This window comes from Ovis aries, chromosome 8 (genome assembly GCF_016772045.2).
Source record: "Ovis aries strain OAR_USU_Benz2616 breed Rambouillet chromosome 8, ARS-UI_Ramb_v3.0, whole genome shotgun sequence".
In the NCBI taxonomy this organism is placed as follows: Eukaryota; Metazoa; Chordata; class Mammalia; order Artiodactyla; family Bovidae; genus Ovis; species Ovis aries.
The window spans coordinates 71,031,498-71,085,520 of record NC_056061.1 but is presented as its reverse complement, the minus strand read 5'-3'; the positions used below and the strand labels follow the sequence as shown (position 1 = coordinate 71,085,520).

General features: G+C 38.8%; 1 protein-coding gene across 1 annotated transcript; it reads right to left on the bottom strand.

Annotated features, from left to right (window-relative positions):
- Positions 1-12,687: 12,687 nt before the first annotated feature.
- Positions 12,688-38,672, bottom strand: RAB32 (RAB32, member RAS oncogene family). Its single transcript, XM_015097461.4, has 3 exons — positions 38,258-38,672; positions 18,014-18,291; positions 12,688-13,199 (listed from the first exon to the last, which is right to left on the bottom strand). Exons 1-3 carry the CDS (start codon positions 38,508-38,510, stop codon positions 13,053-13,055), a joined length of 678 nt encoding a protein of 225 aa, XP_014952947.2. The 5' UTR covers positions 38,511-38,672; the 3' UTR covers positions 12,688-13,052.
- Positions 38,673-54,023: the final 15,351 nt, after the last annotated feature.

The window sequence follows — 54,023 nt, the reverse complement described above, 5'->3', positions numbered from 1 at the left end:
GCTGAAACCCCAATATTTTGGCCACCTGATGAGAAGAGCTGACTCATTTGAAAAGACCTCGATGCTCGGAAAGATTGAAGGTAGGAGGAGAAGGGGACGACAGAAGATGAAATGGTTGAATGGCATCACCAATTCCATGGACATTAGTTTGGGTAAACTCCAGGAGTTGGTGATGGACAGGGACTGCAGTTCATGGGGTCACAAATAGTTGGACACAACTGAGCGCCTGAAATGAACTGAACTGAAAGTTATCAGGTGTTATCAAGGCCAGAAAAAAGGCTACCAAACCAGTGTTAACCTTTTGCTTCTAAAAGTCTATGCAGTCATATGAAATTTTTACAAGTATTACATTAATAAGTATGCTGCCTCATATTACATATTTTATAAACACAGTACTTTAAAAAGGACACAGAATTTTTATGTAAATACAGTCTTTTGATATGGTCTGAACCGTCAATCTATTTCTATATTTTAAGGACATTTATTTATAAATGTTTTGTCCATAAAAGTGTTTTCACAGTAACTAGGTATGAGATGTTTAAGCAGGACAGAAGCTAGTACATGTTCTCAAGGGAAGTTGAATGAAAACCACCAAAAAAGCCTTAATTATTAAGTAAAGTACGTTTTTCTAGAAGTCAATAGAATGCAAAGAATGTAATCAGTTAGTTGGAACCTGCTGAAGAAGTAACCAAACTAATATCTTGAGAGTGCATACATGTCTTACATGATATTTGCTCTAACAAACATTTAATCTATCAACTTCAGGAAAAATATCATTTTTCAAAATAATAAAATTATCTCAATTTTTATCCGCATCTCTAATATTTTGGATCCCACCAGTGTAAACATTTTCCCAGGTGTTAACTTTAGGGCGCAGTAGTTTAAAAAGCCATATTCAGGAAGTATCTATTTATTACTATTTTTTAAAGTTGCATCTGAGTTTTTTATGGAATGAAAGGTTAATTACACTTAACTCTTATACAGTCTTTTTCAACATTTACAGAAAAATAACATAGTATTTTGATTTTTCCCATATTAAGTATCATTAATAGCTCTCCTAATAATTCTAATAGTAAACAACTGTATAAACCCATCCTGGGCATCATATGTTGGTCTTTATTATACTGTTGGTTTCATTTATTAACTATTTATAAAGGGTTTTTGCCTCACTCTAATGTTGGTAGCTAGTTTGCTACTTTTGTGCACCCTTGTCAGGTTCAGTATAAATATCATGCTAACTTCATTTATATATACTATTTAATCCTGGAAAAAATGTTTTGGTCATTTTTATTATAAAGGGCTTTTGTCTAACAAATAACATTTATTGATGGTTGAGAGTTTTGATATTTATGTAATCATCAATTCACAACAGTGGGCTGTTTCATTCTTAATAGTAAACTTGGAATTATAATAAAACACCAGCAAGACTGAATTGGAATTCGTAGAGTTTGTTCCTCTGTCTTCTGTGCATGCTGTCACTTCAGTCATGTCTGACTCTTTGCAACCCTATGAACTGTAGCCCCCAGGCTCCTCTGTCCTTGGAGTTCTCTAAACAAGAATACTGGAATGGGTTTTCCTGCCCTCTTCCAGGGGCTCTTTCCCACCCAGGCATGGAACACTGGTCTCCTGCATTACAGGCAGATTCTGTATCACTGAGCCATTGGGGAAGCCCCTTCTGTCTTACCCTTCCATTTCTAGAAAGCCCATTATTACCTCTGATTCTGACATTGTACGGTAAGTGTGGGCGTGCAGGAGGTCAGTGTTCCTCAGGGCCCAAGGGACACACTTTGCATTGCCAAAATTACCTTGCAGTACTTCTCAGATTTCTTAGTCACTAGTAACTAGTCATTTTCTAGTCACAGTCTAGTAGAAACCTTCCACAAACTGGCTGGTAAGTTAGTGTCATCACTTGTCAGCAACAAGGTATTTTTCACGCTTTCAAAGCTAATTTCCTTTAAAATAAGGAATTTTCTTTGTTCTACACTTTGGAACAGTTTAAATGGTATTGGAAAGACGAGTTCCTTAAAAGTTTCATTGAGTTCCCCATGATATATTCTAGAATTGGTGCAGTTTTTGGTGATAGCAGTTACAAAAAAGGCTGCCTTGGTAAGTTAGGTTTTTTTGACCATTTATTTCTCAAATATAAAAATTGGATTATTTTTCTCTTTGAGGAAGTTTAAGAAATTTTCTTCCTTTTAATGTACTTGCATAGGGTTGAACAAAATTTTCCATTGGGATCTTTTACTTTCTCATTTAAATTCCATTATTTTCTTTATACCATAATTTTTAGGCTTATATATTTTTACCCTCTCCCTTCAAAAAACTTTTCTTACAAAAATTGTTTTCTAGTAAACAAACATCTGCTATCAGTATTATTTTCTTCCTTGACTCTTCTAAATTCTTGATTTAAGGTTTATTCCATTCACTTTTATTAAAGAATAAAAGAATTAAGCATAATTCTTTAATTATGGTAATTAAGGTAAGCATTTTGATTTTGGAATTGTTCTCTGAAGTTTGGTGTCTTCATCATAGTTACTTTCTAGACAGCCTATAATAACAGGTTTGATTTGCTCCTTGGTCTGAGATATATGTCCAGGTTAATTTTTGTTTAACTGACTTATTTAGTTGGTTGTGTGCCTTCTGCTGTTTTCTGATCTAATTGCTTTGTGATGAATGTTGTCAACTCTTTTTTTGAGAATTTGAAGTTTCTTTATGGGTAGTCCAATGATTTTTGTGATTGATTTTTCCATGATTACTGGAAAATAAGATATATCCTTTTGTGGGAGTGAGGAGTATGTGTGTTTACAGAGAACCTTTCTTATATTACTTCACAATTGATTGAGGAAAGTTTAACTGAATTCTTGTACTTCATTTTTTTCCCTGAATACTTCCTAGAATTTGTTTTATGAGTGTTGATGATAAACATATTTATCATTGTTAGATTCCCTTTATGGATTCCTCTCTGTAATAAAATGTTCTCTTATGTCTCATTTGGAGCATTTGCCTAACACTCACCTTGATTGATATTTGTGTCTTTTTTTTTTTTTTTGGTTTGTTTGCATTGCCTTATCAAGTCTTTAACATCTCATTATTTTCAAACTGTGAACCACTTTACTTTAGCATACTCTGAGCATGCCAATTGTTAGAGCTCCATTGCCCATTTCCATTCCTTTTCTCTGGTTTTTAAAACAAATTTATTTCAATTTCTTCTTTTGGCCTTGTTGAATTCTATACCCCTTACCATGTTTTCAGAATTTTGGTTTTTGTATTGCTTCCAACTTGACTTTCATTTTTCTGAGTTTTCCCACTTTCAGTAATTTCTCTGACCCAAGAAGTAAGTACAGCTGGTATTAGAGTGTATATTCATTTCCTAGGGTTACTCTAACAAAATACTCCAAGTTGGGTGGCTTTAAACAACAAAAATTCGGAATCAAATTTCCAGCAGTACCATGCTCCCTCCAAAATCTATAGATGAATCCTTCCCTTATTCTAGTTTCTGGTGATTTTTCTGGCAGTCTCTGGTGTTCGTTAGCTTGTGGATGTCAAGGAACTCTAATCCTGTGTCTTCACGTGACCTTCTTCCTAGTCTTCATATGTCCATCTTCTTATGAGGACTCCAGCCACATTGTATTGGGAGCCCACCCTACGCTAGTACCTCATCTGAACAAAATTATATCTGCAACCATCCTGTTTCCAAATATGGTCACATTCTGGGGTGCTGGGGGTTAGGACTTCAACATATCTCTTGTGGGGGACAGAATTAAATGGGTGACAGGATGCATTCTGCCCTAAGTTCCTAATTCTGATTCATCTCTTATTTTAAAGAAAAAATCTTGGAAATATGGTTGGTTATATACATGGTCTTTGGTAAATTTTCATTCTTGGGTCCCATTCCTATCTTTTTTTTCCCTAGTATCTTTGTATAAATTCTGATCTGGTTATAAAGCTGTGGCATACTTAATGAAGTAATTTTTCTTAAAGATATCAACTTATCTTGTACATCAAAATGCTTTTTAAGAAGCAAACAATCATGGTTATTAAAAAGGACAGTAATTTTGAATTCAGCATATAATACCTCATTTTTATTTCAGATTTTTTTTTCAGAGCTAAGGTAAATTTCCTATATACTAACAGTGCTTTAGAAATAATGAACTCCACCATTTTAAAATGACTTCAGAATGAATATTAGAACAGAGTTAACCAGCCATGACATACTGGATATTTTATTTAAAACATGGGAACTAGGAAAAGAAAGAAAAATTTTTAAAGGACCCAGTAGGATTTGGCTAAATTTCCTTTCTAATGTATGCAGACTGAGTGGGTAGAGAAGCTCATAGGTAATTCCATTTGACAGACATGTTTCATTTTCTCTTTTAAGTTCACCATTAACCCTGGTTTGAAAAGAACAAGAAGTCTTCAAAAATGTACTTACAAATATGTCGTTTAGTAAGGTTAAAAAGACAGACTAACACTTTCATAATGTGCAGTTCCAAAAGCATCACTACTAGAAGCAGTCATCTGGAAGCTTGTCCAGCTCATTAAGAAAAAAATAAATATCAGTTCCCCTTCTTTACCTGTTGATTTAATATATTACATGAGGAATTAAAGGAGAGCAGGAAACCTTTACTTGTCTCCTTTGAATTATAAGTAGAGGATTCTGATGCTGACATTCCAATGGTAGCACATGCTCATGTATGACCGCTGACTTGAATAATGTCTTAGTTACCGCGTTGGATTATGTCTGGCATCCACAGTTCAAGATAGTCTTAAGTAACAATGAGTTAAAGAGCTGGGTACAGGAGTCAATTTCATATACTCTTGATTCAGATTAGTTTGGTTCATCCTAGAGCTATCTTAAAATTTACATGAAGTAAATTCTTATTTGTAGTCCTTCATTGAGTCATGAAATGCCTCAAAAGTCTGCTACAGAATGAAGTATTTATTTCATGTTCCCTTTACAGTTTAAACAAAAATGTATGGTGAGAAAACATTGAAATATTATAATATATAAATTCAAAACATAAGAATGTAATATTTTACACTTAACACTGACTTAACCCATCTTCATCTTCTACCAAAATGGGTCTTTAAATGTTTGAATACAAGTGGATTTTTGTTTAACAATGACCATTACTTTAGAATATAATATGCTTAGCTTTGCATGTATTTGAGGAGTGCTTGTATATCCATCCTGTCATCAGTTCCTATTTTACTTGTAATTCATTTCTGTGGAGAGACAATTGTTATACATATTACATATCAGTTGCAACATGCAATAAATTTATCATTAATCATCTTAGACAGAATTGAAAGGAAACATGCTCAGTTAGTAATACACAAAAATATATCTAGAGTATATATATGCAATTTTAAAGCTGTTATGCTATGAAAATTAGATTCTAATCCCAGCTACTATAGTCATTCTGAATCACATTGGCTAGAAAATACTGTAATATTTTACAGTACTAACTTTCCATAAGAGAAAAAAATTGGAGAGTATTTCAGTTTGTAATCAATAAAACAAATCCTCAGAATTTCATCTTTTAGCCACAGACAGACAGTGAAATGGTATGTTGAATTGAAATTGAAACCAGTTTCAACCAGTGTTATTATGGCTTCACTTAAAGCCATTATTGTATTTCTTTAAAGTGCTGTAGGCTCTCAAATTACAATTTAACAGCATGACTAAAGCTATACTAAAAACTCAAAAGCAAGGTTTTCTTAAAGGGAGGGAAATGGCAGGTATAAATTTAGTGCAGTTCAAAAAAAAATCAGGAAAATAATCCTACCACTAAAAAAGAGCATTACATGTTAACTTAGAGTGAACATAAAATTTATAACATATGAACACTCAAACCTCTAGAGCAGGCTTGGCAGTGAGAAGAAGATTGAAAGATAATTGGTTTGATTGGGAAATGTTGATGCACTAGCAGGACAATGCCAGATGGTATTCAGGGGACTTTTCAGAGGCAATAGTTTGATCTACTAATCTATACATACTTCTAGCAGTATCTAATATGTAACTCTAACCAAATCACCTACATTCTACCTCCTCATCCCACCACACATAAACAACTTGGAGAATCAGAAATAAAAAGACTGATGATTTTCTATATTCATATTTCAAAAAAAAAATCCTGTTTTGGAAATGAAGTGGGTGGTTCTTATGATTTCACGTACAGATAAAGCCTGTTCTTTAAATTTCACAAATTGTTTATTCTTGGACACTGGCTAGAGTGAGCAACAAAATTTCACTCCATGCAAATGTTGATGTACATTTTAAACTCTGAGCTGAATAAGTCAAGCTATTAATCTTAGGAAAATTAACTGGTTTAGTAAATAAACTAATATGTGTAAGATCCAAGAAGGGCCAAATCATAAAGGATTTTATTAAATGTAGCAAAAAGTAAAGATTTCAAAGGTAATTCAAAACAGTATTTTTTTTAAGTATTATGGTTTAAATGGAAATATTCCTTTTCATTTCAGTAGTCGCATAGGAAACATACTGACCAATGTAAAATGAACTGTACCATAAAAATGTAAAGATTATCTGAAAAGCTCAAGTCAGCCTTGACCAAATTCCCCAATTCGAACCCTTCCCTGAGGCAATTATAATCAGGAATTTGGCATTTAGCTGTGCAAAGTCTTTAAATCTTAATACGTCTTTTTATATAATTGTTACTGTAAAGAATCTTTCTGCAATGCGGAGACCAAGGTTCAATCATTGTGTTGGAAAGATTCCCTGGAGAAGGTAATGGCAACCCACTCCAGTATTTTTGCCCGGAGAATTCTATGCACAGAATCCTGGCAGGTTACAGTCCATGGGGTTGCAAAGAATTGGACAGGACTGAGTGACTAACACTTTTACTTTGTTACTGTACAGTTGTACAGTATCTCCCTGTATGGGTATCCATTCATCCATATCATTTTTCCCCAATAGATAAGCATTTAGATTACTTTTTTTTTTTTTTTTTTGCATGTTTATACAGTCAATGCTGGGCTTCTCAGGTGTGTCAGTGGTAAAGAACTCCCCTATAGTGCAAGAGATGCAGGTTCAATCCCTGGGTTGGGAAGATCCCCTGGAGAAGGAAATGGCAATCCACTCCAGTATTCTTGCCTGGGAAATCTCATGGACAGAGAAGCCTGGTAGGGCCACAGTCCATGGGGTCAGAAAGAGTCAGACACTACTTAGCGACTAAAGAACAACAACAACCAAATTTCACTGCTGCAGTGAAGAGGCTCCTCTATATTCTCCTTTGTGCATATAAGCAAATGTTTATCCAGAGTTGACAATAAAGGCATATACACATTAGAAGTAAAAGGCTTAATTCTCCCTGTGAAAAATAAGGAAGGGACTCCCTGCCACTGCTTCCCCTTATTCTTTATAGTATTTACATTTGAAAACTTAAGTTCTTTCTCTGTGTCTTTGAAATGTGTGTAAATCATTTTTAAAGACAATAAGACTCTCATCAGCTTGCTCAAGGACTCAGGAGCCATCTCTCTGACATGTGATCATCAAGAAATATAGGGTTCCATCTCCAAGTTTCTCTGGAAGAGGAGAAGCCTAACTTTGTTAGGAGCCTCACATCAAGTTATGAAACTACTTCCTGCCATAAAGACATATGAAACTTATTTTTCCTTTGGATAAACCCTGTTAGCTAATGCAAACTGTCATCCCAGTTATTAAATGAATTTTGAATTCACTACGTGTGTGGCTGATAAGCCCTCTTGCTGAGGACCAATTTTGCATACTTTGAGAACACCATGGAATGAGTTGGATCTGTTGGCTATGTGAAAGGGTAAAATTCCTTTCTGTCTTTACCATCACTTAGTATATTGCTTGTGATGAGCAGGTTCTAGTTTCATGCTTATTCAATAATAACTGCTTTCTTTCTGTTCTACCTTTGTGGAGGGGTTTTCTGGGTTGGGAGGAGGTTTTGTTCTTAATTCTCTTTCCCCAACAATAGCAGTTCCACTTCTAGGCAACATGTGGGACTAAGAGTCTAAAGTGAACAACAACCAGGAAGAAAAACTTGGAGGTGTCTATAAATCTAGTTAACAGTGGATTATGAATATCTATATTCCTGTATGTTCATCCAGATCAAGGATATAATCAAACTCATACATTTTTTGCTAATTTTCCTGGATACTAAGATTTGACACACGAATTGTCTCTTCTGTAAGTGCTGGTTTTATATTATTTGCTCAGTTTTACTTATTGTCTTTCAAGAATTTTTACTATTATTATTATCTAGTTTATTAATCCTCATCCAAGTTGAAAATATTTTCTTTGCTATATTTGATATAATTTTACTTACATCATTTGCTATCCAAGATATATTGTTGTAGCCACACGTTCCAAACTGAGTTGTAGCCAAACTCACTCAGGACAATGCAGATAGTGGAGTGCAGTTTATCACACCGGTGGGCCCAAGGCAGAGTCTCCTCTTAGCCAAGGACCCCGACCAGCATTTGTGAAAATCTTTTATACCCCATGTGTACATGTCTGAACCCACCACTCCAAATTGCCTGAGACTTACATAAACCAAGGAAAATACCAATAGCCCCATGACTCACGTGCTATGTGCTCATGTGCTCAAACAGTCAAATAATTAGCCAATAATCAATACACTCGAGGTTACACTCCGATAGATACAGAAAAACTTATGGCCTGTCTGGAGGAAGGGGTGATTAGTGTATGTTTTCTCTTAGGCGATGAGTAACCTAGATATGATCTTCAAGGTTCCCCGGTCTGGAGAGGGTCTTACCCTTCTGTTGTTTTCATAGGCACTAAATACAGAGTTCAGAGTCCATTGGAAAGGTGGTTGAGCATGATCAGCATGAACAGGCCTAAGATGGAGTCCAGGCCCTGTGAATTCCTTCTTCAATAATACTGTAACAAAAAACATCTGTTTTCCTCTTTGGCTTAAGGAATATGAAGATTTAAGGATTTTCTTTAGCCTAATGTCAAATTTTTCTCATACATGCTAAAGCTTTTGTAGTTTTGTTTCTTGTTTTCACACTTACGTTATTAATTTACAGATTGCATCATTTTAGGGAACAGTGTAATAGAGGTAGGAACAGAGATATGACTTCCTTTTTCCAAATGGCTACATTACTTATAGATTAGTCCAGCCTTTCAAAACCCTTAGATCTCCATTTTGTGTGGGGGATGAAAGCAACTTTATTCTGCTGGTCCACTGTTTATGGGGTTCAGACTTTCAAGAAACACTAATTATAAATGAAAATGAAGTGTTATATTTTGGGCATGCTCAAGGTTCATGTAAAACCATAGATTTCAAACTAAATTACACTTTAACTGTTGCTACCCAAATGATAGGGTTTTCAAAATGAACATCACCATTTTTTTTTTTTTGATTTCCTATTTTCTTTTATTATTATTATTATTTTTTTTTTTTAAATTTTAAAATCTTTAATTCTTACATGCATTCCCAAACATGAACCCCCCTCCCACCCCCCAACCATTTTTTTTCAAAAGCAAATTTCTGAGTGCTATCCTCAGAAAATGAAATCTGAAGTGAGTGCAGGCATTTTCAATTAGTGATTAAGTTAATAAGGAATTTCAAAATATTCTCTTAATCATTTATGTAGCTTACCCTTGTAGGGGAGCAAAATTTTCCACCCCAAAATATATCTCTTTGACATGAAGATTAGATTAGGCTGATTATTTTTAAGAAACCCTAGACTCAGGAAGTCTTTTTTTTTTTTTCACCTCCACCTTAACTGCCCAGAAGCATTTAGATAAAAGATCTGATCCGGAAAGAGCAGTCACCAGAGATACCTACAAAGAACTTGGGTCGGGTGTGGTGGCAGGGCACTTGGCAGGGCCTGGAGACCAGAGTACTCTGCGTCACTGTCTCTGCTGGCAAAGCAACACTTCTTTACCAAACATGTGTTTCTCCACCTCGATGCGAACTGCTTTCCTCCCTTTTGAAGTCACAACCCTCACACTCTTTTGTTTCTCTCAGATGGTAGGTAAGCCTCAATTTCCTAAATAGTCCTTGGGTTTCCTTTTCCTGTGGGACCCTGTTTGTATACAATTGAATCTGATTTTTTCTTATTAATGTCTCATGTCAGTTAATTCTTAGACCAGCTAGAAGAACCTAGAAAGGGTAGAGGACACCTTTTTTTTCCCTGACACCCTAAATTCAAGCTTTATGTATAAGTTGCAAAAACAAATTACACTGAGAATTTAGGACTTTAACTTCTACAGTGTATGGAATAATAAATAGAAAACTACCTCACACTTACATACAGAACCCTGCATGTTTGCAGAAAAACAATTTTTTCAGGGTGCTATCAATCTTCAAAAGATTGATGGCAAATAGATGGGGAAACAATGGAATCAGTGACAGACTATTTTCTTGGGCTCCAAAATCACTGCAGATGGTGACTGTAGCCATGAAATTAAGATACTTGCTCCTTGGGAGAAAAGCTCTGACAAACCTAGACAGCATATTCAAAAGCAGAGACATCACTTTGGCGACAAAGGTCCATCTAGCCAGTTACCATTTTTCCAGTAGTCATGCATAGATGTGAGAGTTGGACCATAAAGAAAGTGGAGTGCCAAGAATTGGTGCTTTTGAACTGTGGTGTTGGAGAAAACTCTTGAGAGGCCTTTGGACAGCAAAGAGATCAAACCAGTCAATCCTAAAGGAAATCAATCCTGAATATTCACTGGAAGGACTGATGTTGAAGTTGAAGCTCCAATACTTTGGCCACCTGATGCAAAGAGCTGACTTATTTGAAAAGATCCCAGTGCTGGGAAAGATTTAAGGCAGGAGGAGAAGGGGATGACAGAGGGTGAGACTGGGGGGATGGCATCACGAACTCGATGATCATGAGTCTGAGCAAGCTCTGAGAGTTGGTAATGGAGAGGGAAGCCTGGCATGCTGTAGTCCATGGGTCACAAAGAGTTGGACTCAACTGAGCAACTGAACTGACTGAATCTTTAAAATTATTCTGAGAAGAAAACAAATATGAAAATGGGCAAAGAAAGTGCTATACTCATGATTTTGAATTTACTGCTAAATCAATTTAAACATGATGAATTTCCTGTAAAAAATAAAAGTCAATACATGAAAAAAGAATATTTCAAGCAGACTTCAGTCTTTCAGTGACTGTCTAGAATAAGTTTTATATTGCTAATGTTTTGATTTTGGCATGACATTTCATAATACTTATACTGTTGGACTCTGGAATTTAAGAAAGCTTAAAAAGTTGAACTTTGTGCCTAGACTTTCTAAAGTATGACACGTATGTTTCCTAGAAAGGAAGATTTAAGGGTTGTATTAACTAAGTAGTGTTACTTGAATCAGAGTCTGCTTTCTAATCCTTGGCCTAAGGAAAATTTGATTCTGTAACGAATACGTGTCCAAAGAGGTTAAGGATTTAATTTACTTAAATATATAACATATAAATCCATTGGTAATTCCTAGCCAAGGCTCAAGTTTAACAGGAAAGAGCAAGCTACATTGTACTGCTCACAACAATGACTACTTGTTCTCAGAATACACCTCAGAGCAAATGCAATTTGCTAGTTTTTTTCCCCTGCTAAATAAAGGTATAGATCTTTCCTATTTGAGCTCAAGCTTAATATACAAGGCCTCATTGTGCACTGGTTTTGGGATGTCATAGATAACCTTTAAATTTCCTTTGAAAGAGATAAGTGGAACCTTTCATATGATACCACCTCCCTTAAAAATAAAGGACAAAAGAAACGTAAAGGCAAAAGGAACAGACACAGACTTTTCTAAGGCAGAAAAGTCTACACCAAATGACCTTTCTAGAACTACATGAATTCAAAACAAAAGTTTCAGTCAAAACATTTATTCTTTTCCTGAATTGGGTTAAATGACAACACAAATATTGTGACCCTGCTTTTAAGTTTCTCATGCACTATACTTTAAATGTTCAAAACTTTGTGTAAAACCACATGACCCAATTTCTTTCACAATGCCTGCTATAGAAATCTTAATTTAATTGTACACACTTAGAAATAAATTCTCTCCTAAAGCATTATTACAGATTTGAAAGGACTAGTTAGAACTGCAACAATAATGTCAGTCGAGTTCTGAGTTATCAACAAACAGACAGAAAGAAGAGAGGAGAGAACTGACAAAGGAGAGAGGAGAGATGTTCACTTATATTGTTTCCAACTGGTAGCAACCAGATCAGAAAGCCAGGGTGGTGAGAGTGCTTCTTGAGACCTTAGGAGGGGATTTTAAGGTACTTAAGGGGAATAATCACATGCTTACACTAGCCAGGGCTAGTTAAATTATAATATTTTAAGGATAACAATTTTACATGAAGTACCAAAGTTCTGGCTAGAAAAATAGATTGCTAAACAGAAACTTCCAGCTTTCCATGGCTGAGGCTAGAGAGTGATAGTGAAAGTGATAGTCGCTCAGTTGTGTCTGACTCTTTGCAACCCCATGGACTGTAGCTCACCAGGTTCCTTCGTCCATGGGATTCTCCAGGCAAGAATACTGGAGTGGGTAACCATTCCTTTCTCCAAGGGATCTTCCCGATCCAGGGGTTGAACCCGGGTCTCCTGCATTACAGGCAGATTCTTTGCCATCTGAGCCACCAGGGGAAGCCTTAAGAGTCCAAAAGCCTCTCTCAAATACGAGGATGGGACAAAAATATAGACTCATGAAACTACAGTGAGGCTGCAGGGAAAGTTTATTACCACCCAGCTTTCACACTGAAAGTCACAACTTGTAAGTCTTAACAAATACTGAGCAACTGTTATTTTAAAAGTTGTTGAAAAGGACGTAAACATTATCCTGAATATGATGGCAACAACAGCAGAAGCCTAAGTGCTCAGGGTGAAGGGGAGGAGCCATTGGCAGGACTCCTCGGCCAGGGTCCTTTTCAGAAAGTCTCAGGCTCCCAGGGTGGCGTCATTCATTTTCAGGCACAGCCCTGGGCAGATTTACAGAGCAGAGCATCCACCATCTGCAATCCAGTTTCAGGACTTTGCTTCCAGTCAGTCAGGCTGCACCCACAGGAGAGAAGCAGATGCCAAGTCAGCAACACTGGGTCTTGCCCTCTTTTTTCACAGTCTCCTCGTCCAGTTTAATTCTGCCATCATTTTCTTCGTTAGGGAAGCTTTGGTGGTTGGCAAGAATGTTCTCCACCAGGAACCGGGCTGCTTCATCGATGTTGACATTATCCTACAGGGCAGAAACAAGGATTAATTCTTAGAGGAAAGCATTAAGAGTATTACTAGAAATTAGGAAAGTGTGTCACAGAGGGCATGGTAAGGACAGCTCCATCTCCTGCTCCAATATTAAAACTGTTTGCCGAGAGTCAATACTATTGCCTAACAGGTCTAGAGAACCCTCTTCTTCCTACAAAGGATCCCTCTTTCTGATGTTCTTGTTTTTTAATGTTTTAAACTTTGGCACTGAGGTTCAATGAACTATCTCCATGGCTGAAGATGATGAATCCTGCTCTAGGTTGCCAGCCACATAAGTGAAAGCACAGATATAAAAGGGCTACCCTGGTGGCTCAGAGGGTAAAGCATCTTCCCGCAATGCGGGAGACCCAGGTTTGATCCCTGGGTCAGGAAGATCCCCTGGAGAAGGAAATGGCAACCCACTTCAGTATTCTTGCCTGGAAAATCACATGGATTCAGAAGCCTGGTAGGCTACAGTCCATGGGGTCGCAAAGTGTCAGACATGACTGAGCCACTTCACTTTCACTTTTCACTTTACAGATATCAAAACAAAACTCAATAATCTGTTCTTGAACATCTACCTCCAGTATTTGGGATACCTTGTGGAAAAAAATGTTAAAGGATTCAAACCACATTAAAATATGATAAATGCAGCATATCACTTCCCCATCCCTGCCTGCAAATTATGACTTTTAGTTGATGTGTATAAACTGAGCTGAAACAATGTTGTGGGTGAGATGTTAAGGATGCTCTAAGGAATCACTAGCTATCATATTTGTATGACTGATTCATATGCTGTCATTGCATATATAATAAGTAACACATAGCAAAAACTGTGCTTATTTATAAAGTAGAGGTAGTAGTAACTGATAGACATTTCTAAAGCTATTGTGGAAAATACGTAAACATATACTTCTGAACTTCCCACGTGGCTCCATGGTAAAGAAACTGCCTGGCAATACAAGAGACACAGGTTTCATCCCTGGGCCAGGAAGATTCCCTGGAGGAGGAAATGGCAACCCACTCCATTATTCTTGTCTGGAAAATCCCATGGACAAAGGAGCCATGGGGTCGCAAAGAGTCAGACCAGACTGAGAGACTAAGCTGAATGTGCTCTTTTCAGCGTCTGAGGAGGCACACTTGCTTGAGTTCATGTCTGCCAGGCTTCTCCACTGAAAAGGGACTATTTTTCACTTTACACTTAGTAAGTACAAATGTGTAAATACCCTGTTTTCCACCATACCTTTCCCTACTTATTTTGACATCAATTAATTTTCTCCCTGGAACAAGTATTACTGTTATATTTAATGGTGACTTTCTATCTCCATCATTTCTTCATTTATGATTTGGAATTCTACAGTTAGGAAGAGTTTTTTCTCTTCTCTCCCATTTAGTCACTTGTTTGTTCATGTCACGGATTATTACTTTATTCTATGGATTAGATCCATAACAATAATTATTTACTTTGTTGTTCAATCTCATCTTAGATTTTGGAGCTCTTACAAGCAGGGGCCTGTGTCTTTTTGACATGTTTCCATCACTGTGTTTCCTTAGCTTCTGGCACCACAGAACACCTCAGGCACATCTTTACTTTGCTTGTTCCACTAGTTACTGGATAACTGTATTTAAAAACCAGATTCTGAGGACTTGTAAACTCATGAGTTCTGTGTCTTTATGGCATCTAAACATATTCAGCAGACACACCCAGGAAATGTGTGATGTTTTTGAACTGTGATGCTGGAGAAGACTCTTGAGAGTCCCTTGGACTGCAAGGAGATCCAACCAGTCCATCCTAAAGGAGATCAACCCTGAATACTTATTGGAAGGACTGATGCTGAAGCTGAGGATCCAATACTTTGGATACCTGATGTGAACAGCCACTCATTGAAAAAGACCCTGATACTGGGAAAGACTGAGGCTAAGAAGAGAAGTCCATTCTAAAGGAGATCAATCCTGGGTGTTCTTTGGAAGGACTGATGCTAAAGCTGAAACTCCAGTACTTTGGCCACCTCATGAGAAGAGCTGACTCATTGGAAAAGACTCTGATGCTGGGAGGGATTGGGGGCAGGAGGAGAAGGGGACGACAGAGGATGAGATGGCTGGATGGCATCACTGACTCGATGGACATAGGTTTGGGTGAACTCTGGGAGTTGGTGATGGGCAGGGAGACCTGGCGTGCTGCAGTTCATGGGGTTGTAAAGAGTCGGACACGACTGAGCGACTGAACTGAACTGAAGAAGAGAAGGGGATGACAGAGGATGAGATGGTTGGATGGCATCATCGACTCAATGGACATGAGTTTGAGCAAACTCCAGGAGACAGTGGAGGACAGGGGAAGCCTGGCGTGCTGCATCCATATGGTCTCAAAGAATCAGACACTAACTAAGTGACTGAACAACAATACATACGTTGGTATCTGCCTCTATGTTTATCTGTTTATATATATATGTGTGTATGTGTGTATATGCACACACACATATACACATAAACACAGAATTTATATACATATGTATGTGTATATATATGTTAAGTTCTTATGGACCTTCCAACTCAATACCACAAGGTTCATTCTAGGCTTCTCCCTTATTTGCTGTAACTTTCTCAGACAGTGAGAACTCTGTCTGAGAAGTAAAGACCTGTGCTATTTATTCAGGTATCTGTTCTAGCACCAACACAAGTATTTTTTTTTTTTTTTTTACCTCTACTCCTAAGGTAAGCATCAACTTTAATTAAAGTATTGATCTCTAAATGCCCTAATGTCCCTCAGTCTCCACCATCCCCATTATACCAAATAATTAAAACATTCTCTAACTGCATCTAATTGTAACTCATTAAGAACAGAAAGTCCCATGCTATAGTGTAATTAGTCACACATTTTCATATTGGAAATCCATTATTTGCCATAAAGGTGAAGAGATGAAGCTCATGAATTTAAACTTGCCTTTTGGCTGTGTTCCTATCAGAAATTCAGATCCCTGCAAGTCTAGCAGAAATCATTTTGAAGCTAACTGCTGGTCAGCTCAGAATCAGAGGTGTTAGTGGCGTGTAGGCAGTACTTTAAGCCTTGACTAAAAATTTTAACCAAAATTTTATATTATATTTCTCTTGAAATACTCATCACTAAGGAAATCTGTAGGAAATATATTTGTAGGAAGGCACAGAACATATGAATATTTTCCTTTTTACTTCTACAAGCTACCCTGTCTATACATATAATGAAGCTGATGACTTACAGTCTCAGGCTACATGCCACGTGATGCTATTGTTTATGAATCTTCCATCTAGATTCTGGGGAGAAATTTGGATTTATTACCTGAATGATTAATTTTAAAAAAAAAGAAGAGGAATTTTTATCTGTAATACATGCATCTTCTCTGTCAAATCTCTTGCTCTAGTAAACATTTACACACACCACTAATTTTTTTCCAACAAAGCTGGGAAGCAAAGTAAATCCCTTGACAGATGCAGAGAGAAGACAGAGGGCATGGCTCCCAGAACAAGTGCTTCTATGAAAAGCCGTCCCTTCTGCAATCTCTTCCTTCCTGTTTGGCTGAGTGCTCATGCAGTACACCTCTGGGCTTCATCTCTGTTCCACCACTACTTTTTAAATATGAAACTAAATTTTAATTTATAATAGAGTAGATTTATTATATAATAAATAGCCTTTAGCTTAGAAGTAAACACTTCTGCCTCTAGCAGACACTGCTCTTCCCAATGACTCCTCCATCACAATATTTTCAGAGCACATTTTGTATAGTCTCCCATAGGTTTGCTTTCATTATTCTCATCTTCAGTGGCAGCACATAATCTTCCACTTTTAGGGTGGGTTTCTAATAAAGCTAAAAGTAACCTGGTAAGTAGGTGATTTGGAGGGAAAAAAAATATATATATATATATATGTATATATATATAAACTGCTTGGGTAAATCCATCTAAACCTGCTCTATACCTAAGAAATCCACTGAAGTATGCTAAAAGCTGAAACTGGGTTAAAACTATATCAGTTTGGTTTCGAGTTTGTCATCATCACAGAATTTCACCAACATTTCATCCTTCTTCCATGTCTGATTGTTATTGGACCTCTAAAGTGAACCTTGCAATGCATATAAATACACTCCAGCACAAAATTTTGTGCTTGAGATGTTCACTTTTGATTTCCAGTGTATCTAGACTATTAAGATTTTCATCAGCCAATCTGTATTTTTCTTCAAAAAATATTTTATCCAGTTTTCCATCATGGTTGAAAGAACATCTTATTCTCCTGTTCATGACAAAATATGTCATAATTGCTGATGCTTTCCTTTTGCTCAAATTTTTCATACACATTTGATCTACAATTCCTCCAACATCATCTGAGTACATCTTGTCTCTGAACTTTTCAATGTCTTTGTTAGTCCTGCCCACGACTTACATCTTCACTAAGGACGTCTATGTCCCTACGTTTTGTTAAGTCTTCTGTAAAAATCAAAATTAGTTGCACTTGACAATATACTTCATACCCCATAAACTCCAGGGTGCATGAAAAGTACTTTGTTTAAGGACTCAAACTCACAGAAAATGTCATTTGTTCTTTGCTCTAATAATATTGATTTTTATTTTAATGTAAAATCTGCTCTTCTATTCACCTCCCTAGTAGCCAGTTCTGAAAGCCTTCTTGCAGCTGACTGAAATAAGCTGTAACATATCTATGCTTCACCTTTCACTAGGCTTCTGAAAAACACTCGGGTAAATCTGTCTACATCCTTTACAGTTACAGGTCAGATGTATGAGTTAACTGCAGAGCAGATACAAACACACAGCAGAGCTCACCTTCGCAGAGGTTTCAAACCATCCTGTGAAGCCATGTTCTTTGCAGAACTGGTCCATCTGGGAAGGAGTCTGGCCACTGTCCTTTTTCTGGTCACATTTGTTAGCTAAAAGGACAGCAGGAATAGGGCTGCCGTTTGGAAGATGTACTTTACTATCCAGATCACTTTTCCATTTTAAAACAGCATCAAACGTGGAACCTCTCGAAATATCAAAGACAACAAAGGCACCAACAGCTTCTTTGTAATATACTCGGGTCATGTTGCCAAAACGCTCCTGTCCTAGAAATAAATACAGTGAGACATCAAAAACTTGAAATTTGGTCAGAGGCCATATTTAGATATAACCCTTTTTAACCCTAAGAATAATGTTGTAAACGCATCTGTCATTCCAGAGCAACAGAGATGGGTGGGATCAAGGACACACACACAGAACCACAACCCATAGGGCAGAAGTGGCTGATCACCTGCTCTCAGGACACAGTTACCTTGTTTTATGTCCTCTGTGCATGTACATTACATTCTCCATAAGCATCAAGATGCCAGTCCTTACAGCTACAGAATCCATAATGTCCCCCCTCACTTGCCTTGGTCTAAGAGAGGTACTAAAGAAAAAAAAGAAAGTTGGGCGTGGAGGGAAGAGACAAGAATAGAAGAAAATAGACTTGCAGGAACAAGATAAGAGTGGTGGGTAAAACGCTAGTCAAAAAGATTAGGCCTGGACCTGAGATAAAGGGGCTCATGTTCTTAACTCCTCTTTTTTCACATCTCCAGCAAAACCCACTTTCCTTTTCCTTTTTAAATTTTTTTTAAAGGAGATAATTACTTCACAACTCTGTGCTGGTATCTGCAGTACAACAATGCAAATCAGTAATTATACATATACTCCTTCCCTCTTGAGCCTCCCTCCCTTCTCCCATCCCACTTCTCTAGGAAGTTACAGAGTGTCAGGCTGGGCTCCCTATGATAGACAGCAACTTCCCACTAGCCATCTTTTTAACACCTGATAGTGTGTATGTATATATATATATATATACATATATATATATATATATATGGTACTTTCTCACTTTTGACTCGAAATGCAAGACTGCTCTCCTCTAAGAAGGTAGATGTGCAAAACCATTACTTTAGTAAAACGTGGTACAACTGTGTTTTTAAAAGAAGGATCAACTACAGAGCTCTTAGGATATCATTGTACTTTTAAAATAGCTTAACATGTTAAACACTTTTTTCTGGAAAAAAATCTACCATCAAACATAGCATATAGGTCTTGGCAAAGCATTCACTTATGATCTGATATTGACTTAGGAAGAATTCTTTTCTTCATCTGACAGATAGAAAAACATGCAAAGGCTGCTTGGCCAGGACTCCAACAGCTCCAACTAAAGAAGATGGGACTAAGACTGGATCTCCTGACTCCCACATGTGTGTGCAAACATGCCCGTCATTCTGACCTATCCGCAGCTGCCCTGACTTCTAAAGCTCTTACCTTTAGTGGGGCAAATTACTGACTATAGTGCTAAGGAAGAATGACTGCAATCACTACAAATCTAAGACTTATAACTCTTTGTCTAATGATAAAAACATGTGCTATGATGGAACATTCTCCTATTAAAACATACAATGAAAAACAAGCTTTTATCTAATTGTACTGGTAGTGAAGAAAGCAAAGCTGTCCCCTAAATTAATCATTTTTCTCCTCCAAATTCTATGCCATCATACATTTTTAGATATTATTTAATGGAATAATTGAAGAAGAATGCAACAGTCAAGCTTATATGGATAAACAGAGTTCATCTAGTTTATGACTGCTCCCCAGAGGGGCTTATCTGAAGCTGTATTGTGATAGTTTAGAGTTCCAAATTTTGTTATAACGAACAGTCACATGAGAAATGTCATTATCGTGTTCATGTATCATTAGTGATGTAAATCTGACCAGCCAACTATTTAGTTTATTTGCTCACAATGCTGACATTTATAAAAAGCTCATGTTGTATCCTTTTCCATTAATGTACATTTAATTATCACACAAGGCATGCTGGCAGACCAACCATTCAAGGTCAGTATCACCGTTTTATAAACACTGTGCAGATGCATTAAGATGCACCTAATTTCAAACAGAGAGCACACACTACCAATGATTTTGATTTTTCTCAATTTTAATTATTTTATATGAAACTACAGCAATAAGAGAAATTAGTACTGCTAACTTAGTCCAGATAACAAGATAATTACATAATTATATAAAAACATTCCTTTGGGCTACCCTTTCATTTAGAAGAGGGTAAGGTGCAAAACTAACAAACGTATATAGAAATCCAGAAGTTATGAAGAACTATTGCGGTCTAGTGTCTTTTGTTTCTAGAATCATCTGTAAATTCCCGCCCCAAATATTTCTTTTTACCAGCTGTGTTAGTGAACATACAAGTTTGTATTCATATAAAATTTCTGGTTAAACCATAAGAAAACAAATGTTTGAGACAAGGCATTTTTGAGGAGGATCTTGTGACTTAAAATACCCATTCCAGTTCCAGGGCCAGGATTCAATCCTCCTTGACATGCTCACAGCAGACAGTGAGCTTTCTAACACCACCATATATGACAAAGCTAAACGGTGCCAATTACCCTGTTAAGCATTTCATGCAAAGATAAGATGGGCAACGTAAAGGACAGAAACAGCAACGACCTAACAGAATAATGTTAGTCACTCAGTAGTGTCTGACTCTTTGCAATCCCATGGATTGTAGCCTGCCAGGCTCCTCTGTCCATGGAATTCTCCAGGCAAGAATACTGGAGTGGGTGGCCATTCCCTTCTCCCGGGGATCTTCCTGACCCAGAGATCAAACCTGGGTCTCTCTCATTGCAGGCAGATTCTTTACCAACTGAGACACCAGGGAAGCCCAAATACAAACAAAACTGGTGGACATGATGGAATTCCAGATGAGCTATTTCAAATCCTAAAAGATGATGCTATCAAAGTGCTGCAGTCAATGTGTCAGCAAATTTGGAAAATTCAGCAGTGGCCACAGGACTGGAAAAGGTCAGTTTTCATTTCACTTTCAAAGAAAAGCCATGCCAATGAATGTTTCAATTATCGTACAATTGGGCACATTTCACATGCTAGCAAGGTAATGCTAAAAATCCTTCAAGTTGGGCTTCAGCAGTATGTGAACCAAGAAATTCTAAGTGTACAAGTTGGATTTAGAAAAGGCAGAGGAACCAGAGATCAAATTGCCAACATCCATTGTATCATAGAAAAAGCAAACAGAAAAACATCTGCTTCACTGACTACGCTAAAGCCTTTAACTGTGTGGATCACAAAAACTGTGGAAAAGTCTTAAAGCAATGGGAATATCAGACTACCTTACCTGCCTCTTGAGAAACCTGTATGCCGGACAAGAAGAAATAGAACCGGACATGGAACAATGGACTGGTTCCAAATTGGGAAAGGAGTATGTCAAGGCTGTATACTGTCACCCTGCTTATTTAACACCACCATATATGACAAAGCTAAACGGTGCCAATTACCCTGTTAAGCATTTCATGCAAAGATAAGATGGGCAACGTAAAGGACAGAAACAGCAACGACCTAACAGAATAATGTTACTATATGCAGAGTACATCATGTGAAACGCTGGGCTGGATGAATCACAAGCTAGAATGAAGATTGATGGGAGAAATATCAATAACCTCAGATTCGCAGATAATACCACTCTAATGGCAGAAACAGAAGAGGGCTAAGAGCCTCTTGATGAAAGTGAAAAAGAGGGAAAAAGCTGGCTTAAAATTCAATATTCAAAAAATTAAGATCATAGCATCCAGTCCCATCACTTCATGGCAAATAGATGGGGGAAAAAGTGGAAATAGTGACAGACTTTATATTCCTGGGCTCCGAAATCACTGTAGACAGTGACTGCAGCCATGAAATTAAAAGGCACTTGCTCCTTGGAAGAAATCTATGACAAACCTAGACAGCGTATTAAAAAGCAGAGACATAATTTTGCCAACAAGGGTCCATATAGTCAAAGTTATGGTTTTACCAGTTCAGTTGCTCCATCATGTCCGACTCTTTGCAACCCCATGGACCACAGCACACCAGGCTTCCCTGTTCATCACCAACTCCCAGAGCTAATTAAAACTCATGTCCATTGAGTTGGTTTTGCCATCCAACCATCTCATCCTCTGGTGTCCCCTTCTCCTCCTGCCTTCAATCTTTCCCAGAATCAGGGTCTTTTCCAATGAGTCAGTTCCTCACATCAGGTGGCCAAAGTATTGGAGTTTCAGCTTTAGCATCAGCCCTTCCAATGAATACTCAGGACTGATATCCTTTATGATGGACTGGTTGGATCTCCTTGCAATTCAAGGAACTCTCAGGAGACTTCTCCAATACTATAGTTCAAAAGCATCAATTCTTCGGTGCTCAGCTTTCTTTGTAGTCCAACTCTCACATCTGTACATGACTACTGGAAAAACCACAGCTTTGACTAGATGGACCTTTGTTGGTTTTACCAGTAGTCACGTACATATGGGAGATTTGGACCATAAAGAAAGCTGAGTGTTGAAGAATTGATGCTTTCGAATTGTGGTACTAGAGAAGACACTTGAGAGTTCCTTGAACTGCAAGGAGATCAAACCTGTCAATCCTAAAGGAAATCAACTCTGAATATTCACTGGAAGGACTGGTGCTGAAGCTGAAACTCTAATACTTTGCCACCTGATGCGAAGAGCCAACTCACTGGAAAAGACCCTGATGCTGGGAAAAACTGAGGACAGTAGGAGAAGAGGGCAATAGAGAATGAGATGGTTGGACAGCATCACCAACTCAATGGACACGAGTTTGAGCAAACTCTGGGAGACAGTGAAGGACAGGGAAGCCTGAGGTACTGCAGTCCATGGGGTTGCAAAGAGTTAGTCAGGACTGAGCAGGCTGAACAACAACAACATTGTTAAGCAAATGAAAAGTAAAGGCACAAACTGGGAGAAAAAAGTAGATATATATTATATCTGATTTTAAAAACATACTTAGAATATACAGAATTCTCAGAACTCCAAAATAAGAGAACAAAAAAGAATTTGATAGAATAAACAAAATATTAAAATATTTTACCAAAGAATTTATATGATAATAAATAAGCCAAAGAAATGATGCTCAAAATTATTAAACATTGGGTTTAAACCACAGTTGAGTTGATCCTTTATACCCACAAGAAAGGCTAGAATGAAAAAGTCTGACTATACCAAGTGCTGGTGAAGTTGCGGAGCAACTGGAGCTCTCATACAGCTGGAAAGAATAACACTTAAAAATAGTGTGGAAATGTTGGAAAACAATTTGATACTTTCTCAAAAATGTAAGCATATATCTAGCATACAACCAAGCTATCCCACTCCTAGGTATTTGCTAACAAAATGAAGGCACACATCTATACAAAGGCATGCTCAAGACTGCTCAGAGAAGCTTCATTAAAAATAGCCCCCAACTGGAAGCAACCCAAATGTCTATTCACATAGCAATGAATAAACTACGGTATATTCATACAATGGACCACAACTCAACAATAAAAAAGGAAAGGAACAAATTATGAATAAATGTAACAACATGGATGAATCTCAGAATAATTATGCTGAGTCAAAATAACCAGGCCAGAGGAGGAGAAGTTAATACTGTGAGTTTACTTATAGCAAATACCAAAAAATTAGAAACTATAGTAATACAGTAAGAGAAAGCAGATCAGTTGATTATGTTGGAAAAGGGTGGGCAATGGATTAGAGAAATTAGATTTCAAATGATAAAAAATGCTTGCAGTCTTGACTATGGTGATATTTCCCAAGTGTAAAACTTATAAAATTGTACCGTTTACTCTATGTCAACTATATCACAATAAAGCTATAAAGAATACCTACCTTATATATGGTCACTGGGAAGTTAAATGTAAAATGCCTTCCTGGGAGTATATTCAGGGCTGAGTTTGGCAGAACTCAGCTAAATAAAGTTTTATTGGAATATCACCCTCATCTATTTACATATTATATGCCTGATTTCATTCTATAATGGTGGAGTTGAGTTGTTGCAATAGAGAGTAAATGGGTCACAAAGCCTACAATAATTACTATCAGGAACTTTACAAAAATAGTTTAATGATTTCTGTGCTAAGGGTTTAGGGACAGTCTATACCTTTACTAGGAGTAGTATATAAAATTCATGAAACTACACCCTTAACTTCTCTGCATGTAGGTTACACTCCAAGTTCAGAGTGTAAAACGCCAGGTCCATAAGTGAGCACTGAATAAATACTAGCTAAGTACTATCACTGGGCTTCCCCGGTGGCTCAGAGGTAAGGAATATGCCTGCCAATGCAGAAGACGCAAGTTCGATCCCTAGGTCAGGAAGATCGCTTGGAGAAGGAACTGGCAATCCACTCCAGTATTCTTGCCTGGAGAATCCGATGGACAGTGGAGCCTGGCAGGCTATATTCTAGTGTGCAGAGACATGACTGAGCAGCTAATGCATTCACTTTCACACATGGAAAAGCCTTAAATTATTAGGTAGTTAAGTGTTTTACCTCAAAGTGGTGAAAATGGTTTGCAAAGGAAAATAAACTTGAGAAAAGTACAACCATCCTAGAGAATCAAATATCAAGCACCAGACAGTCAAGCTACCCCAGGAAATAATGTTGTCTGTTTAAATCAGCCAACTGTCTTTAAGGACCTTTAGAGATCATCAAAGTTCCTCCAAGCTCTCACTTCTGATATTTTAGAATATCAGAATTCTATGCTATATATCAGAAAACTATGCTATAATATTAATGTTATATGATTTTCTGACAATTCTGCAATCACCAAATCCAGAAGACAGCAATGGGGATCAAATGTAAATGACCCACCATCAAAAGGCCAAGTCCATCCATTTATGGGAGTAGCTTATTCTCCAAAAGAATAAGAAAAATATACTTCCTACTGTACTGGGTTCATAATCTCTTTTTTAAAAAAATTCAAAAGTGCTTCAGAGATTTTCCTGAACTGGTAAAGACAAGTGAAAAACAAAAGTTTCTAAAACACATGTCATTGAATTAGGGAGTGAAAAAAGATAAAAGGAGTTCATTTAGAATACTAATCTCAACATAAAATTAATGGCACTGTTCTCCAAAAATCGAACAAGGGGAAACTTAGATTTAGCTCTGTTGTTTTAAAGGTTTAAATGCACACGGTTGCTAAAGCTCTTTCGGTTGTTAAGCTGGAAAGTAAACTTTCCTACAAGAATTGCAGCCTGTATCTTTGTTATGACTGCTCCTTGGGTAATTTTAGCTATTCCCTTATTACTATCTAAAACAAAGGAGACCAGTGGAAAACACAACTAATGTTCACGAATAATCCATTTTTTTCCACTTTTGAATACATGGAGGACCACACTGTCCTGCCCTGACTAAACCAGCTGTGTTCACGGAATGTGGACAGAAGTGTCCCTGCCCAGCAGAATCACTTGTCGGGTGGCAGCAAGGTTACCCTTTCTTTGAGGTGATGGTCTCAGATGGTAGGGCCTCTTTTAGCCTGGGTCTTCAAGGGACTCCAGTGAAAAACCACCCTCACATTCCTCACCATCCCCCTACTTCTGCTCCCTACTAAGGACATGTAGAAAGAGTGTGAAAGTGTGGCAGTCACTCAGTCATATCTGACTCTTTGCAATCCCATGGACTGTAGCCCACCAGGCTCTGCTGTCCATAGGATTCTCCAGGCAAGAATACCGGAGTGGGTTTCCATGCCCTCCTCCAGGGGATCTTCCTCACTTTAAGGCTGTTGGCACCCTACCACAACCTAGCCTATCTTGACTGGTACAACTCCCAAATATCTTTTTACCTCTTATAGTTAGATTTGCTCTCAACTAGAAAACATGTATTAGGTTCCTCCTATATACCAGGCACTGTGCTAGACACTGGTGAAACAATGAATAGGATCCTAAGACTCTCAGTCTATCTGAGGAAAGAAACCAAGTGATGCCATGATGTGTTAGGTGTAATCAGAGATACAAAGAGCATATTATGGTATTCAACAAGGGGATGTCATTCACTGAAGTGAGTATGCTAATCTTACTAGTCTTTTTGAAAGATACATTATCAAAAAATGCCTTTCAAATGCTTATACTATGAAAATATAATATCTTCATAAACTTTACTTCTTTACTTCCATGCTGTGACTTTCAGTTTGCATGCCTCGGGGGCAGCCAGCCACTCAGAGCCATGCTCACCATCCATGGACTAAAAGGCTAAATTTTAAATCCTGGAGGCAGTTTCCCAGAAGCACTGCGTCATCACAAGGAGAAACAGGTGTTCTTCCCCTTTTACAGCACTGCAGAAGCCAGCCCTTCCTAGCTTCAGATAAGGGCTAAAGGATCAATAAGGGCTAATAGGTTAAGACTGTCATATGCAAACTAGAATTGCATTAGAAATCCATGGAATCGTAACTTTTTTTTTTTAATTTTGGAGGGTAGCCAATCAACCATTTTAAGTTTATTCTAAGAAACTTTTATTATTCTAGGACTCTTCTTTCCACAAGTACATAAATAAAAGCAGGACATTTCTGCCATGCTGCATGCTGAATGCTCCTGGATTGTGTCCTGTGATGGAAGTGGACCGGTTAGAGGAAAAGGATGCCGTTATTAAATGTAAAGACAGCTGCATGTGTCTTGTTTCATGGTGTGTGTGTGTGTGTGGAGTGAAAGTGTACAGCAATATGGAAACTCAGCAGAACCTGGGAGATCTTCCTCTTACATGGTCTGTAGTAGTAGTACAGACATGGTGGGGAGAACTCTGAGCAACAAACACCACCTTCCTAGACCAGAGCTGTAATCTCCTCTTAGAGGAAGGAGAGGGGCCACTTCATGCTTTTCTGAGAAGATGTTGCTCCAGATTATCTCATCCAACCTCCCTTATTTTAAAGATGAGAAAATAAAATCTCAGCGAGACAACATTACTCAAGTGTCTTAGGTTGATGTGTTATCCAGTGTGCTGCCTGATCTGGTAGCCAAGCATTTTCTGGAGTATACATTGCTCCCCATGGCTCCGTGTCTCCAAACAGATCCAAAGTAGCATGAGCCTGGCAGACATTCTTCAAGGACACACAGCCCTGCCACAAAAGTTACAGGCTTGCTCTGTGTCCCCAAGTGCCTGACCACAGCAGCTAAGGACATGCCTCACTGATGACTTCATTAGCTAGGCTGATACTGGGGACAGGCTTTTTCAACCATATTGCTGTGAGCATATTGCCTGAATATTCCAAATGGCTTCTAAAATGTGTTATCCTTTAAAAAGATGTGTTACTTCCTTCTCTAGCGGAAGGAACCCTGATTATAGCTAGATATCTTGGCAATGAGAAAGGGAAAAGAAGAGCACAGTGCTAGCCATCTAGGCTCAAAGACATTTAAGATGCACGACTTGGTAATACATACTCTAATGGATGATGACCTGTAAGGTACACATGTTGGCAAAAGGATTAAAATGCTTCCCCAATATCTGGAGTACCCAACACTAATGACTTTGAGAAGGAGTTGAGACAACTTGATACATTTCCAAGAATATGTATTCTAATCAAGGAAAAGAAAATCACAAAACGGCTTGCTTTCTCTCTTTTTAGTGTAGGCAAATTTTCCAAAGGGAAATATTTGCTCTCAGATTTGAAAGCAAAATACTGCATTTTGAACATTTATCAGAAATACAGGCCAGAGACGCCTTTTCTATGGTTTTAATCACTATTTTTTAATGTTTGTCTCAATACTTTATGTTCATGTACCCATTTGCCAAAAAATCTAAATATCTCTAAATGTTATTTGAAATTCAAAATATAAGTCAAACAATGAAAAATAAATCAGAGCAATAAGACAATCAGTGCTTAGCTTTCCAGGTATAAATGCTTATCTTTTCCCATCCATTAAGAATTATTGGGCTTCCCAGGTGGCTCAGAGGTAAAGAATCCACCTGCCAATGCAGGGAACATAGGGTTAGATCCCTGGGGCGGGAAGATCCATCCATCCTGCTCATCCAGAGTTCTTGCCTGGAGAATGAAAAGGCAACCCACTCAGTATTCTTGCCTGGGAAATCCCACGGACAGAGGAGCATGGGCTACAGTTCATGGGGCTGCAAAAGAGTCGGACACGACTTAGCAACTAAACAACAAACAACAAGAAGTACTGAGCTACATGTTCTTGCTTAAGGTGACTGGTCAAAAATGTAGTTTCTAGTGAGTGCATATAAAGTTCTTTAAAAACACATCCTTAAAGTTCAGTATGCATTTCAGAGATGAAGCATTTTTAACACGTTTGTGTGGTTGGTGGGTAACAGATCAAGATCCAGCCAAAATATAAGTCCAGTCACTGGTTCTAGAAAGATATTTATCTAGCCATTAAAAATTTTTATAGCTTGATATAGATAATATGGTGATCTCATAATGGGGTCTTAGGTTTTATACGTAAGAAGCTACAATTCATAGTCACATAGGTTTTGTCATTTTTAGGGCATCTATTTAATGACTTTTTATACTACTACTTTATAAAGCCCTTATAAATGTTCCCCAGAATTCCACTTAAATATTTAACATGCTAAAATTATAGGCATTGTTAGAAGAAAAAAAAATTCCTTACATTAAAAAACTACCATAATACTGACCAATAAAACAATGTAACTAAAAACCCATTTTCCCCCCATTTGTTTACACAATTTTTCATAAAACAAATGACTGTATTACCCTCAAATAAAACAGGTCTAAAAGCTAATGCATCAAATTAGCACCGTATGAGGCCGGATTCAATAATGTACTGAATTTCTATTTTAATACTGTACCATGACGAAGGTAAAAGGAGCCATGTGATTTCACACAATGCCATTCATTTGTCTGGTTTTCTTTTCTATCATGTGTAAAGCAGAAAGAGAGATAATACAACATGACCATAAAACCTTTGCAATAATATCTGGATTCATGCCCTAACTCTGCAAGTTACAGGTGTACAGACCTTGGGGAAATCCCTTAACCTTATTGAGTCTCAGTTTACTCAACTGTAATTTCCCCAGAAACATACATATTAACATATGTAAAACAGATAGCAAGTGGGAATTTGCTGTGTGACACAGGGAGCTCAATCTAGCGCTATGTGACGACCTAGAAGGGTGGGGTTGGGGGAGGTAGACAAGAGGGGGATTCAGGAGCGAGGGGGACATACGTATACCTGTATCTGACCCTGAAAGATGAACTCCCCAGGTTGGTAGCTGCCCAATATGGGAAACAGTGAAAAAATAGCTCCAGAAAGAAAGAAGGGGCTGAGATGAATTGAAAACAATGCCCAGTTGTGGATGTTACTGGTATTGGAAGTAAAGTCTGATGCTATAAAGAACAATATTGCATAGGAAACTGGAATGTTAGGTCCATGAATCAAGGTAAATGGCTAGTGGTCAAATAGGAGATGGCAAGAGAGAACACTGACATTTTAGGAATCAGTGAACTAAAATCAGAAAACTAAGATCATGGCATCCGGTCCCATCACTTCATGGTAAATAGATGGGTAAACACCGGGAACAGTGGCTGACTTTATTTTTGGGGGCTCCAAAATCACTGCACATGGTGACTGCAGCCATGGAATTAAGAGACACTTATCCTTGGAAGGAAAGTTATGACCAACCTAGATAGCATATTCAAAAGCAGAGTCGTTACTTTACCAACAAAGGTCTGTCTAGTCAAGGCTATGGTTTTTCCAGTGGTCATGTATGGATATAAGAGTTGGACTATAAAGAAAGCTGAGCACCGAAGAATTGATGCTTTTGAACTGTGGTGTTGGAGAAGACTCCTGAGAGTCCCTTGGACTGCAAGGAGATCAACCAGTCCATCCTAAAGGAAATAAGCCCTGAATATTCATTGGAAGGACTGATGCTGAAACTCCATTATTTTGGCCAACTGATGGGAAGAACTGACTCATTGGAAAAGACCCCGATTCTGGGAAATATTGAAGGCACGAGAAGGGGATGACAGAGGATGAGATGGTTTACCAACTCCCTGGGCATGAGTCTGAGCAAGCTCCAGGAGCTGGTGATGGACTGGGAAAGCTGGCGTGCTGCAGTCCACCGGGCTGCAAAGCATAGGCCACGGCTGAGCGACCGAACTGAACTGATCTGATTCATGCTGCTGTGTGGCAGAAACAAACACAATGTTGTAAAGCAATTATTTTTCAATTAAAAAAAAAAAGTAAATTGAGGGACAGTGACTAGAAAGCAGCTTTTCATAAATGTTAACTGCGATTACATGAAGGGTTTTTTACCAAAACTTCCTACTCTGAGATGCTATGCTTATATTTGGAAATATATTTCCACCTGGAAAAAAGAGCATTATAGGGGAAGAAGCAAAGTTGCTATTTAAATCATGTACAAAGTATCGTTTGCACCCATGCCACCACCATTGAGGCTGAGATCAAACCCGTCTGTCAAGCAAGACAGTAACAAAACTGAACACAGATAAATACCTAAACTAAAAGAAAAACAAACTCCTTTTGAGATGGCAGCAGCAGTCTCGATAAGGAGCTTTCAAATTACCTATTCCCAGATACACAACAGTTCAGAAACTGGATTTTTCTTTTTGCTAATTAGAGACGAGCAAGCTTTTGTGGTATTTAGGTCACAGTGTAAGGTCTGTTTATTCAACTATTTACATCTTCTGTGGTCACTGTAAAAAGAACATCTGACTTTAATCAATTTAAAGAGAGAAATAAAATCAAAGTACCTTTTTGGTTCGTGTCCAAAGTCAGAATAGTTTTGGAAGTTCAAAATATTGGCTTTTTCCTAAGTACAGCATTCAGTGAGAGCAAGACATGGCCCATCTCTGTCGTGTGATTTATCGTGTCTCCTTACATCACCTCTTGAGACAGCAACAGAGATAAAGAGCAGGTGATGCAAAACAGACAGGAACTTAGGGGCCAGGAAAGGCGGGTGTCAAGGAGCTTGTTCAGTGGAGTGAACAGAGGATGGGTCTGCTGGCATGGGCAGCACAGGCAAGACAGAACCATCGCTCTCAACTTGAGCATGAACCAGGTCACCCATGCTCTGTGTGCCCAGTCGCTCAGTCGTGTCCGACTCTTTGTGACCCCATGGACTGTGGCCTACCCGGCTCCTCTGTCCACGGGATTCTCCAGGCAAGACTACTGGAGTGGGTTGCTGTGCCCTCCTCCAGGGGATCTTCCTGACCCAGGATCGAACCAGTGCCTCTTATGTCTCCTGCATTGGCAGGTGGGGTCTTTACCACTACTGCCACCTGGGAAAGATTACCCCTGGTGCCTGGTAAATTACAGGCCCTCTTCCTAGGAACTCTGACTTATTAAGCATGGAAAATTGCTAGTTGCCTCTGCAGTATCCCCTTCACAGAATTCTATTTGGGGAAGCAGTGTGTCCAGTTTGAAAACAAACAGAAAAAGCCCTAGGTTTCTCAGCTGCCCTTGCAACAAGGCATGGGCGTCTGAATGAACCAGAAAGGCAAAGAATACAGCCAGGGAGTGGTGAAATGTCACCTTTGGTCCATGAAGAATGAATGGTTCTGTTCACCAGCTGTGACTGCTCAACCACAGACTTACTAGGTGAGCGACTTAACTTTTCTCTTGTTAAACCATGATTTATGGGGATGTTTGACAGATGAAGCCAGTTCTGCTTATAGCTGATGGCTAAGGAAGATACATTTAAGCACCTCAGATGAGTCTGACAGAGCAGGCCCCATACAGTCATACAAAAACAAAACAAAACAAAACAAAACCAAAACACCCAATATATATTTAGCTTAATTTCAAAGCAATCAAAAATCACTACATAAAATGCTTAAGGAAAAGTATCTGGATAGAAGTGAGTGAAAAAAATGAGGAAGAAGAGTAAGATCTCCTGTCAGAAAGACCAACACAAAGCCTTAAACCTCTGCTATCCATTTCTTTTTATGTGGTTTGTCGCTCTCAAAATAAGAGTAAAGAAATCACATGTTTCTAGCCTCTGTGACTGTAAAAAGCGCAAAAAGCTCTTTTGAAAATATAATGGAATAAAATTCTGAACACCTTTTTCTTGATCATTTATCTCACCTCCAGAAATCTCCTCACATAAGTCAGCACTTTCTCACCATCTCTTCATCTAAGAGAAGGACTCTATAGCCATAGAGCAACTTAAACTTGTCGACTGAGCCCACTCTCCACTACTTAAGTGTTGATTAAGTGTGAAATCTTCACTATTTTGAGGATACGCTATTCTTGGACTCAAATCTAAGGCCTTCAAAGTTTTTTTTCCTTTGGAAGATTACGTTTTCTCATCTCTTAGTCCATTTTAATAAATGCCTAGAAATATGTATACATCAGGGTTTTTTAAAAAATATATTTTAGGATTACTTTGACATCTTGGGGCCTTGCAGACCAGGGAAGGGACTGGACTGTCCCCCACCCCCCCCCCCCCCCCCCAGGGTTATCTAGTTATTAGAGCAAACAACTTGCTGAGAGCGCCTCTTCAATATTCAAATCAATCGGTCCTGAGTCCTTCTCCTCTACTTGCTCTCTCTGGTCAGGCTCTTGCAGTCTAGGTCTGACACAACTAGAGACCATCCCTATAGACCTCAGCAAACTGAAATCTTTCAAACTATCCAATCATAAGCTTGCTCAGCTTGCCTATGCTGCGAGGTCCTTTCCTTTCTTCAAAAATCACAAAAAAAGGCTCTGGCCCTTGCTCTGCTTTCTCCCAGCTCCTTCTGCCTCCTAAATGACCTTGGTGCTTCCCTGTGTGGTCCTGCATGGTGTGACATGGTCCTTCCTATCAGCAACAAACGATCTCTTTTAATGGCAATTGTCTCCTAATGTGGTGATCTCATTTCACTTGAATAAAAACAAAACCTTGAGTACATGTTAAAAGGGAATAAGAAGCTATCTATGGTAACACTGTTAGTTAATCGGCTATACTCCAATACAAAATAAAAATATCTTTTAAAAAAGAAGAATCATTGAAATTTACATACCAAAAGCTTAAGAAAGCTGGAAGGTCAGGATGCTGCTGCTGCTGTTTAGTCACTAAGTCATGCCTGACCCTTGGCAATCTGATCGACTGTAGCCAGCCAGGCTCCTTTGTCCATGGGATTCTCCAGGCAAGAATAGTGGAGTGGGTTGCCATTTTGGAAGGTCAGAATACCATATACATAGAGCTGAAATTCCTAAGATATATTTGAAAATAACACTGCACCTCTGGAATAATGCATGGCATACAAGTTTAATCTGTGAGATCACAGAGTAGTCCAGACAAACAGCTGTAATTATTGCCTTGTTTTCCAGGATGTGCTCTATACCAAATACCAGTAAAATAGCTTCATTAACTTCAGAGAAGTCCACAGTTTGGAGAGTCTTTCCAAATGTACAAAAAGAGAGAGAGAGAGAGAGATGCAGCCAATCAAAAAGTGTCTGCCTTGGAAGCAGCATGCTTCATAATTAAGTATAAGAACTAGAAATTCTGGACTGATGACATAAAGAGATGGTAATGATTATAACAGATATGAAATATGAGTCATATGCTCCAAAACAGGGCTAACCAGAACATTTGCAAATTTAGACAAAAGTTTATGTCACTCTTACGTTACAAAAATCCATTCTGCTATTAGAGACATGAGACCTGTGCCATGGATTACCTGTGTTTTCTTGGTCAGCTTACCACACCTCCCTGGGTTTATACCATAGGGTCTTTAAAAGCCTTTAATCCTATTCAAACAATAGACTGATTAGGCAAATGGCTTGCAGCCAAGTCAAATTTTAGTACTTCTTATCAGAACTTGGCTCTCTGTACCTCTAATCTGAGCAACTTTTACCTTACCTGGGCTAACTGAGGCCAATTAGGAATGGTAACATATTCAAAAGAAGGAAAGGCAACAGACTCGACATTACCAGTGGAATTTTCTTCATGTCAGTTACACAAATATGCTGTTATGTTGAAATTCCTGTCTGGGCATTTGTGAAAGCACAGTCCAGACTGGAGAACCCAAAGGTGTGTCAAGGCTTATGAAATAAGCAAGATTTGAAGATGTAAAATGGGATAGTAGGCTTTGCTTGGAATTCAGCACAAAACTGAGCCAGAATAAGGCTGAAGATGACAAGAGTGTACAAGTCAGATGTAATAAAAGACTTTATTTCAATCCTTTTAAATGAATTATTAAGTAACTGACCCACAATAAGTCCTATGACAGTAACTGTAGGACTAAGAGATTACATATAACAGGGACTCATTCATCAAAGAACGGCTTCTTCATATTTAGAAAAAACTTGAACATTAATAATCCTTGACTGATAGACACTCTGAAGGTCAAGAAAGCATGAGATAATAATCCAGGCTCTTGCTCATGAAGAGCTGGAGCGTTATCAAAGAAAACAAGAAGAGACCACTAGTTATAGCAATTGGCAATATGCGAGCGAGAACAAGGAAGACAAGATCAACATTTTATTTTCAGATGGGAATCAAAAAACTTGAAACTGAATCTAAGTATGGCTCAAAAGTGAATCTAAGGATGGTTTATGTAACTTATAAGGTCTTCCAAGCATGAATTTTATGCTCTGATAAATCATATTTACATGAATTTCAGAGTACATTGTTTCTGATTTGTTCTCTGGCCCAAAGGAAGATTTTTATTAAGAAATTTTGACACTAAAAACTGAAGAGAGGTAGAATAGGCTCCCTGCCTACTCTAATGCCACTATGGCGCAAATATTATTTGAACTAAAGGCACTTGAAAAACAAGGGCAAGACAGGTACTCCAACCGCCCCTTCTTCTTCCTTAAATCAGGAGATAAAACTCCCATGTGAAAGATGTCCTCCCCATAAGAAAGGAAGGAACCGCGCTCATCACCAGAGATGATCAAACAGAGAGAATTCTGCGGAAGCGGATCTTGTTAAAATAGCTCTTATCTTCCTTTAGCATCCCACAGAGTTTGGTTATTTTTCTACAGCTGCCTTTCCTCAACCTAGTATAAAAGCATTTATAGTTTTGTACTTTTGGGGGTCCTTCCTCTCATGAGGGCTCCGGTGTCACATAAAGCTTCCCTGATAGCTCGGTTGGTAGAGAATTCGCCTGCAATGCAGGAGACCCCGGTTCGATTCCTGGGTTGGGAAGATCTGCTGGAGAAGGGGTAGGCTACCCAGGCTCTTACATTAATTTCATTCTCAGGACCAGCTGAACATTCTAAGAAGGCAGAGATAAAATTTGGCCTTCCCTATAAAAGCAAATCACTGCAATGAATGCATGCAGACTAAATTATACTAGATCTAAATGGACAAGCTTAAAAAAAAAAAAAAAAAGATTTAGCCTGGACGAGCCATTCAGCCTACTTGGAAAATTCTACAGTTGCTAATAAGCTTATAATAAGTAGTGAGCCAAATACTCATTCATCTATAATACATGTTAAAAGGAAGATCAGATACTGCATCTTAATTTAGTATATACACTTATTAAACTCTCTCTTTAAAATCTTATCAAAGACTTCAATATTTCAGTATATTTCAGTAATGTGTTGAGCAGCAGTCTCAAAGCAGATATGAAATAAAAGAAAGGAACTGCCTAACACAAAATTGTGTAAAATTGCATCTGTACTTTAAAGCTGCATTCATTTGATTTAATAAGGATTTATGAGGCCTGTATCCATGAGTCACTATGGTTCTCAATTTGAAGGTTTTAGCTTAAACTGCTTGGCTACATTTACAGAAAACATTTGGGTAATTCCTGCCTGTTACGCTTGCCAGAGCTTTCAAGTACAGAGACCTGACATAATTTCTTTACACCTTTCCCACTTCTAGAGCAGCAACAAAAGTCTAACCAGTAATAACAGCACACCTTAAGTTAGTCATGTCGAGTGGCCAGCTCCACCTACTATTTTGCAATCAAGGAATACCTCCCCCCTTTGAGAATTAAATATGATTCAACTTTGTTGCTACACAAGGCAAATATGTTTAGCCATGGGGAACTATTTGGAGTGACCTTCACTTAGCCTCCATTACATCATGACTACTGAATTCAAATGGTATGAGCCAGGATTCACTAGTAGCTGAAATATTCAAACCAAACCTTGGTTTGTTAATGACAGAGTTAATGATAAAGCTCCCTAAACCTTAAGTTAAAGCCACATTATTTTTTGCTCTTACTTTCCTTATATGCTGAAAACCTTATTTAAAAGATGAACCTTATAATTTCCAATCATCTCATAAGTTTACCTCTAATCTTGTTAATTGTTGGTGTGTACTTGCTGGATGGAATCCCTTTTGGAGATTCTGAAAGGTCTGCTTTCCTTCCTGGAAAGGCTCAAGCTTTGGATTTAGGCAAAACTGCAAGAAAATTCCACCTAGGCTGATATGTACCAGAGTCTGGTAGAGACTGAATATGTTCGCCTCCTGGTAAAATAGGTCTGGTTAAGCAGGATGAAAAAGGGGAAGAAAACTCTAAGTCATGCTTCTGCTTTCCCAAGTCTCCAAATATAAGCATTTTTCCTTGAAGCTTAAAAAAACACAATTGTGCCATAAAAAAATCTTTTATTTACCTGCAGAAGAACGCAATCACAATTTAATTGCTAAACACCACACTATTTTACATGAAGAATAAAGCAAACTCAACTATTCTCCTAGGCAGAGATTTAAAATCATCTTCATGGAAATTCACAGCTACACTGAAGATTTCCGTAGAATGATTATCACATGGTAAGGCAACCTTTAGAATCCATGACTTTGTCAAGGAGCAATACTCTTACTTATAAGCGCTCTGTGAAAAAGCAGGAAGTGTTTCAAAAGAAGCCTCTGGCTTCAAAAGATGACTTTTCAAAACTTTTCAAACGAACATTTTGTTTTCTGTAACCAAAAAGAAAGAAAGGAAAAAAAAAAAAAAAAAAAAACAAACCACAAGCTGAGCCCAAAGGCTGACTATGCCTCTTTCTTAGAGGTGACATACATCATTTATATTTTCCTATCAGAGGTAAAGAAGCCTAGTCTTAAATAAATAAGTATATATGTGATATTTCTTCAATATCATCTCATATGTAATAAGCTGTTGATGAAAAGAGCCTACCCAGCAGACAGACCTGGGTCCTTGACTCTTCACCAGTTGGGTGACCACACCTTTTACAGGCTTCAGTCATACAAGTGGAGGATTAAGGATGGTCTCTTTAACTCTGAACATGCCCCCATCTCGAAGGCAGACTGAGCTTAACACTCACAATGATTGAACAGAGTAATTCCTGGTACCACTTCCATATTTCAACTTTCCCAAAGTTACTGGCTTATTAAATGCACACATCCAACCCACCACACCAGCCAGAGTTCAAGTTTTCATACATTAGAGTAAGGAGAATCTGTACCCTCCTCAAACAGGGAAAATATGCTTCAAAATGACAACGGAAAGCAAATGCCAGGGAAATAATATATATTGGGTGTGGGGAGGCAGGAGCGGGGCTAGGTGTTGGTTCAGGGGGAGAAGAGGAGCATAACGTTTCAAGAGAAGTTTTCTCAAATCTTTGCCTGGGTGGCCTGCCCTAGGAATGCGAGCAAGGCGTACAAAGAATGGGGTTTCGCTCCCAAGGAAGCGTCTCAGACTCAAAGTGGATGATGAAAACCCTTCTGAAAAGAAACCCTGGTTTCTAGTCTTGGGGGTGTCCCTAACTAGGAGTGTAACTTTGGGTAAGTCGTTCAAACACTCTGAACCTCTGTTCTTATCTGTAAAACGGTAAAGCCAATGAGAGGAGCCAGCCCCTTCCCCTCCCTCTTTCTCGTCAAGATTTATAATTAAAAACTCGGGAAAAGCCTCCGTGGCTTTCTCACCTCTGGTCAGGTGAGAGCTCCAAAAGAGAGGGCCTCCTATCTCTTAAAAACACCAGAGCTTTCCAAAGACCGAGCTGAGGCGTCTAACCAGGGTCATTTTCTCTACGCATTTATTTATCTTGTTCTGCTTTTAAATTCTTCGATTACCAGAGCCTGTTCCACTGTGCTGATTCCCCCTGGAGTCCAACATCCCCTTCCATCTTTCCAGGTGGTTTAGCCCCTTTCTTTTAAACTTACTCCGGCAGGCAAGTTCTGGCAGAGGACAGAGAAAGAAGCAAGGAGACCGAGGGCAGCCAAGCGCCGCGTCCCCCACCCCGCGCCAGGCTTCCGACGGCGGGGAAACCCCGCGGGCGCCCCCTGCCCGGAGGCCGCCGCCCGCCCGCCTCGGGGTCCCCGCACGTCCCCGGCTCCCGCCATCCGCTTACCCGCGATGTCCCATAGCTGCAGGCGCACCAGCGTCCTGCTGTCCCAGTTGAGGACCTTGAGGGCGAAGTCCACCCCGATGGTGGCCCGGTAGTGCTGGGAGAAGAGCTGGTGGACGTAGCGCTTGATGATGCTGGTCTTGCCCACGCCGAGTTCGCCGATCACCAGCACCTTGAAGAGGTGCTCGCTGGTCTCCGGCGGCGCCGCGGCGGCGGCTGCCCCCCGGCCCGGGTCCCCGGCTCCGCCGCCCGCCATGAGCGCCCCCGACCCCGCTCCGCCGGCCGGCAGCTCTCGGCGAGCTCCGGGGCCCCGCCCGGCCGCGCCCTCCCCGCGGCGCCCCGGGTGCTCCGCCGGCCGTCGAAACTTCTCCGAGACCGGCCGCCCTTCCCGCCGCGCTGCCGCACCGCCTGACCGGTCACAGGACCCGGAACCCGCCGCCGCTGGCAGCTCGCGTGGGGCGGGGAAAGGCCGGGGGGGACTGGCCTGGAGGGGGAGGCCCGGGCCAGAGGCCGCAGCTCGCCGCCGCCTGCGCTCCGCGCGGGCCGGGCCAGAACTCGCGGCACTTCCTCTCCCCGGGCGTCCCCTCCTCGCGGCGCCGCCGAGCTCGGCCGCCCCCTGGTGGCCGCAGAGGGTAGCTGAGCGCCGACGGCGAGGGGGACCAGGCGGGTCAAGGTCAGACCACCCAGCCAGGTGGTGGAAGCCCTTAGAGCGCACGGAGGGGCGAGAAGCGGTTGTCCAGGAGGGACCCCAGCCTGGAAGGCGCGGGTCTGGGAATCGATCTCCCTACCTGGCTCTGCCCCGAGGGAGTTTAGCACGTGGAGGTGCTTGCCTTTGATTGATCGCCAGTGGTCTACTTTAGAAGTGGAAAAGAGTGGACGGATGACTCTGAACTTGACAAAGGACTGAAAACGCTTTTGTATCGATGAATCTGAGGAAGAAGACACATGGCCACGAAAACGATCTTATTTTAATTCCCCAACAAACCATGAATGTCTTAATTTTTAGTGTTTCCGTAGTAGAGACTGAGATAGATGCTAGAAATTGATTGAAAAACAGTACTGAGGGCTTTTATTTAAAAAAAAGAAAAATAGACGGCCTTACCTTGCCTGCTGTGTTTGTAAAATCGAGGGTTGTCCTCCCCCTCCCCATAATATTTAGAAACACCTGGGACTGAAATCTTCGGGTAGCTTCCTTAAGTAAACTAAAGCCTGCCACTCGGCCTGTCCTCTGACAATAACTAAAAAATGTTTTCCAGAAGGGGAGGAGGTTTAAAATTGACTTCTAAGTCAAGGTGGAATAAAATCTTCAATAGAATAGCTACTGAAAAATCATGGCTATGTCTCTAAAGATGTTTTATGGCCAGCTCGCTTAGGGCTTTTATGTTCACTCAACTGAGAGCCCTTTCAATAGTCTTCAGCTTGAGGAAAGAGAAATTTTCTCTTACTGCCTTAGTACAGTATATTGTTTCATACTTACAGATTACTGTAGATTTTTATGAGTTTCTTTTTTCTTTCACCTTCCTATGTTTCCACTGGCATTAAAAATAGAATTGTGCTAAAAAAAAAAAAAAAAAAAGGCACATGTAAATGATTTAAAATTAGAAGTGGTCCCAGCTAAAGGAAGGATAATAGCTTGGATCTGGTGGTTCTCAATCTTAAGTGAACAGGGTTTGTTAAAACAGATTACACACTAGGCCCATCTCCAAAGAGATTCTGAGTCTTGTGACTGAATAAATAAAACTCTGTTTTAAACAAGCATTTCCATTTACTGCCTAAAGGAATGGCCTCTTTAGAAAGTCACCCTGTAATACCCTCTCACATTTACTCACATTTGGTATGTACTACACTCCCCATCTGGCTTCCCTGGTGGCTCAGAGGTTAAAGCATCTGCCTCCAATGAGGGAGACCTGGGTTCGATCCCTGGGTCGGGAAGATCCCCTGGAAAAGGAAATGGCAATCCACTCCAGTATTCTTGCCTGGAGAATCCCCTGGACGGAGGAGCCTGGTAGGCTACAGTCCGCAGGGTCGCAAAGAGTCAGACACAACTGAGTGACTTCACCTTCACACTCCCCATCTGGAATATATTCTAAACCTTTACCCCACGCCAGGCTCTTCCAAAGGTTTCTCCAAGTGGTGCTAGTGGTAAAGAACCCGCCTGCCAATGCAGGAGACAGGAGAAATGGGTTTGATCCCTGTGTCAAGAAGATCCCCTTGAAAAGGGCATGGCAACCCACTCCAGTATTCTTGCCTGGAGAATCTCCAGAGACAAAGGAGCCTGGTGAGTTACAGTCCATAGGGTTGCGAAGAGTCAGACATGACTCAAGCAACTTAGCACACAGGCTCTCCCAAGTAAACTCTGTCTCAACGTTCAAATGCCAGATCAAGGGATTACCTGCTATTTTCATTCCAAATTTCCCTGGCAGATTAATGAATTCATTTATTTATTAAAAAGCTTCTGATGGTGCCAAGAAATGTTCTAGATATTCCAAGTACACTGGTTTGAGCAGAACAGAGAAAATTCTTTTTCTCAAGGACTTTATGCAGTACTGGAAACAAGACAGATAATTAAAAAGCAAATAAGTGAAATAATTCAGATAGTTATAGTTTATTTTGTGAATAAAATAGGGAAATGCCATTTAGCAAGTAATCATTGAATGAACAACAAAAACTACACTAATTAGCTGGCCTACTCTAAAGGAAATATTAAAGTAGGTGCCAAGTTGCATTTGTTTACCATGGGGATAACCAAGTGACCCAGGGCTGTTTATTGAAAAGACCATCCTTTTCTCATTCCTCTGCAGTGCCGCCTTAGTCTTAATTCCAAAGGTCATATAAGACTGGGTTTGTTTCTGCACTCTTGTCTCTTCCATTAGTCTATGTCTGTGCTTATGCCAATTACTTCCCTTAGTCGTTGTTGCTTAGTCACTAAATCATGTCCACCTCTTCTGGGACCCATGGACTACAGCCCACCAGGCTCCTCTGTCCATGGAATTCTCCAGGCAAGAATAATGGAGTGGGTTTCTGTTTCTTTCTCCAGGGGATCTTCCAGACCCAGGGCTCAAAGCCAGGTCTCCTGCATTGCAGGTGAATTCTTTACAGCTGAGCCACCATAGAAGCCCTCACGTGCCTTAGTTATAGTGTAATTATTTTTCAGGTTTTTTGTTATAGCCTTTCTTGTTCCTTTGGATTTCCATATACATCTTAGAATCAGCATCTCATTGTTCACAAACATGCCTGCTGGGACTTGCATTGAAGTTATATTGAGTCCCTAAGTCAATTTGAGGAGAACTAAAAACCGAGTCTTCAAAAATATTTACATGGTATATCTATCATTTATGTAGGTCTTAACATCTTTCAGTCACATGAAGAGGTTTTGAATTGTGTGTAGCTGGCTTATAAAAATAAAGTTGATTTGTATAGAATGAATTTAGATTCAAACACCCTGATAATTCTAAAATTTTATAGAATTGCATTTTCTATGTATAGAAACATATTTTTTTATTACTTTTCAATAATGCATCTTGTTTTTCATGTTTTATTTCACCGGCTAGGGCTGCCAATAAAATTTTGAATAAAAATGGAGGAGTAGGAAAACCCAGTTTTTGAGAGGAGGTTTTCAACATATCCCTATCACGTTTTAAAATAACTTTTTATTTTAGAATAGCCTTAGATTTACAGAAAAGTTCAAAAATAGTACAGTGAGTTCTTATATACCTCATATCTGCTTTCCCCTGTTGTTAATATCTTACATTAATATTGTATGTTTGTTACAACTAATGAACCGATATGGATACAATTAACCAAAGTCTATACTTTATTCAGATGTCCTCTGTTTTGACTTAATGCCCTTTTTCTGTTACAGAATCTCATTCAGGTTACAACACTCTATGTAGTGAAAGTGTTTTCTTAGGCTCTTTTTGGCTCTGATAGTTTCTCATACTTTTCACATTTCTGATGGTCTTAACAATTTTGAGAAGTACTGGCTAAGTATAAAGAAAGCTGAGCACCGAAGATTGAACTGTGATGAATTTTGAACTGTGATGTTGAAGAAGACTCTTGAGAGTCCCTTGGACAACAAGGATATCCAACCAGTCCATCCTAAAGGAGATCAGTCCTTGGTGTTCACTGGAAGGACTAATGTTGAAGCTGAAACTCCAATACTTTGGCCACCTGATGCAAAGTGCTGACTCATTTGAAAAGACCCTGTTGCTGGGAAAGATTGAGGGCAGGAGGAGAAGGGGACGACACAGGATGAGATGGCTGGATGTCATCACTGACTAAATGGACGTGAGTTTGAGTAAACTCCAGGAGTTGGTGATGGACAGGGAGGCCTGGCGTGCTGTGGTCCATGGGGTCACAAAAACTCGGACACGACTGAGCAACTGAACTGAACTGGCTAAGTACAGTTGACCTTTGAATAAAAGGGGTTTGAAATGTGAGGGCAGAATCACTACATAAACTATTTTGAATTCTTCTGCATGTAGATTTGTCTTTTCTCCCATTTATTTATCTATTCAGCTATTTATAACAATATCAGGAATTAATAATACCATAATTCTGAACTTATAGAATGGGCTTACCTTTAATGGGTGTTAATGGTAAAGAACCCACCTGCCAGTGCAGGAGACATAAAAGACGTGAGTTTGATTTCTGGGTCAGGAAGATCCCCATGGAGGAGGGCATGGTAACCCACTCCAGTATTCTTGCTACAGTCCATGGGGTCTCAAAGAGTCAGACACAACTGACTGACTTGTTTTGACCCATAGATTATTTAAAGTATATTAATTCAGAAATATTTTGGGATTTCCCAACTATTCTGTTACTGATTTCTAGTTTAATCCTATTATAGTCTAAGAACACAACTGAATAATTTCTCTCCAATATGGCAGCCACTGGTCATAAGCAGCAATTTAAATTAGATTAAAAATTTTAAAGCATTTCCTTGGTCAACAGCTATATTTTACGTTCTCAATAGCCATACATGGTCTAGTGGTGACCATATTGGTTAACACAACTAAAGAACTTCTATGTCATTGCTGAAATTCCTTTAATTTTTTCCCAGCTTTATTGAGATAAAATTGACATTGTGTAAGTTTAAGGTATATACTTACATGCACTGAGTAATAATCACCACCATTGCCTTAACTAACATTTCCATCACATCCTGTAATTACCACTTCTTTTTTGTGGTGAGAACATCTGACTTTCAGCAACTTTCAAAAATGTAATAATAATTACAGTATTGCTAATTACAGCCATCATGTTGTACATTAGATCCCCAGAACTTATCCACCTTAGCAGGGAGTGTGTACCCTTCAATTGACATCTCCCCATTTCTCCCGCCCTCAGCCCCAGTAATCACCATCATATTCAGTTTTTATGAGTCTGGCCTTTCTAGATTCCACATGTAAGTAACACCATGCAGTCTTTCTCTGCCTGACTTATTTCGCTTAGCATAATGCCCACAAGTTTCAGCCATGTTGTCACAAATTACAGGATTTCCTTCTTCCTCAGGTCTGAATCGTATTTTGCTGTATGGATACCACATCTTTGTCCACTCATCCACTGATGGACACTTAGGCTGTTTCCAGTCTTGGCTCTTGTGAATTATGCTGCAGTGAATATGGGAATGCAGGTATCTGCGTGTGATATCCTGTATCCCATATGGTCGTTCTATTTCAGACAGCACTGTTATAGAACATGACATAGAAAAACATCTTTATGATTGCAGAATAAGTTAGGATTCTTAAAGCATTCACAGAAACCATCAAGGCAAAGGACAATAGGCTAAGTTGGACTACATAAAGCTTAAAAAATTTCCCTTTAGGAGACTGAAAGTTAACAGAATAGGGAAATACATGTACTAGACAATTTTTAAAAAGCTCAGTTTTGAAGCATATAATTAATAAAAATTGTTAAGAAAATACATATGACAAAATAGAAGAATGAGAGAAAAGACTAAAAAAAAAAGATACTTCACAAAAGAGGATTCAAATAGCCCACAAACATATGCAAATATGACCAGCCTCATTAGTCATCAGGGAAATGATAATTTAAACCATAAATCAATGTGAAATCTTTTCACACCTTCTAGATTGACTAAAATTAAAAAGTGCTGACAAACACCGATCACTGGGAAAGATGTGGAGCAATTAGAGCTCACATACACTAAAAATATAAAAAGAGGGAGAGACATTCCTAAATTTAAGAAATTGCCTTATATCATGATTATAGAGGTTGGCAAGTCCAAAATGTGTGGGACAGGCTGGCAGGATAGAGACCTGGAAAGACTTGATTCTGCAGCTTAAACCTGAAGGCAGCCTGTTGCTAGAATTCCACTTTCTCAAGGGAGGTCAGTCTTTTACTTAAGTCTTTTAACTATTTAAATGAGGTCCAACTACATTATGGAAGGTGATCTGCTTCACTCAGAGTTTACTGACTTAAATGTTAAGTTCATCTAAGAAATATCTTCAAAGCAACATCCAGATATGTTTGACCAGTATCTGGGTACTGTAGCCTCCGCAAGTTGACTCATAACATAAACCATCACACTTAGTAATCCCATATCTATGCTAAAAACAAAAACTAAAGCCAGAAACAAAACTCAACTTTTTACAAATGCTCACAAGATCACGTACAATGCATCATCTTTGACTGTAAAAGGGAAAAAAGTAGAAACAAAAGAAAAGGGAAAAATGAGCTATGATTTATATATTTAAATAGTGGGGTAGCTCACTGGAGAAAAAGTAAATGAATCCTACCTGAATACACAGAGAAATCTATAAAATATTGGTAAACACAGTTGATTTTAAAGTTATTTTGATGAAGCCTTTTGGGCTACAGAAGGCAGTTTGCAGTTGCTTTTTGATTTCCCTTGTTTTGTGAGCTTTTCTTTCCTCTCACCTCCTTGCCTCCACGCCAGTGTCTCCTTCACTTTCCAAATAAACTACTTACACTTGAAACTATTTTGAGTGAATTTCTGAAGAAATCAAACTAAGTCATGTGGCATGCATAATTCAAATGTGAAGTAAAAATATTGTGTGTGTAAATATACTTAACGGAATGTAGTATATTTCCAATGGGCTTCCCAGATGGCACTAGTGGTAAAGAACCCATCTCCCAATGCAGGAGACCTACGAGATGTGGGTTCGATCCCTGGGTGGGGAATATCCTCTGAAGGAGTAAACGGCAATCCACTCCAGTACCTTGCCTGGAGAATCCCATGGACAGAGGAACCTATAGTCCATAAGCTTGAAAGAGTTCAACACGACTGAAGTGACTTAGAACACATATTTCCAAAACAGTCCTTTCAAAAGGACCTTGGTTTTCTTTTTTTCCTTATAAGTAATAATGTATTGTTTCTTCATGTTCTGTCTTTATTCTGATATCTCCCCTAAACTCTCAAAAAGACCTGTAAAATCTCTCATAAAATAGTATATCAGGTAAACTATTAGCTCCATGATTTTCAGTGAAGATATTCATGCTGGATATTCATCCTTTCCCTAATTTGGACTGAAAGCTTTTAGACTGGCTGCACAACTATTGTTCTGGAATTTTCCTTTGCTGTTATTCTGGAAACCTCCTTCATTTCTTTTATATGTTGGAGCTCTGACATCTTGGACCCCAAGTCTACCTCATCTTAACTGGAGCATGTTTTTTAGTAACTTCTGAGAGAAGGTCCTTTGAAAGTAAATATTTAAGTCCTTACATGCCTGAAAATGCTATTATTCTACTCTTATCTTTGATTTAATGGTTGAACAGTTATGATTCTAGATTAGAATTTTTACCCTCTCAATTTTAATTTCAAAGGCATTTGTTTATTGAATTCTTGCTTTCAGCATTGGTTTATCAAATCTAATGCCCTTCTGCTCAACCTTTTTTCTAATGTAAACTATTATTTTGTATGGAAAGTTTTAGCCTCCTCTTTATTCTTGATTTTCTGAAAATCTATATCTGCGCCGGTGTGAATATTTTTGTAATTATTGAGCTCTTTCTTTCTTTCTTTTCTTTTCTTTTTTTTTTTTTATTTTGAGCTCTTTCAAGATGGAAATTTTTGTCAATGAGTTCTGGAAATTTTTCTTGCATTATTTCTTTTCTAAATTCTCCCCCTTTATTTTCTTTGTTTTCTCGTTGTGAGACTTTTAGTATTTGGCTACTTAAAATCTTAGACTGAGTCTTTTTTGTTTCTTTTGAATTTTGTATTTTCATCTTGTATTAGTTATTACTATGACAATAATATGACAATAACAAACTTCTTTAGAGCTCAGTGTTATACAAAAACAAGTATTCATTTTCTTGCTCACTAGGCTGTAATTGGCTGGGGCTCCATAAGGTTTGACTGGAGTTGGCTGGACTTGGCAGATCTTTTTATTTAAAAAGAAAATAATCCTGTTATAAAGTGGAGCAAAAAGCAAAGAAGAATTTCTTGGAAATAAAAAATATGATTGCAAAAAATAGAAATAGAAAATCACCCAAAAGAACCCCCTGAAAAATTAAATATAGCATAAGTGTGAAAAATTAGATTTTATTTTCAGAAAATACTTCTTCTTTCCCCCCTGGAAAGTAGAGGATATTTTCCCACTTCATTGATGTTGGACTTGGACCAACGTCAAGAATGTGTGACCTGGGAAAAAAGAGACCAAAAGAATGTGTGCCTGGAAAAAGACACATGCACCCCAATGTTCATAGCAGCACTATTTATAACAGCCAACACATAAAAGCAACCTAAATGTCCATCAATAGATGAATATATATCACATATGTGTATGCTCAGTTTTGTCTTTGCAACCCATGGACTGTAGCTTGCCAGGTTCCTCTGTTCATAGGAGTTTTTAGGCAAGAATAGTGGAGTGGGCTGCCGTTTCTGCCTCCAGGGGATTGTCTCAACCTAGGGACAGAACTCATGTGTCTTGCATCTCCTGCATTTTCAGGTGGATTTTTCACCACTGCACCACCTGGGAAGCCCTTACATGTATATATATATATATATATATATATATATTGTATATGTATATATATACAAACACAGTAGAAAATATACTACTGTATATATACTCAGCTATAAAAAAAGAACAAAGTAATGACATTTGCAGCAATGTGGATGGACCTAGAGGTTATTATTACCAAGTGAAGTAAGTCAGAAAAAGAAAGACAAATACCATATCACTTCTAGGTGGAATCTAAGATACGATACAAATGAAAAATGAAACAAATTCATTGAGATAGTGAAAAAAAAACCTTATAGTTACAAAAGGGAAAGGGGGTGGGAGGGAGTATTAATTAGAAGTTTGAGATTAGCACATACAAACTATAGTATATAAAATGGATAAACAACAAGGTCCTAATGTATAGCACAGAGAAATATATTCACTATCCTGTAATAAACCATAGTGGAAAAGAATATGAAAAAGAATACATGCCTGTATCACTGAATATTGCTGTATACCACAAATTAACACAACATTATAAATCAACTATAATTCAATAAAATATTTTTCATGAGTCAATATTGAAAGGCCACTAGACCCTATTCCTAGACTTGAGTCCACATTTTAGATTTCTCCGTTAACTAAATTTGTGATCTTGGAAGAAATAAAGACAGGGTTTAGAGAGATTTCTAGCTGTGTCACTTCTTAAGTGATCTCAAAGATCACAGCATCTCGGTCTATATTCTCTCAGGTGTAAGTGGAGTTAAAAATATATGCTCTGCTTTCTGCACAACGTGATATAAAGATAATATTCATAAATATGCAGTACATTTAATAAATGTATAGAATATACTAAAAATAGATTTTACTTTAAGAAGCTATTGAATAGCTGGTACTGTGTTCCTTTCTTGTCAGTTTCTTTGCTGTGCGTGTGTAAGCAATTTTTATGTCTGCACTTCCATTTAAATTCTCAGTCTCTCATTCTTCTTAAATGTCTGCAGTAATATATGATTAGAACAAAAGCACAAATTTCCCTTATTATTAGCATAATTTTAAGTAATTGTAAATGTAACAAATATTTTAGGTATTTCAATGAAATTTTTCACTATTTTCCCATAGGTTATATACTGCTATGTAACAATTATAATTTTAATTCCATGTTCCTTTCATATAATTTTCAATGGTTATTGTAGAATAGCTTGGCAAAATATAAATGAAATTCTAGCTAGTTTGGACAATTCTCCTTACTGCATTCTGTTTCTATATTGTGCAGGATAATCTAATATTCATGAGATCATAGAGCCAAATGCAATTATAATCTTTTCTCAGTTTGTAGGAGATTTCTGGTACTTTACATTGCAGACTCTTGTGGAGGCCCTACAGTTGTGTGGGGGCAGGAATAAACTTTTAACTTTCTTCAGAGTTAGTTGACACAGTCTTCCAGGGAAAGTACCATCATCAGCTTTATGACTAATCCTTATATTAAATTGAATATCCACTTCGAATCCACCAAAGGCCATTTTTAAATCAATTTATCAGATTTTTAATTTTCAGTATGATTTTTCATGTCTAAACTAGTCATTCCAATTTTTTATTCAATTGCCTGGAGATTTTATAAGGAAATGGAAGTGATAGGAGAAAGACTATTTATCAAAAGCCTCTTTTCTGGCATTTTGTTAAATATTCTGAACCATTCATTTGAGAAAATATGAATATACAAATCTTGCCTTCTCCTGTATGGTTTAATAGAAAATTTTACAACAGAAAAGGCACATTTCAACACAGATTATGCGATGTTTTTAAACTCTTTATCTTTTGAATACATTTTGAAATGTTCAGTTGGTAAAGCATAGAACCCCCTTGAGAACAGTAATTGCTTGTCTAGTTAATGCATGAAGCACTTTGAAGAAACTATTCGTGGATACTAGTTCAAAGTCATTGTAGATAATGTAAGTTCACCTTGATTGAACATTTGCTCTTGACAAATATTATTGTAAACCATATCACATCTATTTGGGTCTTCCCAGATGGTACAAGTGGGTAAAAGATCTGCCTGTTAATGAAGGAGACAAGAGAGACCCAGGTTCAATCCCTGGGTTGGAGAGATTATCTGGAGAAGAAAATGGCAACCCACTCCAGTATTTCTTGCCTGGGCAATCCCACGGACAGACGAGCCTGGTGGGCTACAGTCCGTGGGGTTGCAGAGTTGGACGTGACTGAGTGCACACACGTATAATAACTATTTAGCTGCCCAGCTCTATAATATGGGTACTCTTATTATCCATATTTTACAGATGAGGGGATAAGCCCATGATACAGTAAGAGGTGGTAGGTTCCAGACATCTGATTCCAGAATCCCTGCTACTCACACTTCAGTACTACAGACGCCAGCCCTCATCAGTTAGTAGCTTAAAGGCGACAAGTAAACAATCCTCTGGGAATACCAGATCACCTGACCTGCCTCTTGAGAAATCTGTATGCAGGTCAAGAAGCATCAGTTAGAACAGAACATGGAAAACAGACTGGTTCCAAATAGGAAAAGGAGTACCTCAAGGTTGTATATTGTCACCCTGCTTATTTAACTTATATGTAGAGTACATCATGAGAAACGCTGGACTGGAAGAAACACAAGCTGGAATCAAGATTGCTGGGAGAAATATCAATCACCTCAAATATGTAGATGACACCACTCTTATGGCAGAAAGTGAAGAGGAACTAAAAAGCCTCTTGATGAAAGTGAAAGAGGAGAGTGGAAAAGTTGGCTTAAAGCTCAACATTCAGAAAATGAAGATCATGGCATCTGGTCCCATCACTTCATGGGAAATAGATGGGGAAACAGTGTCAGATTTTATTTTTTTGGGCTCCAGAATCACTGCAGATGGTGACTGCAGCCATGAAATTAAAAGACGCTTACTCCTTGGAAGAAAAGTTATGACCAACCTAGACAGTATATTCAAAAGCAGAGATATTACTTTGCCGACTAAGGTCCGTCTAGCCAAGGCTATGGTTTTTCCTGTGGTCATGTATGGGATGTGAGAGTTGGACTGTGAAGAAGGCTGAGTACCAAAGAATTGATGCATTTGAACTGTGGTGTTGGAGAAGACTCTTGAGAGTCCCTTGGACTGCAAGGAGATCCAATCAGTCCATTCTGAAGGAGATCAGCCCTGGGATTTCTTTGGAGGGAATAATGCTAAAGCTGAAACTCCAATACTTTGGCCACCTCATGCGAAGAGTTGACTCATTGAAAAAGACTGATGCTGGGAGGGATTGCGGGCAAAAGGAAAAGGGGACCACCCAGGATGAGATGGCTGGATGGCATCACTGACTCAATGGACATGAGTCTGAGTGAACTCCGGGAGTTGGTGATGGACAGGGAGGCCTGGCATGCTGCGATTTATGGGGTTGCAAAGAGTTGGACGCGACTGAAGGACTGAACTGAACTGAACTGAAACAATCCTCTATCACCCATAACAACTGAAACTGTTTGGCTGCAAGAGCGCAAGCTTTGAGAATTCCTTCCAACTCAACAGGGACAGAAATATATCCTGGAACTCATAACTAATTAATCCAGGACTTTTCTTGTAGCAAAAGACCCTGAAGTCTCAGCAGTGGATTGTCCAGGATCTGCAGTTATGGCATTTTGAATCAGTGAGAATTTCAAGGGACTTTCAAGATTTGCTATACATTATTTAAATATGTGTTGGTGGTTGAAGGATTACATATCACAAAATATTTTAGTCCAAATTTCTAGACTCTGACCTTTGAAAACCATGAGTCTGGAACTAGTGTATTTGACATAACTGGACATAATTGGGGCTTCCCTGGTGGCTCAGATGCTAAAGAATCTGATCTGCTTACAGTGCAGGAGACCTGAGTTTGATGCATGGGTTGGGAAGATCCCCTGGAGAAGGGAATGGCTACGCTTGCCAATATTCTTGCCTGGAAAATCCCATGGACAGAGGAGCCTGGAGGGCTATAGTTCATGGGGTCACAAAGAGTCAGACATGGCTAGTGACTAACACTTTAACTTTTCACTTTCACTCTGAAAAGCAAGACCATGGGACAATGATTTTCTTTTTCTTTCTTCCAACAATTATGCATTAAAATATTGAATGAGGTCAAGTTCTATTCCAGTAATGGTTCAAGTTGAGTATAAAGTGCTCAATGCAACCAAAACTGTTCTCAGTTTCATTAGTGTAGTAGTCATGTGTCTCTGAGTTAAATTTCTTTAACAAATAAGCCTCAAATGGTGGTGGCTTAACCTAGAAAGGGTTTATTTTTGCTCATATAAAATCTGATGTGGATCTGGGTGAGTTTCTAGGTAGCTGTCTACCATGGGAGGTTCTGGAATCCAGGCTGCTTCTGTAATCACCAGACCAGAGCAGAAGAGAAGAGGGTGGTTTTGTAACAGCTGTTCAATGCTTTGGCCCTAAGGGACTCACATAACTTCTATTCACAAAGCATTGGTTAAAACTAGTCAGGAAGGCCTGTCTATGTATAAGGGGACTAGGAAAGTAGAAGCCCATTGTGAGCTTAAAGAAAGAGAAAACCAAAAGTTTCTCCCATATGTAGATTACTGTTTCTAGGAGACTAAACAAAGAGTAAGCAAACACATTTATATTATAAAAGATAATTATAAATACTTTAATATGAGGAGTCCTATTTATGTATAAGAAAGCTAAAACTCAGGCAATTGTCTAGCAGCAGATATATTAAGAAAAGTGTTTTGCCTATGATATGTTTTGAAGTTTGACCCAGGGTTTCTCAGCCTTGGCCCTTTTGACAATTTGTGCCTGGTGACTCTTAATTGTGGGGGCTTTTCAGTGCATTGTATGATGTGTAGCAGCATCCCTGGTTCCTAATCACTAGGTACCAGTAGCCAGTACTCTTCCCTCACCCAGAAATGAGAACTAAATATCCCTCCACACATTCCCAAGTGACCCTGTGAAGGCAAAATCACCCTGGTGTGGGAACCACGGGTTTGCACTATTCCTTGTATTTTTTTTCCCAACATCAAACCTAGAGTTAACACAGTAGCGTGCTTGTTTATATATTTTATTTACATCAGGGGCCCCCAACCTCTGTGGACAAATGCCTGATGATCTGAGGTGGAGCTGATGTAATATTAATAGAAATAAAAGTGCACAATAAATGTAATACACTTGGATCATCCTGACCCACTCATCACCCTGTCCGTGCTGTGAAACCAGTCCCTGGTGACAAAAATGTTGGGGACCGCTGCTTTACAGTGTACAAAGTGCTTTACACAACTTCATCTCAATCAAAGTAACTACAAGAGACTGTGAAGAAACAAGTCGGAAAAATGCTAAATGCTTTGTCCGTATCACAAGGGAGGCAACTCCACCAAAGCCCTTTCACTCTGGATTCACAAATGTTCCTAAGCGTTCATTGCTAACCTCCTGTGTGACAGCATTGTTCCAGTTATAGAGGATATAAAAATAAAAGATTGGCTCCTGCTCTCAGGAGACTCACAGTCTACTGAGTCAAAGAGACAATTTAATATGAAATTACATAGGTGGTAATTAAACTAAGTGCTCGATAGAAGGGCTTACAGCTCTTCAGAGGGAGGTACTTCACCCACTGAACTATCAGAAAAGAGATGGAAATCCTGCAACAGAAAGGAAGAAATAATAGGAAGCTATGGAGCAGAGACTGCCGAATTTCATTTGAGTCACCATGGGGGAGAAATGAACTATAGAGAAACACATAGCAGATGAAGAGGAAAGAAAATAATATTGTGAGCTACAGGAGGGAAAAATTGTGAAAAAGTGCCGCTGAGTCCTCAACCTGCAGGCAAGTGTTCTCTGAATGGTTGCAAGACCCAGAAACACCCTCACCTTGGAGGTTTTCTACAATGCTGATCCAAATGAATCATATCAAACCCAAAGAAGAAATCCTACTATGGGAGATCATTAAAAATGAAAAAAAAGAAAAAAAGATTAAGCTTAAACACTACATTTCTGAAGCAGAAAAAAAAAGTGAATGATTAAGATTAGGTTTAAAGAAGGGCATCTTTCATATAAATGACAAGCAATATAATTTCTGAAAAATGAAGCCTCATGGAAGGTCATTAGGCAGGTCATTCATTCAAGATTTGAGCTGTAATCACTTGGAATGAACTTGTTCTAACCTTCTGATTTATGTCTTAACATTTAAACATCTCAATTGTTTTTCAGTTTAAGACCAATATTTTTTAAATGTGTATATTCATTAGCCTGAGTCTGATTCTCTGTCAGTGTGTGATCTCATAATTTGGCCAAACAAATGACTATAAGCTACATAAAACATGCTTATTCTTTAGGACACCCACTCATGATACTGGGGATAATTACTGAGTTAAACATGTTTTAATTCCTTGTTGGGAAAGCAGAGAGGGTGCAAAGCTTACTTTCTCAAACAGAAATATCTAGGGCCTCAGTGCTCTTTGTGCTTCCCTTTCAATCAGCTCCCTTCTCTCTTAGCCTTGACTCTTCTCAAGTTCCTTCTGCCATCACCCTTCACAACTAGCAAAAAGTGAGTCATCTGTTTTCCTGTCCCTGTATAATCTCACCACCTCAGGCTCACTCTACCCTCTAGTCATGTTCTGCCTGTTACCTAGTTTGAAATCAAACTCCTGTTTCATCGTCCTGAACAAATTCTTACTCCTGCTTGCAACTTTTTCTGATCTGAGACATTAAAATTAGTCCCCACTTTCTGCATTCAACTCTTTATGCTGGGGTTACTACTGGAAGTTATAGCATTCCTTGTGTTGGTTGAGGGTAATAATTCCTCACTCCAATTCACTACCGCCCCCAGTTTCCCCACTTGCTCCCTTAGAGAAA

Excerpts from the sequence above, each read along its gene's own strand:
- RAB32 (XM_015097461.4), bottom strand. The coding sequence starts at position 38,510 with ATGGCGGGCGGCGGAGCCGGGGACCCGGGCCGGGGGGCAGCCGCCGCC. Across the intron at positions 18,292-38,257 it reads GCAGCTATGGGACATCGCGG|GACAGGAGCGTTTTGGCAAC; the intron begins GTAAGCGGATGG and ends ATTTATTTCTAG. Across the intron at positions 13,200-18,013 it reads GGTTTGAAACCTCTGCGAAG|GATAATGTCAACATCGATGA; the intron begins GTGAGCTCTGCT and ends TCTGCCCTGTAG.